Source organism: Pholcus phalangioides, unplaced genomic scaffold, assembly GCF_987345545.1.
Source record: "Pholcus phalangioides strain wild (caught in Gottingen) unplaced genomic scaffold, Ppha-v1.0 ptg000042l_1, whole genome shotgun sequence".
Classification (NCBI taxonomy): domain Eukaryota; kingdom Metazoa; phylum Arthropoda; class Arachnida; order Araneae; family Pholcidae; genus Pholcus; species Pholcus phalangioides.
In genome coordinates this window covers 33,669,033-33,741,121 of record NW_028301628.1, presented here as the reverse complement: position 1 = coordinate 33,741,121, position 72,089 = coordinate 33,669,033, and the positions used below count along the sequence as shown (strand labels likewise).

At 33.3% G+C, this 72,089-nt stretch overlaps 1 protein-coding gene across 3 annotated transcripts; it reads left to right on the top strand.

Moving 5' to 3' along the window:
• The first annotated feature begins 46,869 nt into the window (after positions 1-46,869).
• On the top strand, positions 46,870-71,192 carry LOC149064928 (uncharacterized). 3 transcript variants are annotated; one of them, XM_089255280.1, is made up of 4 exons: positions 46,870-47,222; positions 65,017-65,318; positions 68,617-68,688; positions 69,489-71,192. In XM_089255280.1, exons 1-4 carry the CDS (start codon positions 47,159-47,161, stop codon positions 69,894-69,896), a joined length of 846 nt encoding a protein of 281 aa, XP_089111406.1. In that variant the 5' UTR covers positions 46,870-47,158; the 3' UTR covers positions 69,897-71,192. The 3 variants fall into 3 exon arrangements, with proteins under 3 accessions (XP_089111406.1, XP_089111405.1, XP_089111407.1); XM_089255279.1 differs by lacking the exon at positions 46,870-47,222 and adding an exon at positions 63,843-63,975; XM_089255281.1 differs by lacking the exon at positions 46,870-47,222 and adding an exon at positions 63,853-63,979.
• Positions 71,193-72,089: the final 897 nt, after the last annotated feature.

The window sequence follows — 72,089 nt, the reverse complement described above, 5'->3', positions numbered from 1 at the left end:
GGGACTTTTTAGAAGTTGGGATACTAGGTGCGTGCCCTGTGCGCCCGCTATAAAATCCGCCTCTGGTTCTCAGGCTCTAAACGTCATTGTAAATTTATTGACCATGAAAAAATGGCGCCTTTCTTTGATACGTTCGGTCCATAGCCAATATAAACGGGGGGGGGGGGAATTAAATTTTACCAGCAAAATTATGCCTTCTAGAAAGTATTGAAAACATTTTATATTTTCAATATTTTAACGGTTATATTAACAATATTTTACCGTTATTATAATAATAACGGTATTATACATGTGAGAAACACCAACGAACTGGAACAACTTCCGCCACCTATCAAATGAAACTGTTATGATTGTCTGATTAAAATTAGTAACTTATTTTGGATCAATGCAGTAAATAAGAAAAATCGACATGCTGTAATGTTACATAATATTTTATAATTAATAATATTGATTAAATTGAGAAGGTATCCTCAAAATTTTAACAGATCCTAAATGAAACTCATTATTCTATAGTAAATGCCTTCTCAGTTAGCCGTCTATAGCAAATACTTTTCGAGTTTTGTTAATGTTATTTTACCAGAAATAAATTGTTATAATTTTATGGTAAACTCAAATATATAATTAATATTATTGTTTATAATTTATTATATGTAATATTATATCATTCTGTTTTTTCTCAGTTGATGCACTAATTAAAAACCTTCATCAAGTTCAATCAGATAATCGTGGCAGTTTTATTTGATAGATGGCAGCAAAAGTTACAGTTTGAAGATGTTTCTCATATGTAACGGAATATAGAATGGTAGTGTTTCTAAAACTTTTTTATCCCATGGGTCCCTTTGAACATATATTTTTTTCACGGACCCCGTCTTAACCAGAGCCCTACCCTCAAGCAGGATACAAATATTATTGTTTAAAAAATATTTATTAACATAATATCGTAGTTTTTTTTTTTTTCATGAGGAAAAATAATCAAAAGCAAGTTGCTAATTTCAATCGAAGAATCATAACAGTTTTATTTGATGGGTATCGTAAGAAGTTCGAGTTCAATGATGTTCAATGTTCATTTAATTAGTTCATGTAATAAACTTTAAGAGGTTATATAAGACACCTGAATTTTTTATCATAGAAAGTGCGGTCGAATCACAATAATAGCAAAGGTGGTAGAGGGTGTTTTTAGAGAGAGAGTGCACCCACTTCACCAAAAACATAATTTCCCACGGATTTCCTAAAATATGAGCTATCAACCGTTCGAGGGTGCATATGTACCTTCAGATTGGATTGGAGTTGGTTTTTCTATTGGTGCAAGGACCATCAAGGTTATGCGTGCTAAACAATGATCAATCAGTATAATGACTAGTGAAAGAATTAGCGTTACCGAAGTTTGCACCACGGGGGAAGGCCTACCACATTACAATACCCTGTGCCCCGGTCACGAGCATTAGCACACGCGAGATCGAGGTATTGGGTTTTTGAAGCACAAGGAATCCCACAGAAATTTTCAGCTCCTAACCTCAAAAAGCATTTTAAATTAACAGAAATGGATAAAGGTAATATACAGTGTAAAGGAATTTTCTTTCGATATTTCTGTTTTTTACTGAAAATATTTGGGAAAAAGAATGTAATTTTTAATCGTCTTGGGGAGGGCACGACCTTCCCCGCATGTTCTCTCCTGCGAGCCTCTCTGGTCCCAAACGTATGAACTCAGGGCTGTTACACCTGCAGAAAATTTCGCAGCAACGTATGCATAAAAAGTAGGAAAAACATATTTATGCTAAGCATGCGTAGGTCGCACCATAACGCGAAGAATCATGATTTAAAAACTGAGAAATGAGGAGAATGATTCTTCAATAAATAGATTTTGTCTTTGAATTCAGAATAGATAATAATTTATTAATTCAAATTATTTTTAGTTAATTTTATGTAGAATTTTAATACCTTATAATTATAACGATGTATATGCGCTAAATACAGTCGTATCTCGTTTTAACGAATACTGATTTATCGAAAACCTCGTTTTAACGAATACTGATTTATCGAAAACCTCGTTTTAACGAATACTGATTTATCGAAAACCTCGTTTTAACGAACACTTTTTTTCTAATCTCCCAGATAAGTTCACCTAGAATCAATGCAAAGACTTGCAATTCCTTTATAACGAAATTTTTCGTTTTAACGAAGGGATTTCTCCGGTCTCTTGGAGTTCGTTATAACGGGATTCGACTTTAGCCCAGTTAATCTTTTGAAGGGAAGTCATTTTTCCAAGACTGTTGGAAAAAATTTAAACAGAATTAATACTGAAAAGAGTTAAAATTAAAATTTTTAACTCTTTTCAGATAGTCGTATCTTAACTTTTTGAGCGGTTTTCAAAATGTTCCTGATCAGCATTATAACTGCCACATTCGAAATAAAAGCGTCTTAAGAACACGAGATATTTCGGGGTGACCGAAATAAAGCAGATCAAGTTTGACGAGATATCTCGGGATTGCCGATGTAAGAGTTAACGGCGACAGATTTTCTAGGACCGGCCCTGTTTCCATATGAGCACCCTTTCTAACTCGAGCTACATCTAAGTAGCTGAAAGGGACACTCATACTGAGATGTGATAATCTTATGTAACACAAATTGTACTAAACATGAGTTATGCACTGTCAGTGTCAAACTCTGTGTTTAGCTCGAGTTTTTCGTGATGCAGAACTGCCCCTACGGATATTCGACAGATGCGGTCACACCGAGCTCCGCGTTTTTGTGGGCCCCGCATTTACGGTAATAGAAATTTAAAAAAATATTAGATATACAATCGAATCCCGTTATAACGAACTCCACGAGACCGGAGAAATCACTTCGTAGTAACGAAATCTCGTTATAAAGGAATTCCAGATTTTTAAGTTGTTCCTATGTAAACTTATCTGGGGGGATTAAAAAGTTTTCGTTAAAACGAGATTTTTCCGCAATAACAGTAGTATTTGTTAAAACGGGAATCAACTGTATATCAAACACACGGTGCCTGAGCTCTAGAACTTTGGAATTCTGGATTTTTTTTCCATAAATTCTGAATTTTCGTCAATTTTCCGAATTACAGTGAAACCTCGATATAACGATGCTCTGTGTAGCAAAAAGAATTATCGTTGTAAAGGAATTGTTGTTATCACGGTATTATCAATGCTGGAATTCTGGATTTTCATCAATTTTCTGAATTTTCGTCCATTTTCTGAATTTTCATCCATTTTCTAAATTTTCGTCCATTTTCTGAATTTTCATCCATTTTCTAAATTTTCGTCCATTTTCTGAATTTTCGTCCATTTTCTGAATTTTCATCCGCTTTCTGAATTTTCATCCATTTTCTAAATTTTCGTCCATTTTCTGAATTTTCATCCGCTTTCTGAATTTTCATCCATTTTCTAAATTTTCGTCCATTTTCTGAATTTTCATCCGCTTTCTGAATTTTCATCCATTTTCTAAATTTTCGTCCATTTTCTGAATTTTCATCCGCTTTCTGAATTTTCATCCATTTTCTAAATTTTCGTCCATTTTCTGAATTTTCATCCGCTTTCTGAATTTTCATCAATTTTGGGATTCTGAATTTTTCATCAATTTTCTGAATGAATTAGAATGTGATTAGTTGTGATTTCATCTCAATTCTTCATCAATCTCTTAATTTTCATCATGTCTGGAAATTTTAATTTTCATAAATGCTGAAATTCTGAATTTTTCGTCGATTCTAAAATTCTTAATGTTCATCAATTCTGGAATTCTGAATTTTCATCAAATTTCTGAATTCGGGGATAATGAATCTTTAGATGCCGCGTACATCCTTCCACAATATGTATATACATTCGGATCTAGGAGCCCCGAAATTATGAAGACGCCTTTGGCCCCACTATTATTTTCCCACCGGGCCCCGCGTCTGGTGAGGGTGGTCGTGTCGTGATGCAGTGTCATTTGGGAGTGAAATTCTACACTTTAACAAAAACTCGACACCTTGGTGAGTACTTTAGTGCAAACCGAACATTTTTACGTCGATTAGTTGATTTTTACTAGTTTTTAAATTTTGTCCTGGGAACTTACAGCTTATTTAGTATTTTAATCTATTGCAATTCAAGTCCTTTTTTTCAAAATTATCGATTTTAGCGAAATTTGGCATAAGCCATGAAAGGTGAAATCCTGTAAAATACAGTATTCGAGCACAACCAACACACTGACATCAGAGTCACCATTATTCATAGAAATTATGTTTATTATTTATTTATTATTTCTGTATTTTCTTGTATTTAATTCTTAAAAATAAGATTGATTTTGCTCATTTCCTTCTTACTTCAAAGTCACCATAACAGCTTAGGTTGCGCAAGAAATTGTTTCTTTTGCGATGATGCAGATGGCGACACAAGCTTTTACTTCTGTATATTCCCATATTTATGGTTACCAACCGTCCTCTTTTATGAGGATGTCCTCCTTTTTGGTGTCATTTCAAGCGTCCTCCAACGTTTCGGAAAATTCGCCCTTTTGTCCCCCTTTTCCGGAAATATTTTTCTTGAAATATATATATTTCTTCACTGGTGTGAGTGTGATACAAAAACACTTTTTGTATTCCCCCCCCCCCACACGCATTCACCAATAGCCGTCGAAATTCCCAGAATTTTTCCTGTTTCTGCTTTTTTTTAGCAGTTCTGTTTTAGAATTGGGAAAACGATTACTGGTGTGACCGGTTTTATTGATCAAAATAGTGACGCCATCTTTTGAGGATATTGGGATAAGTGACGTCAGCAAGATTTCACGCACAGGGCCGCAGCTAGGGAGGAGCAGGTCGGGTCTCGTGCCCCGGACGCTAGACCAGAGGGGCGCAAATTTTATTCTCAAACCTCTCCTTCAACATTACAAGGGAGTGCCAAAATGCGCACTTGCCCCGGGTGACCAAGCATCTAGTTGCCGCCCTGTATAATTGCACCCATATTGAGTAACGTGGGTTTCAATATTTTTGTTGTTTTTCTTTTCCATATTTTCATAGATGCTGTTGATAACTGATTAATTTTGATCATGAAGAAATGTATGGCTTTAATTATGTTTTAATTTGTTGTATACACATCAGAGAGAGAGAGAGAGAGAGAGATAGAGGGAGTAACACATCTCATACTAATCTGGCCACTTGTACATAATATTGTATATATGTATGCGTGTAAGAATTTCTTTTACAATTATTTAATTTACATTTTTTTCATTAGAAAGCTTCAACTATAGTAATTAAATTTTTATTCCGATTATATAGGCTATTTAAACTTTTTTAATTTTAATTTTTTGTGGTGTTTTTTTTTTTTTTTTTGTTCATTTGTTAACAAAGAATGGAAATAAAATTTTTATGAATTCGCAAAAAAAATGATTCAAAGGGCTTAAATAATTTCATAGTAATCATACGCATAATATTTCAATAGTTTTGACGATTTTCCAACTTCAAGGCACGAATGCAAGAGGATCTCTCGGTTAAAAAGTCTCGCCGCAGAGAGCAACAGACCTACAACGGTAAAACTTCAATCATAACACTTCACTCATAGTTCGAAAAATAGGTAGCAGATGGCAGCACTATAACAAGCATTACACAGAAATAATATTCAAGTTAGGTTCACAACGCGGACACGCACATTTCTACATGTTCTAATTCATTAGAAGTTCCGCAGAGGAATATGGACGATGTTCATGTATGGTTGGTTTAGTAGTTTTATGATTTCAATTAATTTTTAAAATGTTCCCATTTCACAAAATTCATAAACAATATTCGAAAAATAAAATAGTTTCAATATAAAAATTCGCAGGAGTTATTAATATAAAATAAAAGAATAAAATTGATATATATAAAATTAAAAAAATAAAATTAGTATAAAAGAAAAGATTTAAATTTATATATAATGAAAGAATAAAATTAATGCAAAATTAAAGTGAAATACGAATAAAAGATATATGATGAATATTGAAGTAAAAATACATTGATGAATGTAAAATAAAAATGTAAAATTATCAAAGAATTAAAGCAGCTTAAAATCTGAACTTTAGTAAAGTTATTTACTAAGGAAGTAAAAGGAGATTTTAGAAAATCAGTTTTGTTTATTAAAACCATTTGGAATCTTTTCTTGGTGTTGACAGTTTACATTTCTAAAGATCGGTTCGATCACGTCTTGATACGTTCAGTTAAACTTTATAGCAAATTTTAACGAAATTTATTCAAAATGATATTATTTTAATATTTTTTGACAAGGCAACCGGCCGGTCACTTTCCGATGTAATTCATTTCGACGCTCTGGGAATATTATTTGTCTTGGTGTATTAATTAATGTTTGTCTGGACAAAAATTTTCTTGGCTTTAATATTTTTATTCATTTGTTTTTTCTATAATTATTGATTTCATTGGTACAATAGCAGAACGTCGGGGGACCGAGCATTCATTTAGGCTTTCAGGCTCAAATGCTCCAGAAACCTTCTGTTTTAAGCCAATGTCAGGGTTTTCCCCCCGATGAGAGCCCTAGACATTTGCTTCAATTAATTTCATTTTTGAAGTCTTCAATTTATCTCAATTTTGAATTCTTGAATTTTCATATACTGCTTTCAATTTTCATATAATTCTTTCAAATTCCATTTTCTGAAAATGAATGTAAAGTAGAATATATAATGCATGTAAAATTAAAATATATAATGCATGTAAAATTAAAATATATAATGCATGTAAAATTAAAATATATAATGCATGTAAAATTAAAATATATAATGCATGTAAAATTAAAATATATAATTGATGCAAAATATTAAAATATATAATGGATGCAAAATATTAAAATATATAATGGATGCAAAATATTAAAATATATAATGGATGCAAAATATTAAAATATATAATGGATGCAAAATATTAAAATATATAATGGATGCAAAATATTAAAATATATAATGGATGCAAAATATTAAAATACATAATGGATGCAAAATATTAAAATATATAATGGATGCAAAATATTAAAATATATAATTAATGTAAAATAAAAATATAAAATTTATATGAAATTGCTATACGGTAAAGTATAAGATGAAAATAAATTTCAAAAAAATAAAACTAATTATTCACATAACTAATAAAATTATTTTTAATTATCAAACCAAAATTTATGGAAGGTAACATGAAAAGATAAATTATTTATGGAATTAAAGTTTCAAGAAATGTAAAACTGAAATTAAAATCTAATACATTTATGGAAATATAAATAAATAAAAACTTTCATAAAGAAGCAGATAGATTTCTGAAATAAATAAGATATCGATAAAACAAATGAATAAATTTATAATCGATGATTAGATACAAAAAAAGCCTAATTAAAGTTGTCCCTGACAGACACAAAATCAGGAATGGGTACAAAAACAAAATGGTATACGAATATCTATTTTCGTCAATGAATTAATTCATTCCAATCTGAGCTTTTAGAACCGGAAGCATGTCTTGTGTAATTAACAAATGACATTTGTTGTTCATGCATTACGCATCAACTTATTCGACCATTAGGGTTGATCTTTCTCTGTCGGATACACGTTTTAATGAATAAATAGATTCACGGCAATAACACAAAATGATTTTAATGAGTTTTCATGGTGGATTGGATCTTTATATTAACCTAACCAGTCATTATGAGAATTCCCTCCAATATCTAATTCATATTTCCAATTTGCATGCTTCTGGATCCTCGGAAGCGGACAAATGCATCTCCAAGATCCTATAATAGAGATAGAAACAAAATATTTTATGGTAAATAATGTTGAGATTATTAAAAAAGTAAATTCAAGTGAAATAACAATATTTGAGCGCGTGATAACGGAACGTGAAATTCATATAAACAATATATATTTAAATTAAAAGTATGAAATTAAGTAGGCTATATAAAATAGAAATATAAAATGAAAGTAAAATGAAAAAACTGAAATATAAAAAAGTAACTACCGATATAAAATACGATATTATTGGCTTCTTTTATATAAACACTACTTTTATCCCACAAGGAAAACCTTAATTATATCTGTATAACCAAATTATAACCGCATTATTCAACATGATTCCGAACAATATTCTATATATTTTAACAATTGGGAACACCGGTTTTACTAATTAGGAAAAAAAATCGTTTATGCATTTGAAAAAGCACTTGATTGTTTTTCTTAATAGTGTGAGAAACCAAACTTAATTTACAAATTAAAAATTTCATTCATATTTTAACACTTTCGTCATAAACTTAAGTTTTTAATCACCTATTTTTGCTAAAGAATAGAATTTTTTATTTTTATTTTAATGTTGTTTCTATAGTCATTGATAAGTCCAAAAAACATTTTTTCCATGATTTTTTTAATTGATATCTTCATACGAAACGATCAGAAAGGGAAATTCATACATTACGCACATCAACTTATTCGACCATTAGGGATGATCTTTCTCTGTCGGATACATGTTGTAATGAATAAATAGATTCACGGCAATAGCACAAATTGATTTTAAGGAGTTTTCATGGAGGATTGGATCTTTACATTACCTAACCAGTTACTTCCGATATATAATTCATATTCCCAATTTCATTCTTCTGGATCCTCGCAGTGGCCAGATGAATTTTCAAGATCCTATAATAGAAATAGGAATTGAAAATATTTGACCATAAATAGTTTTGATTATTTAAAAAGAAAATTAATGTGGAATATAAAGTTATTGTTGGGGTTATTGAAGGAAAAGAACACAGAAATACATATAAAAATAAAAACATAAACTAATAAAAAATAAAAAGTACCAAAATATAAAAGTACATCAATATAAAAATATTATATATTTAGTGACTTTTTTTAAACATTGAGTATGTATATGTAGTATTTTTTACATGGGTCGAACATTATTCAACATGTTTAGCGTCTAAACATTATTCAATAATTTTAACGAATTTTTTTGTGTCAATGTTTGTGAATATCGGTTTTATCAACTAAAAAAATATTTTTTCCTTCATGAAAGCACTTTCATTTTTCCTCTGAAGGTGTGATTCCAAACGTAATTTACAAAATAAAATTTTTCATTTATTTCAGCACTCATGCCATAAATTTAATTTTTAAACTTAATTTTTTTTTGTTTTTAATTTTAATGTTGTCTGCATAGGCATGTGGCAAGCGCAGAGAGAGAAGATATGTGAATTTTTTTTTTTTTTTTTTTTTGGTTCATATCTTTAAACTTAAGGATAAGGAGACAAAAGGAAAAAATTAAGAATGGTGTTTGTGAAATTAGACGCAATGACGAATTATAAAATACATTAATCGGAATCCAAATATTTTGAAAGTATTTATCACAATTCACACACACACACTGCTACGGCTGTGTGTGTGTGTGTGTGTGTATTACATAACAGTTTTTTCAAAGAAAGCAAAGTGGTGCCCAAAGATTCGACCCCTCACGTCCGGGGCCGAACATGAGGAACGGAAAATGTTACTCAACAAATCGGTTCTCCTCCTATTCAAAGGTCAAATTTTCATCACTTTTAAATAGTTCTCGACAGACTAAATAATAGTTCCTTACCGTCAGTTCGTAAAGCACTTTTAAAAAACAACATTTTACTTATGTCATCCCAAAATTCTACAATGCATTAAAACCAGAAATCGCTCGCAATACTAATTTACCATCCTTTAAAAAACGTATCAAACAATACTTATTCTCAGATATAGAAAATTTATTTTAATGTTCTTCCTCTGTCACTCATTCAATCCCTTTATAACATGATAGTTGAATTTATTTACATGCTGCATCTTGTTGTTTCTTTGTAACCTACCAAATGCTTGAATTTGATTTAAGCAATATATACCGTATATACTCGTGTATAAGCCGACTCGTATATAAGCCGACCCCAAAAAATCCGTGCATTTCAGAAAAAAAAAGAAAATTCTTATATTTTCATGAAAAATGAATAGCTTGCGGAAATTTACAATAGAAAACGATTCAAACTTGTTAATCCATTTCTTCTGAGTCTCTAAGCTTATCGTAATCCATAAGATCATCATATAGAGGTGCGCCATCTTCGTTTTTATCCTCATCTGGGCTGTCAACGCCATTGTCACTTTCAAAGAGGATATCATCTTCAGTTCCGTCCATCGCATTGCTGATGCAACACTTTGTGAAGGATCGGAGGAAACAAAATTCCACGCTTCATGTACCCATTGGCACACTAAGCCAATGTTAGGTTTCTTCAAGGCACCACTTTTTTGTAGTTTCTTTATCATCGGAACTCATCCATTCGATCCACAAATTCCTTAAATAGTTTTTGAGAGGCTTGTTGATGCTCACATCTAAAGGCTGTACAATCGACGTTAGCCCCCCTGGTATGAAAGCCAATGATGTTTTCGAATGATTTCCGGTTCTGTGGGGTTTGAACATATCCCATACCAATATTGCCGGTTTCTAGAACACTGCTACAAAAATGACTACTGATTGTGGGAGTCGATATTTTCTCATCAAAAACTGACCCGAGTATAAGCCGACCTTCCCACTTGGGGAACAAATTTTTCCACAAAAAAACTCGGCTTATACACGAGTATATACGGTATGTGAATTTGTTACTAAATTACACTCCTCTGTTGCCATGTGTATTCATTCCCTATGTATTCAGTATTGTATATTTAAAATTTTTTCGTCCATTATTTTTTGTCCATACTAATTTTATCAGCCTTTTTATATCTATCTTGGCCCCCTTGGTGAATTTTTCTCCCTTTTCTTATATTATTGTATTTGTACAATAATTACAAACAATTTTGATTTTTAATAGGTATGTCTCTGATCCATGTTGATAGAGATCAGCGAATGGTGTCGCAATACGTTTGAAATTACAGTTTTGTCCTCAAAAGTATCGTGAACGTGAAATGTTGGGAATCCCTATAACAGACAGGAGTGATTGGGTCGAGGCGAAGTGCTTCCATACAGTTCAATACATAGACGCATGCATGTTGATATCATGCATGATACATATGTTTTTTTTTGCATAAATTAATTTCCGGAATATGCAGTTATCTAATGCGATGCAACGGCATATGAGACAGATTAATGAATTTGACAGATTGAGCACTTGCATAAGAAAGCGACCTCCTCCCTGGCTATTTCTGTGGGTGATTAACACATTTAGCAGTCGGATTGCGATCGTTGCCGTTTGATTAATCGCCATCTCAATCATCTTTTATGCCTGAGAGCTATGTTTACATTCGTGGTTATCTCGAGTGTCGGATACTTTGATTTCCTGTTTCGCTATTGAACTTTATTCAGCACCAAGCAGTCTGGCCGAAACTCTTTGATGAGACTCCTTATTGGAATGCTTGGTGACATTCGCGATGGACGCTACGTCACACAACCGGTCCAAAAATAAAAAACGAGTCGTAAAATCTCAATAGATATATAACATCCCTTATCTGTTCCATCGTCGTTATCGAATAAATAAAAATAATAGTAATAATAAATTATTCTAACTTTATTAGGTCATTATCAGATTACGGTCTCAATTTCTACTTACTCAGAGAATCTTACGTTTCTACAACTCGTAGAGAATTGATACAATAATCTAATAAATCTTGAACCTCATTAATAAATAGAATTTATCGGTTAAGGCATTTACTGTAGTCGTATTGTGAATTTTTAATGATTGATTTTGTTCAGGTGTTATAGGGAATCTATTATTATTCGATAATTTCCAAAATCAATGCCTGATTTTAATCTTCGGTGACCATATACACTGTATAATGGAAGAATTCTATTTAGAAAAAAGAAATGTATTGAATTTTTGCTGTTGTGTTATTGTGTTGTGTGGCAGAAATCAGTGCTGATGGAATTTATTTCATGTGGTTACAAATTATGCAGGATGCATAGGTAACAGGGCGTATGGTATTTTACTGGCGAAACGTTTATCCAAGAGCACGGGTTTCCCAACTGGTGTTCCGTGGAACTCTGGGGTTCCGTGACAGCTTTTTGGGGGTTCCGCATGATCGAACGCCACGGAACCGTTAAAAGTCCCTGAATCCGGAACCCCCCCCCCCCCAAAGAAGAAAATTTTCTTGTTACTCATGCTCGTAAAGCTGTTCTTTGTTTATAAATTGAATGAGATAGTGTCGTTTAAAAAAAATCCAGACGAGTAGAATGACTAACCTAGAGAGTGTGCAAGCATGTAAGTGGCCAAAACAATGTGCAAGTATATGCGCGCCCATGCGTTAAAACGGCCCTGGGGGAGATTATTAAAGAATCAGGCAATAACATCCTCCTTCAATTACGAAACAAACAAAATGAGTGAAACAGCACTCAATGCTCGATAATTAATAAATACCCTCCGTTGAAAAGCACCATAGGTGTGGTTCTGTTTTGATCAAGAAACAATCGTGGTTCATTGTTGATGGGGTCGCGCTATTTCTTGTTAACATATGTTAACGAACATAACAAAAGATGCTCGCGCATTAGTCCTCATGTCCAAGTTTAGGCATTTCTGGTAACTCTACATTCATGCTTTCTCTCGCATATTGAGTACGTAAATAATAAATAATATTGTTACTCAAGCACATATGAACCCTGTTGTCACCTATGAAATATAAACAAATACTAAGCATAGCGAGATTAAAAATCTTTCGGAGCTGAACAAAAATTTTTCTTTCGGTGGTACTAAGAATCCTTTTTTTTTCCAGATACCGGGCACATTCTCTTTAATTTCACCTGCACAGACCTGTTGTTTCGCTGCGCACAAAATTTCAATATGTTATACAATACGGAATTTTTTTTTTTTTGTGCGCAGCAAAAACTCAGTGTTTGCTAACACTCATTTATATACGTGATTCAGGAATTAAAATTCAATTTTACTCCTCCAAATTTTGTTGAGGAATGAAAATACTTCAAATTTTAAATAATTTTGGTGAATTGTACATAAGTGATTTAATTTTTGTGTCCATAATATATATATTTTTGTTACTACTATTGATTTTGCTGATCAACTCTATTGCATAGAGTAACCTTTTGATGAAGTTTGGCTGATCTTTGTGTATTTTACTATTCTGATAGTAGCATTTATCGGACTGTATGTTTGTGGTTTTTTTTTCTATTAACTTACAAGCACTTCACATCTATACAAACTTGTCCATAACCCCTTCATAGCTAGAGCAGTCTGTAAGTCGCCAGGCAGCACCTTTAGGCTGGGCAGCGGCGAGAAAGATTGAATTCTGTCTGTCCTGCCTTTGTTCTCCTGATTGAGAAGCATATAGGCTTCATTGATATGATTTTGATTACAATTGTAAAATAGTTGTGTTTTTTATCTGTTAGGTGGCAGAAGGAGTTCCACTTTGATGATTTCTCTCAATATAATACATGCTGTGCTGTACTGTACAGGCAGACATGACCGCTGACCACCCACAGAGACCATCTTGGGATGGTTTGCGCTCTTTGCAAAAGGAATAGACGGTCTCGGAGAGACTGTACAGTTATTTTCTAGAAGGCACATATTTCGGGGCTGATAAAATTTTGTTTTTACCCGTTTGTTGGTTATGGACAAAAATATCTGAGAAAGGCATCATTTTTTCACGGTGAATAAGTTCACAAAATATGGACGTTTAGAGTCTGAAAATGGCTGAGAATCAGTGTTACCCGAAAAAATAATTTTGATGAGTAATTTCAGTCGTCTCCAAACTTTTAGGCGGCAATTTTGTAAACAGAAGGGTAGTTTTTTAATGAAAAAGCAGGAAAATAACTCTATTTACAAAAAAATTACTTAAGTTTTTCAAGGAGTATTTTCATTCCTAAACAAAATTTGGAGGAGTCAAATTGAATTTTCATTCCGGAATCAGGCATATAGATGCGTTGAGAATGCTTTTAATGAATATTCAAATATTTGTTTGAGTTAGGAAGAACAACATCATCATCATCAAGGGTTCCGCGGAACGGCCTTTTACCATCAATTGTTCCGCGAGAGACTACATTAGAAACCCTTTTCCTAGAGGAATGATTCCAATTAGAAAAAAGTATCCAAATAACGCTTAGCACCCTGATAAGTCATTCATGTTGCAGGGGGTTGTAGAGTTATTAAAATAAAAATGTTAACTTTTTATACGGGCACCCTGTGCTCAAGAATCCAATTACAAAGTTGTTGCTCTGTCTCTCCTGGTGCCAACAAAAACAAATCCACGTTCCTAAGTGCAATATTCGCTGATATATTCGAATTCGTAAAACGGATGAAATTTGGGGAAAAAAACGTTAAATACGGGTAAACCGTTTCAACGCATTTAATGCTGTTTTTTTCCAAATTTCTTCTGTTTTACGAATATCAAAGCGAATATTGCACTTAAGAACTTCGAGGATGATGTCACTCTCCGCTATCCATACGAAAGTATTTAACAGCTGGCTGATGCGAAGATATATTTTGGAAAGAGAGAAAATTCAACTGCCTTTGCGAGGAATCGAACCCACGTCCTTTGAATTTCGGGGTGAGCGCACTACAAAGGCAGCGAATATCTTTCCTGTTAGCTCGTGTGCACTGAACGGGACCGTACATGATCGGTCGGACCTAACTCAGGACAAAGCTCACAATGCCACCAGATGCCGCCTTATGCAAGTTGCCGTCACTCTCCGCTACAATACGAAGATTTTTAACAACTAGCTGTTGCGAAGATGAATTTTTTTTTTTTTTTTGGAAAGAGAGAAAATTCAACTGTCTTTTTGCGGGGAATCAAACCCGCGTTCTTTCCCTCCAAGGAAAAAGAGATTCATTGCCTTCGTAGTCTAGTGGTCTAGAGCGTGGGTTCGATTTCCCGCAAAGGTAGTTGAATTTTCTCTCTTTCCAAAATCTATCTTCGCATCAGCCAGCTGTTAAAAACCTTCGTATGGATAGCGCAGAGTAACATCATCCTCGATACTCAATATAATGATAAATCCCTCTGCAACGATATTTTTCAAACCATTATTGGAATCGTCTATAGCTAAATGTTATGTTAACAGTGTGAGTATATCACGCAACAGTTTAACAGAGTAATGTTGAACTGTTCTTGATACAACGATATCCTTTACTACGATGAACCCTTCTGTAACGATACTTTTTAGTAGGTTTCTTAAACCGCTACAACGATATTTTTTTATATTTCGCTCTAAAAAACATCCTTCAATATATTTTTAAACTCATCACATACTTCAGTTTGTTTCGAGGGCGTTTGATGATCAGTCTTTAATGCCACTTAATGACGTTGATTCCGGTATCGCCACTTTCTGTGCGATACACCACAGGGGCAATGCAACCAACTGAATTTTTTCCCCCCAACTAATCAATTAAATGGGTCTCATACGTTTGATCTAGTGGAAAAACTATGATCTAGTGGAAATATCATTAAAAATACTATTCAGCCATTGATGTATTTCAAATTTTTTACACATGTTCTTGATTTTTTTTTTTTTTCAAACCGAGCACAACTCAGGTCTATTGCCATAGGCAATTTACTACCTAGTGAGTTCTGCCGGAAGTGTACGTGCGTGTACCTAACAGTCTGAGTGCGTATCTAGTGTTGTGTATGATTTTTCAGTGCTGCCATCTATATCTCAGAAGTGAAGTGAGTGATGTGTAGTGACTGAATATTTGTACTGTTTGTGGGACTGTTGCTCTTTGTGGCAATGTTCTTGATTTTATGTGCTATCCTATGTTGGTATTTTTCATATCTTGAGTACTTAATTTTTTGTAAATTTAAAAAAAAAATTATTAAAAACAGCTGGCGCTCATGATAAAATATCATGAGAATTTTTATATTTCAAAATTTTTAAATTCAAAATTCAATTGTAAATAAGATTAACTAAAATCTCAAACTTTCGCTTTGAACGTGAACTAACCACTTTATTTCATTTTGAATCAATTTTTATTAAATTACATCGATGTCATGGTGTTTTATCATGCGCGCAAGCTGTTTTTATTGTTTGTTTTTTTTTAATTTACAAAAAATTAAATATCCAAGATATGTAAAACTTTATGACATCATTGGATAGCACATACAATCAAGATACAAGTAAAAAATTTGAAATAAATCAATGATTAAATAGTATTTTTAATGATATCTATAATGGAGCATAGTCTTCACCATGTGTTAAAAGATATGAGACTCCTTAAAAATTCTCGCTGCGAATAAATACTCAAAAGCTCATTTTTTGGTTGTACTAACAACGCCAATTTCGAAAAGATTCCAACAGTGACATAAATTCCATGAACCATGATGCTAATGTTGTCTCTCTTTACAACGATATTTATTCTTGGTCCGTAGACTGTCGTTATATTGAGGTTTCACTGAATTCATGGGATAAATTATCTGTAGGCATTCAGTTGATAAAAAAACGAAAAAAAATCAACAAAATATTACGATTATGACATGATGTCACTATATCCACTTGTAAAGCAAGATATAGCCCTAGACCACTACACTATCATTACTAGCTGAAAATGTACTGTGATAATAACAAAATGTTTCATTTGTAGAATTTTTTTGCAATCGTGTTTCGCATAAAAACACTTAGAAATTGGCATAGATAGTGCTCCTCCTAACCAGATCATCGCCCGCCGCTCTGTCTCAACAAACAGATTTTAGCAGATGGTCAAGAAGACCTAGACCATGCTGGAAGCTGTGACTGTATATGTTGTGAACCTTACGTGAAGTCTGTTTGTGTGTAATGCTTGTTATATGTAGCGCTGCCATCTGCCGTCAGTTTTTTTTTAACTATTAGTGAGGTGTATGTAATGATTGAATAATTGCGTCGTTGTTGGGCTGCTCCTCTCTGCAGCGGGACTTTTCAACGAGGAGATCGGCTCGCATTCACGCCTCTTAGTTGACAACCACAGAAAACCAACTTCAGCCGACCACCACTGTGGCAAAGGTAGGCTCCGAACTCGGGATCATAGATGACTACTCGACTACTACAGCAGCACATAGATGGTCCAAGAATCATTACCGTTTTCACCATTTTGAGACACTTTGCGCCAAAAAATGTTTTAAAGTTTACTCCAGTACCACTTTATAGAGAAAGTGCTAAGAAAGGTGATCATATGCCCGAAATGGAGGGAGCAGCTCGGATTCTCACCTTCAAGTTACAAAAACCACAGAAACCCAACTTTTGTCGTTTCCTACTTTGCCACCTGTGGGGACTGAACCCAGGTCCTCGCGATGCCCACACGACCACACAACGGCGGATAAAAAACAAAAAACACATTAGAAATATATCATTCTTTCTCCTCTAATCAAAAAAAGCAATCAAAAGATTTTCACAGCAGCAGCGACTTTGTCCTTGCTGCCCACCTGTGAAACCACTCACATTTTTTGCTCTATCCACTTCCGATGATTGCAATGGATACAAGCAATCACTTGTTTATCAGAAAAAAAATATATAGTCATAGACCACGCATACTTTCTTATGATAGACGTCACGTCCACGACACATTTCTATTTCCCAAACCCCGGGCTTAATGAATTCGAATCACTTCATTCTTATAATTTTTCCCCCCTTGAAAAAGAGGGAAACGGGGTATTAAAGTACCTTTAAACAGGAATCCAGATAAAAATGTCATGACGATAGATTCTTATTCTTATTGCGCAGATCCGACGGGAAAAAGAATCGGTATCTTAGCCCCGAGGGGGTCACGACACCTGGGCCGTCGTCACTCACTCCTAATAATTATGTTGTAAATCCCATCTTATTAATGATCCAATATAATAATGACTAGTAATCGCCTTGGTGAGAGTCCATCCTCCATCCCTCCACCTGTAAGGGTTGTGCGTATTTCCAATGAAGGCCGATTCGCGTTCCCCCTCCCTTGTTTATGGGACGAAATTTTTTACTGAGGTTGTGATTCATCCAGAATTATAGCCACATGTTAGACTCGTACAAATACAGGGTGATCAGCGAATAAGCCCTTATTTCAAAATTAAATATCTTTACAACAAAGATCAATAGAATTATGCGGTAAACGGTACGTTTATTAACAAAACTGTAAGAATGTTGTACAGAAATTTCGAAAATTTAGTTTTTTTTTAATTTTTTAAAATTTAAAAAAAAAAACTGGAGATTTTGGGGTTCCGAAAATCCTCATTTGTGTGAAGAGAAACCACTGCATTCGCCTAAAGTTACTGCATGGGCTGTGGTATGCGCCAGAGGCATTATCGGCCCCTTCTTCGTGCGAGAAACGATTACTACTGAACGTTACGTTACAATTTTGGAACAATTTGTCAGCACACATGGCGCATACCGCAGCCCATGCAGTAACTTTAGACGAATGCAGTGGTTTCTCTTCACACAAATGAGGATTTTCGGAACCCCAAAATCTCCAGTTTTGTTTTCTTTTTTTTAAATTTTAAAACATTTTAAAAAAAAACTAAGTTTTCAAAATTTCTTTACAACATTCTTACAGTTTTGCTAATAAACGTACCGTTTACCGCATAATTCTATTGATCTTTGTTGTAGAGATATTTAATTTTGAAATAAGGGCTTATTCGCTGATCACCCTGTATATAATCAGTATCTCCATCACTGAAAGTTTTTAATTCAAATTAAAACTATGTTGCTGTGAATTAATACATGGTATTATTTGCAAATAGTTTAAGAATTCATTAAAAAAATTGTAAGAATCAATATACTGTATTTGAATGCAATTTACAAAAAATTATTCCCACGAAGAGAGGGGTGTTGTTGTTGTTGTGTGTGTGTGTGTGTGTGTGTGCGTTTTTTTTTTTTTTTTAATTATTATTAAAGCAAAATTGGTTCAAACCTCTGTCGATAGAGTGCGTTGCACGCAAGGGAATCACTGAAAATATGCAAATCGGAGTCCTATAAAGTGAAGGGTGTAGGATGGATAGATCGTTTCTGAATTTTTCCTGTTACTGTTGCTTTCATAAAGATTTCATTTTGATGTTGGCATTGGTGAATGAAATATTGTTGGTGAAGTTGGTTTACCTCAGCCACGAACAACCGGATGAAGCTTAATGGACGTTTCGGACACAAAAGAGATTGAAGAAAGGTTTACGTTCTGAACTCTGCGATTTTTTCCCTTCGTGCGTGGCATATTTCCAGGGATTTACTTCCATGTAGCGTCCTCTATCAACAAGAATTTGAACTTTTTTGTTCCAAAAAAAATTCCCTCCTCTCTCTCGTGAGGATAACTTTTCGCAAACGCATTCAAATTTCCCAGTTCTTTTCATATTTATAATTTTTAAACCATTCACCAATTTATGGAACAACGCAATAAATTCTGTTCTGTTCACTTTCAAAACTCATCTCTCAAAATTTCACTTTTGAGAAACCCTCAACGTGCTTCCATCATCCAAGGATGATCAGCGTAGCAACGTGTTCAATCATACCGAAATGATCTGAATTTTTTTTCAGACATTTTTTTCCCATTAAGTTTTTAAAATGGCGTATAAATGGTGTACGCATGTATATTCTAGTTTTTATTTTTTGCTATTTGTCAATTTTATAACAGGTTTGCTTATACTACATGGGACGGTAGTACGTTGTTGAGTAGTGGTAAAGAACCTGCCTTATATACCACCCATCGCTGTTTTGTTGGTGATTGTGGGTTCGTTTGACGTGTTTTTCGATCGTATTATGCAATGAAACCTGTACGGAACGGAACGTCAAGGGACTGGAATAATATTCTATTTTTAGACAGCTTTCCATTCTGTAAAAGTTAATACACATATGAAAGCATTAATCACAATGAAGGGACTATTTTTCAATTCCGTCGAAGACAGGTTTCCATCTCATACAGTGTCCGTCTTCGATAAGTTTCACTGTACAGTGATACCTCGACTAACGAATGCCTCGGCTAACGAACGTGACTTGGGAACGAATTATATTTCTTTGCCGAGGTATCACCGTATGAGTTTGAGTGTCATCTATCTTTCACAAAAGTCAACCGAAAAAAAAGTTATTTTTTTCTAGCGTTTTGAGAGCATCTTTCATCTGACTATTCCCCACTGCCCAAGGGTTAAGATAACTTATTTCTGAAATTTTTGTGAATACGGATGCTTTCGTGAATCGATCGTATGAGACGCAATTCACAGTGCAAAATGATTGAACAGGTCTGCTAAATTCAAATCACGAAAAATTGTCTCAAATCTAAAAAATTAACTGCTCTTAATGTATTTTTGACTCCGATATCGAATATGTCTCATTTTCATTTTCTTCCATATCTAAAGAGTTTTCCCAAAAAATTATTTTGATTGTAAAAGCACTGAAATGTATTAAAAACTGACGAAATTAAGCACCTGCCTGTCTTCAAATGGGCTTATTTCGTCCGATTTTTTTTTCGGAAGTGCAGTTACTCGAGAATCGAAAAATATCTCATTTTTGACTCCACAATAATTAGAAGCGAAGTTATTACCAACCGTATAGAATGAATTTTAATGATCTTAGTTTCATAATGGAATGTTTGAGTTCATTTTCTGGATATTATTGTATTAGTTTTCATTCACGAAAAACTTCATTTCACAAGCATGTTTTTGCAAAATATCTCTATAAAACTTATAAACTGTGTTTTAAACCATTCTGGCTGTGCAATTAACTAAAAACTAAGTGATATGTTTGAAACCTTTTGATTTACGATTTTGTATTGAGAATGGCAAGTATTTTTAACAAAAAAAATTGTTTTTTTTTCAGGTTTACAATCATATCAAAAAGTTTTCACAGTATTCTAAAACTTTTAGTTCATAGCAATGTCACAGCAATAATTTGCGTAAAGAACATTTTGATACGAGCAGTAGTTTTTAATGTACAATGTCTAGCAGGAGTAGTGAAAATATGCAGTGTTTGCGAGATAATTGGCAATATAATTTTTTTTTTGCTAAAATATCCATGAAACCACTTTTTCCTTCTGATTTTATACCACATCCCCACACTAAAACAGCAATGCGTTTTATCCAAAATGAAATCTTAAAAGAAAAATTGCCCAGAAGGCAGGGAGTCGCCTTCAAAAACTACAAATGCAATGGAAATTTTATAATGTTTTAATTACTTAAAGATTCAGGTTTAATTTCGGGCATGAAAAAAATTTGAAAATGATAACGAAAAAATTTAGATGACCAAAATGACTAGATCCAGTTCTTCCAAACGCGTGTCACGCATACTCAGCTGTACTAAAGCGTTCTTTGCATTTTTAGGAATATACGACCTCCTGTACATCTCGAAGGATACGCACGCCTTCTATGTATTTCTGTGGGTATGCAATCTTCATAAAGATATAAACATTTCTATAAAATTTAATCGAAACTGTTTAATTTTTCTATAGGTGCACGCAAGCTCCAACACATCTCAAAGACAAAAGAACTTCTAGGCATCTCTTACGAGTATGTGTCTTATGCCTATCAAGAGAGTACGCACACGTTCTATGCATTTCCGAAAGTTTGAAAGTCTCATCTTCCATACCTCTCTCGGCATAAACAAGCATTTCATGAATTCCGAAGGATACCTCCTGGGCATTTCAAGGGTGCAAAACGTTCCTAGGTGTTTGAAAGGGTACTTGAAGAGTGAAAGCTAAAGACCTACTGGCGTAAGCTATAATTGGAAACTTTCAAATGCTTATATATCGTATATGGCTTTCACCAATTCTAAAATTATTTCTTTTATAAATTTTCAATGGTTCTAGGATTCGATCCTTATGATATTACGATCATAAATTCTGAATTTTCATTGATTCTAGGAACATTTTTTTTCATGAATTCTGAATTTTCATTGATTCTAGGAACATTTTTTTTCATGAATTTTGAATTTTCATTGATTCTAGGAACATTTTTTTTCATGAATTCTGAATTTTCATTGATTCTAGGAACATTTTTTTTCATAAATTCTGAAAATTTTCATCAGTTATAAGAATTATTTCTTACATGAATTCTGAATATTCATCAGTTCTAGGATTGCCTTTTATAAGTTCTGAATTTTCATAAAATTCTGGAATTATTATTTTTTTATTTTAAGTGTTTTTAAAATTTTTAATTCTTCAATTCTGAATTCTGATCAGTCTTGGCGTATTTTTATCATTAACTAAAATTTTCTGCAATTCTGAATTTTCAGCAATTTTTGTATTAGCAAATTAAAATTTTTGTACATATATATATTTCAGCCTTTTTTTCTACATAGTATGTGATAGTTTATGCCTTTTTGGTGGGTTACCGACACCCTCCTCCAACAAAACATGAAATCGGGGCTCGAGGGACCCCAAAATTGTTTGAAGTTGTTTTACCTCAACCACATGAATCACAGGCAGAAGCTTCACGAAGCTGGACACAGAAGAGTTGAAGAGTCGGTCATGGAATTCTGAAATTTTTCCTTTCGTGTAGCTCCCTACATCGACAAAAATTCGATACAATTCCTTTTTCTCAAATTCTTCCCTTTTTATGAATTTCTAACTATTTGTGACATTATAGTACTTCTATTTCCAGGATAACTCATGGCACCTCAAAGTGCAGGGGAATCTATAACTGATTTTTGCGGACTAAGTTTTTCAAAAAATTTCACTTTTTCACAAATATAGAAAAAATTATTTCAATATATTTTTTGAATCTCTCGAATACCTGAAAGTTAATAATTCCATTAATATTTTCGCAATTTATTTTTCGTTATTGTTGACAATGGAAACATGAAACTCATATGATAAAATAATACAAGCGTAAAATATAGTACCAATAAAAATCCAGTCCCGAACTCAAGCTGACATTCTATTTATTAATATCAAAACTCTAGTAAAGTTTACCCCTTGGGCCAACTGCACATATTGCAATTATAGAGAATTTAAAACATGGAATCATATATGTTTTCGTTGTCCGTATTATTTAGATGCAAGACAATATTATTTTAAAGATCAAGTCGATAAAATTTGACATTTTTGTAAAACTGGGGTACAAAATTTGCTTTTCATGCATACAAATTTATTTCTAGTTATTTGCTATAGAGAACTTTGCGATTTTTGACGAAAAGATGACATATAACCAGAGGATTATGAATCTGAAATCGGATTTTCGAAATCGTCACACTGAATCGTACAGTAGCAATGCATATGTGCACGTGGATACATATGCATGTGTGCGTGCGTGTGTGTGTGTATTGTAATGTATTTGCATATGCTCTCTCTCTCCCTATTTGCATCTTGTCGGGAATGTGTTTATTTTATTTTTTTACCTTAGCACGTTGTGTTTTATTCTAACATTCCCGTATTTCATTCATTATCTTAGGATGTGACGGCGCATTTTCGGCACCTGGATTTTGGCCCATGAGCTAAATCAATAAATTTGAATTCGATATTTTCGCAATTAATTTTTAGTCATTGTTCACAATGGAAACATGAAACACTATGATAAAACAATACAGGCGTATTATTAATCAAAATCCATCGATTTTCTCTCGAACGTGTTTTCTCTCACGTCAAAAAAAAAAAATCACAAAAAATCTGAAAATAGACGTATCACATCCGTAAACAACACTAACGATAGTAAATGATACGTTCGTGAAACAATTTGAATAAAATCAAATACATACATATAGTAAAAAAAAGAAAGAGGGAGAGAGAGAAGAAAATGTTGGCCTGCAGGACAGGCAACGGCAGACTGCTTGGTGACATTATTCAAAGTGTGACGTCAAATCGACAGAATTAGGACAGTCATGAATATTGATGCCCATGACGTCGGCGTATCAATTTTTATCGCTTAAACGCCGATTTTTCTCAATGAATAAGATTCGTAAACGGGGGAAAAAAAAATAAATAAATAAATACATGACGTTTCGTTGTCATTGAATCAGCAATTAATGTGACTCTCCTACCAGCGTTAACCCCTTCCGTTCACACAATTTACACCTGGTGTAACGGTTGTCACGTGCTCATTTAAAAAAGAAACCTGAATAGCCACCGCACCTGACAAGATCAGACCGGCAAGGTTCAAGACAGACAGAAAAGTAGAGAAGCCGTATGATAAAAGGAATAAGAAAGCTGAAGAAAATAAAAAAAAATATATAATAACAAAAACTATTTCCTGTCGCTTACGGCATAAATTCTGGTCTATTTGAAGGTTACAACAGCCTTGTTATAATACATTTCATTGAGGTTTTTGCGTTTAAGACTCAATGGACTCCGGAGGAAAACAGCATCGTATTAACATAGCGTTACGTCGATTCCAGCAGCATTCATACATGCCTGAAATATTGATTATCGCTAAATAAAATAATGATAATCGTACGATGTTTCTTGCGGCCCCGAGGAAATATTGTTGTTTTTTTTTTAATATTAATTTTTGATTCGTCGTGTTTCCAGTTTCCTTGCCATTATACAGATTCGACTTTCCGGTGTAACCCTACACGATATGCAAATGGAAGCACTGACTACTGTAATTTTCTCATTTTAATTCATTAACGTCGGTTTCATGGGTGCGTACCTAGGTCATTAGATCATTCTGGAATTCATCGCCTTAATGAAATCTCGTCGATAGCAAGTTTTTTTTTTTCTTCGTGTTGCGGTGTTATTATATTTTTGTTTTTAAACGTATCGGTGCCTCTTACAACGCACGTGTAATTTTCTACGATTTCTATATAATTATATCGATTCTGGCTTGTGTGAAATAATATACTTGGTCTAAGTACCATCGATGTGTGAATTTTTATTGTGTGTTATAATACCAGCATGAATTCTAGCACCTGCTGCAGCACTTGAAAATTAATCTTGACTGTAACTATAGAATAGCATATTTAATGTATTTAATTCAAACAAAAAATTCTAAAAAAAGTTTTTCTACTGTACGGAACAATGCTTTTTATTTGCTGTCGTAAACCGATCTATGACTATACGTAACATGGCTGGATAAATCTATTGCCCTACATGCCCGAAGCATGTAGAAATTTTGATCGGGCACGTATTTTTTAGTCACGTGATCTGACCACCCTATCCTAGGCCGCGCCTACCATTCACTCTCACACCGTAAATTAGCTGTGATTCCTCAAGTGAGATGAATTGTAACTTGGTGACTTCTTTTAAATGATAATCAGTGATTTGAAGCTCCAAGTATAGGTTTTTTTCAAGAGATGTTCACACTTCTTTTGAATTTTCATAATTCTTTCAAAATTTGGATTTTGAAAAATACATATGTGTAATATTATACATGTGTAATATCACTTTTTGGATATTATTTTTTATGCAAATAAATAAATTTATGGTTTTAATTTTTTTGAAGTAAGTAAATTCAGCACATATTGTGTGCGTGTTTCCGAGTATTTAGTATTATAAGTTACATGCCGACCGGGTATTTAAAGTTTTGGAAATTTGTGTCTTTTGTGAACGTTTTCTCCAAAAATTATTACTTTGAAATTGGCCAACTGTGGTTAGGACTTCAAATCTTCGATGATTATTCGGAGCTTTTAAGGGGGTTTCATACCGTTTAAAATGGTGGAAAACTATGCTCACCAAGAAATGCCATTAAAAACACCATTTAACCATTGTCTATTTCAAATTGTTTAGACATGTTCTTGATTTTATGTGCTATTCTATGGAAGTATAAAGTTTTACATACCTTTTATACTTTAGTTTTTATAAATTTTCAAAAAAATGCAATAAAAACTGCATGCATGACAAGATACCCTGACATCAGTGTAATTGAATTAAAATTTATTCAAAATAAAATAAACTGTTAAATTCATTAAATAAAGCAAAAGGTTTAGATTTCATTGACTTCATCCTAAATTTTAAATTTAAAAAAATTAGAAAGTTATCCAATTACATTGATGTCATGGTATTTTATCATTCGCGCAAACTGTTAATTAATACATTAATTTTTTTTTATTTGCAAAAAATAAAGTATTAGAGATATGTAAAACATCATACTAGCGTAAGATAGCGCATACAATCAAAAACATGCATTAAAAATTTGAAATAAACCAATGGTTAAATAGTACTTTTAATGAAATTACTATAAGAGCATATTTTTTCATATTATGTAAAAAGGTATGAGGCTCCCTTAACAATTGAAGTGGCATTTAGAAATCACAAAATCCCATCTTCAAAATGTCATATCTTTTCTTATGAAGTTCGCTTTCTTCCGATTTTCAGCAGGTGCAAACTAAGGGGTATAGGGAAAAGTTTTCCATTTTAAGAAACCAACTTCACAAAATATCAGGACTTCCCTGTCATAAAATAAGAGGCTTTTATGGAAACTAGATATCTTCGTACATATTTCTTTCGCCCATTGTTCTGCCCAAGAATAATCAAATATCTTGGTAAGCCTATAGCGGTCATCAAACTATGATACAGACACTCTCGGGGAAGCTCTGAAATTTCCTGGATCCCAATTTAAAAAGCAAGAAAGTTAAAACCAATGTTACAGTACAGGAAGTTTTCCCCTTTTGTATACAGTGTGATTCAGAACTTATGTGTCTGAACACATTAAGGAGTGATTAAACACATCTGCATCAACACGCAATTTCCGTCCCATAAAGCCTGGTCGTAACGCAAAGGGCGTATCCTAGACAGCATTCTGATTAAACTTACAAAGACCTATGAAGAGATGGTATTTTTCCGGCCTGAAATATACTGAGAAATTGAATTTTCTGGATGTTATGCCGAAACTGATATTTGAAAAGTAAAGTGATTTGCCTCCTCTAAGAATCGAAACCGGGTCCCCTTGCATACCGGGCTAGTGCGCTCACCAATACACCAGAGACACACGTTTCAGTTCCTGATAACACGCATTAGTAGCGTGAAGCGCTGAGTGGAGTCATAGCAGTCTCCCTTAACTACAGCAATGTTCGCCCCAGTTGGCGTGGTATGCAAGGGGACGCGGGTTCGATTCCCGGAGGAGGCAAATCACTTTTCTTTCCAAATATCAGTCTCGGCATAAGATCCAGAAAATTCAATTTCTCATTACAAAGAGCTGTTTTGTCATTTGTAATGTGGATTGCAGAAAAAAAGGCTGGTTTCACCCATCAGGGAAAGGTGGACATGTATTTCATGTACGTCGTTGGTAACGTAAATGCTCTGATTTTTCCCGAACAGCGACTATCAAACTTTCAGGCAAGGCACCCGCAAATTCCAAATTTTCAAAACTACTAAAATATAAGCATTCTTAACTACTAATTTCCATAGAACCAAGAGTAGGTCCTCCTTAGGCGCATCCACATTCATGAAGCTCAAATGAGACACTTCGACATTTCTTAAGTGTCGTATTTCGGAAGCTAAAATGAGCTCGTACGTCGGAAGCTGAAGGGAGACACTTCGACATTTCAGAAGCTCAAAAGAAACACTTCAACATTTCAGAAGCTCAAAAGAGACACTTCGACATTTCAGAAGCTCAAAAGAAACACTTCGACATTTCGGAAGTTCAAGGAAGGCATTTCGACATTTCGGAAGCTCATGGGAGACACGTCGACGTTTTGGAAGCTCAAAGAAAACACGTGGACATTTTGGAAGCTCAAAAAAGACACGTCGACATTTTGGAAACTCTGGGGAGGGACTTCAGCATTTCTGGAAGCTGAAGGGAGACACTTCGACATTTCAGAAGCTCAAAAGAGACACTTCGACATTTCGCAAGCTCAAGGAAGGCATTTCGACATTTCGAAGCCCATGGGAGACACGTTGACATTTCGGAATCTCAGGGAAGTCACAACAATGAAAAATGTTAAAACCCTGTTTTTCAAATTCAACAAAATGAACAACTGAAGTAAAAGTAAATAAAATAATCATTAACAAATGATCTTTGTGAACTAATAGCGTATTATTCTCTCTCTCTTTCTCTCAACGCAGATATTATTACTCCTTTGAAGATCCCGTTATAAAATGTCCTTTCCTATAACGTTGAATAATCTCAACAAAAAAAGAGGAAAAGCCAACGCCTACGCAGATAACATCTAATTACGTCACGTTGAATAATAATTATGCTTAATTGAATTTTATTGTAGATATTTATACAAATTAGTTGACATTTTACGGACTTGAATATGTAATAAAAAAATGGAAAACAACCCGTTCCTCCAAAAGGAAGAGAGGAGAGAAAAAAAAAAAGCGAGTGCCATCTATTAAACGAAATAAATTATCATTCTTTCTTATCCTTATTTTGTTTTTGGCCTGAGGCTTTTCACCTGCGAAAGGAAATCATCTGCTAAATGGTCGTTTCATCAACGCAAGGCACACACAACAAGGCGGCAACATGACCATTTTTACTTTGGCATTTCCGATTCTTCGTGATTTAAACTCGGAACCTTCCTTTTCTTCTTCATCATCTTATTTCCACGGCTCTTACCCTTTCGTATTATATTTTTTACCTCTACTCTCTGACCTAAGGGCTAAGGTATTCACTGGGCAAGCACCGAGATCTCCGGTAATGATTAATACGTTCGTCACAAGGCGATTGGTTGGATTGGCTATGTCCGACTAGGGTCATGATCTGTCTCCCTGGCCCAAGGGTTCACCGTCTGAGCAGAAACTTTAATAGATACACCAAAAAATAAAAGAGAGAAAGAGGAGATGAAAAAAAAAATCGCGCCACACTGAAATGCCATCGTAAATACAGTAATTTATGTCTAAGTGCCGGCAACGTAACATCTAACGTAGAAGGAAAAATATTTGAAATGTTTCAAGGGAGCATCATCTCTCCTCGTGTGTTCCCTGTTAAAATCCGTTACGAGTTCAATAGGCTGCTGGAAGGGCACTCCTTTTTTTTGCATTTTGGTTAGGCAGACATTGGAAATTTACGACAAAATTTGTGATCCACGTTCGAGTCTTAAGTACCTTCCGAAATCATTAAGTTTTCTCATAATTGTTAATAATTGTCGGCCGCAGACGTAAAAGGCTGTTATCAAGACGGCATCCTATTCATACTGACTATGTGATTTCGATGCTACTGCGAGCATCTGCCTACTATCTGTAACCGCAAAGTCCGTCTGGCAAAATGTACATTGAGCATACATAGGTCGTTAACAGCTCTAACACTAACCCATTTATTTTCATACCCAAAATAACTAGACATCGAAAATACTTGGTGAAATTACGCATGATGAGAATGTACAGACCATAGAATTAAACGGAATTCATCGAATTTTTCCGAGTATTTCATTTCGAATTCTGTGTCAATATTATGCTTCCTAAATTATCTCACAGGAGTGGTTCCTTTTTTAAGAAATGTCTACTAATAACAATTCATGATGATTTTTAGACCAGTTGGGGTACTACAGAACATTATTCGTTTTAATGATCTTGAACATATGAACCATTTGGCCATGGATCTAAAAATTCCGATCCGGTGATGTGATTGTAGAAAATGATCCTCATGAGTCACAGACACTCATCACCAGCAATGAAGAACGACGAACTGCGAACAGGGGAAGACTATTGCCATCGCCAAACTGTAAGAAACCACGAGAGAGAAATTCAGCGTCTGGTATTCAATTTTCAATAAAGAATTTTTTTTATTTTTAAAGTCCAACATACCCAGTTGCATTTAAAATGGACTCGACCTCTCAACTTACGCTCGTGAGAGATTCTTCCTTCCTTTATTAGTGACTAATATCAAGGTCGTTATCTTCATAGTGTCATTTTGGTGATAAATTCGTTTTGTTTTCGATAAAAGATGCGCTGTCGGACAACCCAAAGCAAGTTACTTTTCTTAAAAGATTAGTTCAGAACCCATTCCTGGTCCGAATGAAGACGCAAATGAAGCGGTGAAAGCCATTCCGGCTGCCAAAAATGATGCAGACGAAGAAATTCACGAAAGCAATGGCAAAGTAAGTGACGAAATATTTTTCAGCGTCCATGACTTTGAATGGCAGTTTGCAGCGATAGAGAGAGCGAAGAATGCAATGTAGATGAAAAAAATTTTAAAGTAGGTACTTTTCGAATAAAAAAGAACAATGGCAAAAAAATGCTTGTTTCAGATCTATCACCAGTTAGCACCATGCGTACAGTTCAGAATCACCCTGATTTTCAAAACTTATCCTACCTATCCCAAATTTCCATTTTACATACAGGGTCATTCAGAACTCATGGGCATAACTTTTAAGAGAGATAGAACACATCTATACAAGCAATTTTTGTCACATAATACATGGTTGTAGCGCAAAACGGTCTAGACGGTGCAGTCACACTGAACGCATAAAGCGCTGGTTATAGCGATAAGTGTCAAGATCAGAGCTTTATGCGTTCGATGACACCGCCGTCTTACCTTACAAGCATGCATTGAACGACGGAAATTGCTTGTTTAGATGCGTTCTATCACTCAAAGTTTGGTCCATGAGTTCTGAATCACCCTGTATATAAGGTCACCTCAAAAATAGTCCCACGAAATCGTTCCGCTCACAGCGTGCAATCATTCCTACTCAATGAATAGTATTTGTAAAAGTTTAATGACCGATATGGGCGTGAATGTTTCTCACGATACAATATATACTTATCACTGATTTAAATCATTCTAAAAGATTTTTTTTTTTCAAAATGGAGTATCGATATTAATGTCGGTCTATTTAAATAAGCAAAATACATTTAATACACCTCGGGATACATTTGAGAATTCGAAAATGATTAACAAGTGAGGAAACTATTAATCAACGAAATAGAAGATGACACGATGATCGATCATTATTTTATTCTTCAAAAAAAATGAAGGAGTATGTATTTTTAATGACTTCGATTCGACGTTGAAACTAGTTATCAAATTCCAACCCGGACATTTTGGCGTCTGATAGAACCAAAAAAAAACACTTTTTTTCTATACACATGTAAGAATTTTTGTTTTTGGCTGCCTTTTTATGACGCCTATAATCATACTCTATAGGGATTTTATTTTATGTAAATTTTATAATGCAAGAAATATATGTAATCAATCAATCTTCTCTCTACAAACTCTTAATTTTTTGACTCATTATCAAGAGCTGTCGAAGATAACATGAGTGAAGAGTGTGTTATAATATATAATATGAATACATTATAGTACTATCTTTTCGTGTGATGAAATGGCCCGAACTCTTCAATTATAATACTTACGATTTGTTTATTTGAATATTTTTATTTTATCAGAAATCGCTATCAAATGGCTGAATAAAAGAGGGGAAAATGATCCCATCTAATATGTCATTGAAAAATAACAGCTATAAATGGACTGTTTCGAATTTAAAATTGATAGTGTATCAATATTTAGATTTATTACATTGATTCAACATGAAAGAATTTGTTTAGGAATTGTTAATAACCTATTATTTATGTATATAATTTTGTTCTGATATATTTTAGCCGAATTTGAATAATAGTAACTACTCGACTGGAATGTGGTACTTATTAGGTTGTCTCTCATGGAATGTTGGATTTTGTCGTGAGATTTTAAACAATAGTAACTGTGGGGAAACTGAGAGTTATTAATCAAAATAGGTGCCATTAATTGCATTAAATTTTTTCCATTAAAATGCGTGCTTTTTCTGCAGTTCCATAAGAGTCTGGCGGCTACGGCTGAAAAAGCATCGTCGAATGAGATGAACTGACGACTACTTCATTGTTGAATATCTTTGTTGCTAAAAAAATGGTTCAAAATAGTAAATACAATACTATACTGTAGAGAGAGTAAGTTGGAAAGAGTTTTGGAGATTGTAGAGTCTAATAGAGTGCAAGCTCGGTAGTTTTTGAGACTGTTGTTCTCTGATACGGTGCGATAAGACAGTTAATTAGGCAGCGTGATCTTCATAATTTGGACTCGAAGACGCGTGTGTAGCCTATCAAAGTGTTTCTCATAGTCACATAGCTAGCTCCCTTGTGGTTATAAGGTATTCTAAAAGAAAGGGGGGGATCAGGGGTATGAACTGGAAGATTATGACAGAACCCGTGAGGCAGCCTGGATACCGATATAGGAAATGTCCAAATCAAACGAAACCAAAACTTAAATTTCATATTGAAGACAATTTTTTCTAAATTTATAAATTTATTATTCACCATTTCTTTTTAGCATAGTGTTTGTTTTCTTTAAGTAATGACTTTGCACTTGGGATGATTAAAAAGGACATTTCTTCGAATCGGAATTCATTAATAGGGTTTATTATGTGTGAAACAGTGTAGTATAGTGTCACTATAGGTTCCTAGGACGATTATTCCATCAGAGAAACATATTTTAAACATTTTAACCCAAACAGATGGGAAAATAAACTCGTAAAATAACACAACAGGCAACCTTCAAAGCTTTCGTCAATCTTCTACCCAGAAAAAAATAGTTTCATATGAAGTAGTAATTGTTTCACATGAGTAGTAATAATCCTAATAAAAAAATTAGGATTCTTTCGTAAAAAAATTACATACTAACATGACAAAATCACATTTTTCACTATTAATTGGGAACGTCAAGAGTGTTATCAATAATGACAGTTCGCAACACACGTGTTAGCTTGGTCATGATCCTTTTACTTTGTCCCGTTGCGAAGTGAACAGCAAAAGAAATTCATTCGTACTTTTACCCGACCGCGTTCTGCTATCTATCTTTTTCCAACATCAGGTGTAACCACCAGCTGGCCAGTGCCACTGCTAAAATTACTGTGTATTAAATTGATTTTCGTATCATTATTTAAGCCATCATTTTCCACAGCAGACCTGATTAGCAGACTAGTTATATTCATTATTTCTAGTGACGATAGTAATTAGCTATGTTCTCATCACGCTGCCTTTTCCTATACACGTATTGCTCTTGAAGTTTGTTATGGAAATTTTTTTACTTAATTTTTTCCGCCAAGTCATTCGGTATATTGTCTCTGTATTTATATCTGAATGAATATTTGGTGTTTTCCTCAAATTGTCGAAACGTTAACGAAGTAGATGCCAACTCACAATGACATCTTGAAATTACATCCGACTAGGCTACGCAGACCCCAATGATTTCAAACAGCAAAATTGGGCCATATCGGATGGAAGTGTTCACATTGTGCCATTGAAAATGAAAAATCCACACACCCAGACACGATTATTTTTCCTTGTCGGAAACAGAGACGACACAAATTTCGACAGAGCAGGTTGATGGCAGTCCACGTTGAAGCAGACTAGCACTTTCTCAAAAACCGAAATACCGATATTCTATTCCAAAAAGGTAATTTAAGCAATAAGAATACATGTATATCGTAAATCTGGTTCTGTATGATCTGGGACATAGTAGAGCACCAGGTAATGGTGCGTGTGCGCATTCTGTCACATCTACCGGTAGTCTCCCTGGTCCATGCGGAACTAGTCTATTTTATATTGGTACCATCACGGGTTTAACCATGATAGTCAACACCTATCCACACGACTTTCTTTCGGCAATCTTTCGAGACCAATAACAAAACTTCTTTCGAAATATACTGATACAGGAATCAATTCCTTGAGCGTCTATTTGACATGTGCGGCCCCACCGGTTGTCAAAATCTGAAGTGGGGGATAAAAATAACTGCAGAAAAATATACAAAAAAAATGTTTTGTCTGTAAAATTTCACCCTATGGATGTAATTGAATGGACTAATATTCAAAAAATACAGTAATTTTTGATACATTGCATCTTCTAGCTGAGAACCAGAAAAACAATGGATATGTATCAGTTTATGAAGAAGTACAACCCAGGTTTAAAATTTTAATGACTGAATATTTCCGTTTTTCCCCATATTACTTATGGCAGACACAAATCTGAGCTTTCTGGGTAATTCGACTAGTGCGACTTATACGCCGGAGTGTTGTCGCTGGTGTGGCCCGCGACGCGGCAGCTGATCATTATGTTGGCCCTTGAATAGTGAGAAGTTAGCCAACAATGCCCTATACACTAACCGATGAATTTATTATCACAATTCGAAATGAAAAATTACTAAAACTTGGATGAAAAAAAAAATCCATAAACCGATAAAACTGAGTAAAAACAACTAGCAATCTAACAAACTCAATTACTGTGATATTAAAACAAATATATCGGATGAAAAATCGAATATGTTCCAATACGACATTGAGCGTAAATCGATTGTGACCAAGGTAAACCCTCCCATTACACCATGAGTTACTAGTTTTATTGTGATTACATCTTCCTCTGAGACACGTGGTAAATTCCCTGCAATCGGAAAAACAATAAACAATGTTTAAAAATAAACATTCATTAAAACATGTGCTACACCTGTATTAAAAACCACTATATTGTATCGTGGGAAAAAGAGGGGGAAAAAAACGTAACATCCGTGAAGTTATTTTTAAATCATTTTCTAATGACGTCAAAACAAATCAGAAAACTAAAAAGTTGTAAAACAGAAGAAAGTTTTCTTTTGTTCTTTTTTTGATTTCTTACCTGGAAACTTCTGGTAAAACTATACACTCCTTCTTCGTATCTCACTTATAACACGTCAGTTTCAGTATCGTAGGAGAATACGCTACTGGTGGTCAGGCCTTATTACGCCTCTGTCAAAGCCAACATTATAACAAAAGAAACAGAGATTGTTATTTCTTTTATTTTTGCGTTTGAAAACGTTGACCGAAAGCCTCACTTCCGTCAACGAGGAAATTGCGTCGAAATCATGCAACAACAATCCCAACAACTTTCGATAGGAAAAACCAGATTATTCACAAAATAAAATAAAATAAATAATATGTATGGATGGAGCGTATATACGTACGCTTCCCCGAGCACGTACAATGGCGACGCTTATTTACTTAATTTTTTTTCTCTTTTCTCCTATGGTATTATTTTAGGAGCGCCGCCGTTGCAATGAACTTGAACCTACTTTTTTTCACTTTTTTTCTTTTACCTCGGTTGTTTTGAGGTCGATGAAGAAACGGTTTCATAAAGTAGAGCGTAGGTTTCCAGTTGGTGTTCCGCGGAACCTCAGGGTCTCGCAAGAGGGTTTTTCAGAGGTTCCGTAGTGTTGAAATGTTTGGAATTTTCCATTCGTTTTCTGATAAAATTATCTATATCGTCAGGGTTATAACTTTATGCATTCGAGCGAATGTAACCAATAGGCTTGTCGGTTTTTTCCCCTTTTATAAAACATATTTTATCGAACTTTTATAATGTAATCCCGGAAGATGGCAGCACTACACACGACAAGTATTACAAAGAAACAAACTTCGCGCTAGGTTCACAACACGTGCATGCACATTACTGCAAGTACCGATTCATTAGAAATTTCGTAGAGAAATGTGTACTAGGTGCAAGTGGTAGTAATAGTGTAATCCCGGCCTTATACACAACAAGCGAAATGCATTTTCATATATGAATTCGCTGCCGTCTTCATTAATCGAATTGATTAAGATTGATTTGATCGGGGGTTAATTGATTAAATAGCGTTTTTTGGGCTTAAAAATTATGTTCATTTATTTTCTTTTTTAATCGTAGTGGATGGAAAGTTCTTATCGAAATGTATGCTAATTTCTTTGCAGGTAAAACCATATAATTTATAGCTTATTTCTTTCTTCATTTATTCTTTTATTAAGAATAATGTTCTAATTTATTCTTTATTATTTTTATTGATAGCTTTTTATACCAGTGACGCATATTTCACAGTGCCGAGCAAGAATGTGCCCAGATATGATTGCATCAACAAACCGAGAGACTTGCCATTCACAATTTTTTTAAATTTTAAACTTGAAAAAAATTCCTGATTGAATCGGGTATAAAAGCATCAGAGATTCCATCGCGATCATCTTCATTACGCTGTAAATGATGAAGATTGCTGAAGAATTTTTGTACTTCTGCAGTTTGAATGTTGTACAATGAAACTTCAGTGACATACTGCTATTTCCCCAAATATTTAACACTTGAATGCCGGAGATGAGCAAAGTGTTTTTCAAGGGTTCATTGCTGCAGCTCACATAAGCTGGAGTCATGTTCTTTCCATTTTATATCTTGAATTTGCTGGTAGATGTCCCAATAACGACAGCTCTGGGGGGGGAGGGGGCTTATTTTGCAGGAAAAAACGTACCCCCCTCCTTAAGAAAATTCTGCGTATGCCTATACGTGCAAGATTTATTAAACCCCCCCCCCCCAAAAAGTTATAAGAACAGCCAACAGATGGCAGATGTTTCATCTATTTTAATTAATATATTAATATTTGCTAACAGATAAAATATTGTAATGCTAATTCTCGCTTTTGTTCTCTGATGAAGCACTATCTGTTGGCCATTTTTGTAAACAATTTTGGTGTTAATCAAACGCCATGCCGTTTCCAACATGCGTGTCAATTTTTATCCCTCTACATCAGGGGTTCTGAAATTCTGCGCTGCGGTGCCCTGGACAAATGTTTTTCTAAGCGATCCTTTGTTAAACTGCTTTGGGGTGCACATTGATCATTTTTGTCGCACCACGGCCATTTTCAGCACTCGAGGGCTAATTTTAGACCGGGACCTACAATTTATTGCCGATTCCGAACGGCAGGCTCGTTTTTTATGCTCATCGAGAGGTTGGTGCACTAACCCCTCGATGGGGGACTCCTGCGGTAGCAATTTTTTGCTGCGATCAAGTCGCCGTTTTTTGTTGTACCCCTGTGCCAGGAAAGTTTTCTGACAAGGACGAACCGTGTATCGAACACGCGACACCTCTAAACATCCTTTGGTACTTTAGGCGAGCATCTTACCGACCGGGCTACCACGCCCGCTTTGGGGTGCTTCGGGAAAAGCGGCGCAGCGGTTGGAAAAAGTTTCAGAACCCCGGCTCTACGTACATTATCCGGTGGATAATTGAACTTTCAAATGATCATCACCACCACACTTTTGGATCACCCTGCATTCGGATGAGTCTTTTGAATCGGTTTTGCTACGTACGAAATTCTCATCAAAAATGAAAATGAATTCAATCAATTAAATTTAATTTAATAAATTCATAAAATTTGAATTTTTCCCAACATAATTGCTAGACAGTGAGAGAGAGAGAGAAAGAAAGAGATGTAATAGCCTCAAATATTTTTTAAGCACTCATAAATTATATTTCCTAGCAAGCGTCACTCTTTGACTCTATAGCTTATTAAAATTCCTATACGCATAAAAAAACTTTTGGAGTGTGAATTTTCGGTCACACGATTCGGGATTGAATGCATTAAACATTACAGCCGGTTATAAGAAGTCTCTAAAAAGAGAAAAATTCCTCTCTTTTGAAATATTGAAATGTCTCGTTGCTTTATGACAACAACGGCGGATCTGTTACGAAAACTTCAAAAAAAATAACTAAAATACAGGAAAAAATTAAAAGAAGCAAATGTATTTTGCGAATAAAATACATAATATCAGCATGCTTGTATAGAAAAAACATTGCATACTTTTTATATTGGTCCGCTATCAGACAATGGGTGGTTGGGTAGCTGTGGATTAACTGCAGATTGTTAAGAGTTAAAAATTATTTTGAAAATTCAATGATGAGAAAATGTTCACTTATTGCAAAATTTATACGAATATATAATGGTTACATAAAAATAATATATAATAGATTGCACTAGTGTATTCATTTACATTGAAAGTAGTTAGTTTGTTTTGTTGTTGTTTTCATTATTATTATTACTATTTTCATCAATGGATAAATTATACATAGCTTGATCATTAGCGTTTATTTGTTTTTTTCAAAACTATTCAAAGATTTAATTTTTTACAGTTTTGTTTCCAATATATCTTTGAATTTGTATTTCATTACAAAACAAAATTTATTTATTGAATAATAAAAAAAATTCATTGTAGGAGCATTTTGTATGCATTGTGGGAGCATGAAAATATTTTGATAAAAACTTTGTAGAAAAGGAATTGTTACGCCAAAACATATTTGATTGTTTCTGTTTGGAAAAAAATGTTTTAAATTTTGTTTCAAAATATTATAAATTTTGTTTAAAATGTTTATAAATTTTGTTTAAAATTTTCATAAATTGTTTGCTTTTTTATTTTCCAAATTTTTTAAAATTTGTTCTTTAATTTTTTTTTTCTTAAAATGTTATTTTGTTTTCTTAAATGTTATAGTTTTTTTTTAAATTCCATAAATTTTGTTTTAAAAGAATTCCTATAAAAATTTTGTTTTAAAAAAATAGGAAAACATCGGTATTAATACTAAAACTATGGTAGTGAATACCAAAATTATTGCAAAATGCAAAAATTGAATTAAAAACTTATGAGTTATGGAAATTCAAATTTGTTTTATAAGATTAGCAATTCGTAAATTATGAAAATTAAAAATTTATGAAGTATGAAAATAAAAATTTATGAAGTATGAAAATAAAAATTTAATGAATCATGAAAATTAAAAATAATAAACTATGAAAAACTCTGCTTAAATTCAAATTCAGATGTTGAAGTGGAAAACTGATTGAATTTCCATTTTCAAATCATTAATGGATTGGAAATAATGATAAATTCAATAAAAACCGAGAGATCAAGACTTTCAACATTTTTATTCAAAAGCTTAATCGGTTTTGAGAAAAAGGAATTATGGTTTTGATCATTAGAGTCATATGATAAGATTCTGTTCCTCTCACAGCTCAGGAGTTGAGATTGTGTGATACATGCCTCACCGGGCTAGGCGAGATAGTTTCCAAATTTTTAACACTATTCAATAACAGAGCCGTCTTAAGAGTATCATGGGCCCCCGGGCCAAGTGGTTTTTCGGAGGCCTTACTCAGTAAATCCTAGAAAATTTCAATCGGATCTCATTTTTGTGAGGCCCCTCTTCCAGGCCCCTTTGTGGACCCATGCGTTAAGACGGCACTGTTCAATAATAGGCATTTTTAATAACTGTTCTGACAGAAATGGATCTTCCACGTTTATTGAACTTAGAGAGCTCTACAGCAAAGACGCTCAACCTTTAAGAGAGTGTGGGTCATTTCACTAGTTTAAAAATGTTTCTCAAGCCGCTCACTCAAGTAAGTGATCTACAAATGTATCGCAAGTGATCGGAAAATGTGTAGCACGACGCTTAATTAAGTGCTCTTGAACTGTGCCCCGAAGCTGTGTCCACTCTGCTCAAGTACTTCCGAACTGTTCCGCGGGTCACTTGAGTGATCTGCTACTGTTTCGTGTGTATAACCTGAGTTATCTGGCACTGTGCCGCGAGTAATTTGAGTGATTTTGAACTGGTGCTCCTGAAGTGTGCCACACGTCACTTAAGTGATCTCTAAATATGTCGCTGTTCAGTTCATTCATCAATCACTTTATTGATTACCAGGGTGGTGTTGCAACCTTGATGATCCGCGAGTCACTTAAGTCATGTGTAAATGTACCGCGGGCCACTTGAGTGATATGGGACCGTACCGTGTGTAATTTGAATGATGTGGAATTTCACCTCGGGCAGCTTAAGAGTTCCCGAACTGTGCCGCGATTCTCTCAAGAATCTGTAAATATGACACAGTTAACTTAAATGAAGGGGAACTGCACTGCAGACCACTCGTATGATCTGTAAATGTGCCATAGGTTACTTAATTGATCCGCAATTGTACCAAGGACCGCTAAAGTGCACTGGAACTGTGTTGCACATCACTCAAATGATCTGTAAATACGCTAAGACTCCCTTATGTGATTATTTTAATAAATTTAAGTTTGAAGTCGTGGGCCACATCAGATAACTCAGACATTTGTCCCGCGGGCCATGGGTTGAGCATATATGGTCTACAGAAAAAAGTTTGAAACCTTATAATTTTTATAGGCATTAGTGAACATGTAACATGCCATCCCTATATCTAGTGAATCAGTTTATATACAGAAACTCTTCATGTATACCAAAAGTCCGATTATGGTTGGTTCTCTGCCTCGATGTTGCTAAGGGCTATTTGCCTTAAATCGGAAAAATGTTGCTCACTCTAATTGAGTGACGTTGCGGTTTACGCGCGTGTGATCTTATCCCAGATTGTATTATAAAGGAATATTTTGCATATGTAGGTCTATCGCAAGTCTTCATTTTTCTGGCGCCGCAATCAAGTGACCCGTCATTTTGCCTGTATTTTATCTAATCTCAGTTTTTGAGACATTATGGAGCGGTTTCTTTACTTCTTCGAATAATGTATCCTGGAATAGGGGGGGCCCCATGGAGGTCGATTGGTCGCATTTCAGGTTAATTGCTGACTTCCAGGGTGGTGTTGTAGCCTATACTGGCTTTAAAGGCTTTCATTCTTTGAATCAAAGCAGACGAAAAAAAATTCGAAATACTTTACCGGACATCTTGCGGTTTTTTTTGTGCTAAAGCAAAGAAAATTTAATTGCTTGCCCTCTGGTAGTACTCGAATTCATTAATTTTTACACATAAACATCAGATATCCATGTTCGCATTTTTCCTATTATTAATCAAAAGTTCGTGTCACTGACTTGTCTACAGGGTAAGATTATATAACTGAAGTTTCTGTCACAACGGAAATATTTTTGATAATCATACCGGAAATATTTCGATATATTTCCTAGTCCTGATAATTGCTGGTTATGATTAAGTAATGACGAAACTGTCAAAGGATATCCCCACCACCTAGCTCTCTCTCTCTCTCTCTCTCTCTCTCTCTCTTTCTTTCTCTCTAAAGCATGGACAATCAAGTTTAATATTGTTTTATTCATGAACAATAGTTTGAATGCTTCATATTCATATTGCTTTGTATTTAACAATGATAATATCCCGAGCATTAAAAAATTTTCAATCGCTTCCTCCTACAACCTGCCTCTGAAAATGTACCCGCGAATTTCATGGACTCCAAAAACCTATTTGTAGCCTCTTTTTCCGTGAGCTTAAAAAGCTGCACGAACATTACCCTGAGCTTCATTCAAGACGTGCACACCCACGCCTTCATTCAGTTTGTAAAGCCTACACATGAGCCTTCATTGAGTTTACAAAATCCAAATATGCGCCTTCTCTATGCTTCAAAAATTCCCACGCACCTCACAATTTCTGCACTCTTCTTTCCCGAGCTCCAAATCGTTCCACGCACCTTCCCCCTGAGCTTACAAAATCTACTCCCTGAGTTGAAAATTACATTTTCTTCTTCCCCGAGCTTACAAAATCTCCATCTGCACCTTTCCCTGAGCTTACAAAATCTCTATTTGCACCTTCTCCCCTGAGATATACAGAAAAACTGACTAGTTTGTAGAGATTACGGCTAAACTGGCAAATTTTGATTACTGATTTTCGGAAAAATTCCGTTTCTGCCCCTACCGGGACTCGAACACCAGTCGAGTGTTATCTATCACTATAGCTACCAACTAAGTTATAGTGATTGATAGAATATTTAACTAATGGAGCACGTATATATGCCGAATGGAGTTTTTTCTTCCTGAAATTACAAAATCTATATCTGCTCCTTCCCGGAGAATACAAAAATCACATATGCGCCTTTCCTCAGCTCCAAGCACCTTTCCCTGAGCTTAAAAATTATACACATCTGAGTCGCCCCTGAGTATACGAAATCTAAATCTGCGCCTTCCTCGAACTCACAGTCTATACCTGCAAATTCCTCATGCTCACAAAATCTACGTCTGATTTTGTAAGATACTTCCTGAGCTCTAAATATTTGCGTGAACCTTCCGGAAAAGTTTTTCATATAAAAATCATAAATATATTACTACAGTATAGTAGATTTTCGACCAACGTAAATTCTAGACGTCATTCCGTATATATATTTTGTTCTCTAGTGATTTTTCCTAAACACAGCATATCCTGAAGCATTTCGTAGTAAATTGTCGTGCGTAGCAAGCACATTGACGTATTCTGTTAGGTGTACCATAAGCACGTGCCATGTTGGATGAATGAATATGACTGTGTTAAAATAAAATAAAACTGGTTAAAAATGAAGATTACACGTCACGGATCCAGTCAACCACGGAAATGATATCACAAATCCATAATAATATGGCAACCATAATTTAATATGATACGACGTAACGGTACGAAGCCGGAAACAGTCATTATAGACGTAAACGGAAGGAAATGTATTCCGACATCGAAGAACATGCCAAAGAACATACGAAAATTCCGAAACCCAAACTAATGAAACAAAGACGGTAATTATTACGATTTTTTTTTTTCTTTCACGATATAACACAATATCAAGCGTGATAACCAATAATTTATGCTTTAGAAAACGTTAAAACACATCAGAGGAAAAACCCTGGATTTCATCGGGGTTTCTTTTCTTTTTTTATGTATTTTTCGAGAGTTTTCGTATTGTTTTCTTTCAAAAGCTTCTGAAAGAAATCAAAATTGCAGGGCGCAATTGAACAAACGAAATCTTGTGGTGGGAATCACTTTCATTTTCACGCATACTGCGGTTTTTTTTATGTGTGTTCTTTCTTCGGTGAGGGATCATGACAGACAGTGGGTCATTGTCTAGTCATTCAGACACGCACAATAAAGGATGTCTTACCATGAAATTAAGGATTGTCCGAGCCATTTTCGTTCCGAATGATCCATTTCCCTTCTCCGACAGTTCGGTTGAAAATGGTTACAGCTTTTGGGCGAAATCGGAACAAGGCACTATTTCCATCCCCAACATGCGGGTCATTGAGTTTTACTCAATATACGGCAATGCTAAATATACTTTTCGTAATAACTGTGTGGGGCGAGGAAATAAGATATGTGATACTATGGGGTTGCGGTCACGTAGGAGATCTGGTCAATTTTTGAGGTGGTGATGATATTGCCGAAATTTCCGGTGGTTCAAACGTATATGTTCCCAGGAAAAAAGTTCATGTAAATCAGTTTTTGCAGAGGATGTGGTGGCTTCCCCCACAATTTTTCACCTCGAAATAGATTCCTTTCCGAAAATTTTATGGTTTTTAATATTGCAAATGGTTATGATAGTATTTTTTTTTTTAATTACCATTCAACACGTACTCTCACAATATGCACATTTCATGTTTACGGGTAATCGACACCGAAATGTTGCACTTCCTTTCGATGGTATCAGTCATATTCGCCTAGTTTTGATGATGAACAATGAAAAATGTTCAGCAACGCGTGAAGCTTACCAAATTCAGTTAGGCTATAACGTAGCCATATGAACATTAAATTCACCTCAAAAAAAGTGCCTAACGTGATTTCTATCGTATTACTAAAGTTCTGTCAAAGGGCGGGGGGGGGGGGTATTGTTCAAAAATCCCGTTATTCATATCGTTGTTTCAAAAAAAAATGTTATTCATATCGTTGTTAAAAAAGAATAATAATAGTTGTTTATAGTTTTATAAAATATTGGAAACTCATTTCATAACTAAATTTCACTAAATTAAATTTCATTAATTTAAAATTCACTAAATTGAATTTCATTAAATTAAATTAACTTGATGGAATTTTCATGGTTTCTTTTCCGGGAACCTAGGGTTGCGCACCTAAAATGCCAGCGGGAATTTCGAATTAATTTCCCACTATCCCAGAAGGAAAATAAGGTTGAACCAGATAACATTTATGCACTTAATCAGACATGCCGAAGAAGTGTTTATCACAAGAAGCATGCATTTTTGAATCTGCAATCGAAAAAGTTTCACCAAAATAAATCTTATTAATAAATTTATGAATTACACACAGTACATGGAAAAGTAATGGTTGTAAAATATATCATTGATTTTTATTTTGAGATCCACTTAAAATATACACTTAAGATATACACTTAAAATATTGATAACTTTTTAACATTAGTAATTTTTCTGTTGTCGAATGCCTTTCAATTCACTTGAATTGCCCATGTTTTAACGATAACTGAATCTCTGGATTGGAACACTCTAATTCCCGCTTTACCAGGATTATTGAGAAAACCCTTAATTCCTAATCTTAAGGTATTTAAAAAAAAAAATTTCAATTTTTTTTTCAACAGCGGAGAGTTTACAATAGTTGAAAAATTTTGCGGACCGGGGGAAATGGGAGAAAACATTTGAGGTCCGACAAGTAAAAAAGAAACAGAAGAAATAATTTGAGACCCTGAAAAAAAAAAGATAAATAAATGTGAGAAATGATTTGTGCGGTCCGGTCATAAATAAATTAACAGGATCAAGTTATTGATCCTGTTAATCTTGATCCTGATGATCAATAACTTGATCCTGTTAATCTTGATCCTGGTGATCAATAACTTGATCCCGTTGATCTTGATCCTGATGATCAATAACTTGATCCTGGCGAAAAAATGCATAAATGGAGTAATAATTTGAAATTCGGCAAAAGCTAAACAGGCGAGATGATTTGCAAATTAGCAAAAACATACGTGAATAGCAAGTAGACTGTATTTTATTTGTTGAATATTAAATTATGTAGTGCCTGGATAAATTGGAATTTCTGGTCCATGGACCCCAGTGGTTAAAGAACACTGTTCGAAAATCACTACCTTAATGCACCGTAAAAGCCATTGAGATATTCCACTCATTGGAGACGCATCTTAAGAAAGAATCTCAAACCCCATTAATACAAAATAGTTCTTAAATTGATCAATGATTCGGATAGAAATTCCCTTTGATCTGACAACGGCGATGACTTTCCGACTGCTAAATATTTAAAATCCTACCACCAACATAGCAAAAAAGAAGAAGAACCCCCTTTTTTTTTTCTTCATTTATAATTATTAAGTAAAAGAAAAAGATCTTCTTTTTATGCATGTATGTAAGTAACACCGTTACTAGATCTCGATGACATCATTCGCGTACTGCCTACAGGCAACGTTGCAACAAAGAAAAGAAACCAAACTAACAAAAACAACAAAAAATGAATGAACTTTCGGATGGAGCGCCAACTTTACGCGCCAAGCTGTCTGACGAAACCAAGGACAAACTTATAACATACATACTGCAAACGAAAATAATAACTGTAAACACTTTTTCTTTAAGATTTTAATAAAATAATTATTTAAATTCATATTAGAGTGGTTTTAACATTACGTACAGAACATGTAGTTCACGTATGTATTCGAAATGTGAAGACTTAGACTTATTTGGTCTCGTGTATATTTGAATATATATGGCAAATTTACATGGCGATAAACCCAGTATATACTATTTTTTTTTTTTTTTTTGGTATTTCAGAATGTACATCTTTTAGTGTAATTTTAGTACAACATTTTAGTACATTTAATGCAAAATACATTCACATAAGTATAATACTTTTTGTTCTAGAAAGAATTGATTCACTCTTTTTGAAAGCTGCAGAAATTTTACATGTTTAGAAATTTATAGATTCGCATCAAATTGAAGGAATTGGAAATAGAGTTCAAGGTAAAAAACTATTCAGCATTGCTAAGCAAAATTTTCTCTAGTAAATATATAACATTAAAATAAAAGAAAACTGTGTAGTTTCGCTCTTATATGATTTATACTCTTATATGATTAATCATTTTAGCTAGCGAAAACAATTCAATCTATTTAATTAAATTGCTATGTTGGTATATTTTTTCAATTAAAAAATATGCTAACAGCACCGATTTACATCCGTTATTGTAAAAATAAAATAATTTCATAAACTCAATACGTTTTACTGAGGGGTGAACCATAGATAGTTAAATTTGTCTAACACAATTTAAATTTCATTAATTTCTCATTAACTGTGTCTATGGTTCACCCCCTATATAAACGTATGAAAAAACTACAAAAAACAGATAAAATCTTGTTGAGCAAAGTTGAACTGCTTTACCTTGAGTTTTATTTCCAATTCCCTCAATTTGATGCGATTCTACAAATCTCTGAACACATAAAGCAGCTCTCAGAAAATGAATCACCTCTTTCTAGATTTAAAAAAAAAGCCTACTGTACTTCTATAGCCGTATTTGTTTTTGTACTGAAATGATACCAAAAGTCATTATTTCTAAAATACTAAAAAAAATTGAGAATTTTTTTTTTTTTTTTTTTGAAATGGCTTTTTTCACCGTGTGATTTTCCATTTTGTCATGTATCATGAATTTGTCATATTTTGAATTGAAACAATACATCAGCATAGAAATTTAATTAATTAGAATGAATTTCTAAATTAGCTAAAATGGTTAATCCTTAATGTAAAATATACAGATTAATATCATTTTATTGTTGTAAACAAACAGAAAATTTCTCGATTGGTAACGTTGAATAGTTTTTACCTTGAATTTTATTTCCAATTTCCTTAATTTGGTACAATTTTTAAAATCTCTGCACACGTAAATTTCAACATCTCTCATAAAATGACACCAACAAGAAATCTTTCTAAATAAAAAAAAATCTTGCACTTATATAGCTGAATTTTGTAGTGAAATGATATTGAAGGATATAATTTCTAAAATACTAAAAAAATTGAGAAAATAAATTGGTGCAATGTGTTTTTTGTTCACCATGGGATTTTTCCATTTTGTCATGTATATTCAATACGTTAATATGCAGTAAATTATATTATGCATGTGATTATATTTCAATAGAACGATGTATATTCGATATACATGACATGGTTCTCAACCGCGGGATACCCACGGCCCTAGTGATTCTTTTTTGTGAGTGAAAGGCCCATTCATACACATGCCTAATGAGAAATAACTGGAGAAAAATGGAACAGTGAGTCTTTCACTACCCGGTACCCCTAATGTCAGGGTCCGGTATCGGGCCGCGACCCAGCGGTTGAGAAACACCGCCGTAGAGGGTTAATAATGACAAAAAGAAATTAATTGATAATTAAGATTTTTTCCTCTTGTCGAAGTGATGACTAGATGAAATTAATTTTGTGTCATTTCCTTCCTGCAAAAAAAGAAACATTTTGTCAAATGTCCGAATTTATATTTGGCGGGGAAAAAACGCAAAAAATGAGGGAAAAAAGCAAAGAAATTGGTGATAGTTAAAGTAAAGTAAGGCTAAGTCGCCACGTGAGTGAAACCCTAACCTCGATACGTCCCTTTCTGTCATCCATTGAGAAAGGTGAACCGGTGTGGCCCAATATAAAGAACTGCATCGAATCTGGATCTTTTATCATCATCATCATGAGCGGCACGTCTCATGACCAAAGTAATGTCCGCTGTTGTCACTCTGGGATAACATGTTTTATTGCCGCCGCCGTTGTATTATAGTAGTAGTAATCTCATCATAGTAAAAAAAAAAAATTGTTAAATATTGCTACTACCTCGGAGACGTGGATAAATTTTCTTTTTAAGTTTTTTTCGTTGAAATTTTATTTTTGGATATTTTTTTGAATTTTGGACAAAACTGAAGATTTGATTTAATAGTGGAGAAATTTTTCATCGGAGGTACCGGCCAATATTATACGAGGAATGTTTATTTTCTGCTTTGCCACCGAAACTTCAAAAAACCTGCGTCTAAACACCTTCGTATCAGGTAAGAAAAAAAATTATTTTCAGTACTTTTGTATTTTTTCATGAGTTATATCAAAATGTGATGATAATTATCTTCTAATTACGAATGAAATTTTAAAGTTAGATTGATATCGAATTTTTTTCTTCAGTAATACAGAAGAAATTTATTAATAATTTCTATGTGGGATTTTCTTTTGATTTAATTTAAATTTTAAATTGATAATTGAATAAAAATCATAAATTGAGATAATTTTCATTTACATTACAAATTTTTCAATCAATGATTAACGGTGTATTAATGCTCTTGATTTTTCGGGATCCTGCTGTATCCCAGTCTTCTTATGTTGCTCTCGAGCACCGTGGTGGTCAGTGAAATAACTAAGAGTGCTCGATTCTTATTTTTGAGTTCGTTCTTCGATTTAGGTGTAGGCTATATTTGAAGATTTTACATTAATCGCCCCATATTTGTTATAAACAGCTGATTTTTAAGTATGATAATATATGACAGATTTTCATGTCAGTGCTTTTTTCTCTATAATGAAAATTGGCGGCACACATGACTCGATAAAGATTGAAGACTTTGATGACCTTAACTGTACTACTTGATATATGTGTGCATAAATTGAGATAAAATAAGATAATTTGTTTGAATAGGTGGTGGAGATAGTCTTCGAACAAAATATCGAAATAAAATTTGAGATCTGATAGAATATTTCGTCGCCGTTCACGCAAAATGTCATGTGTAAAAATTCTCAATTTTTTCTACGCAATTAAAAGTTTCTTCCCATGTCTGTTCATGTTCTATAAAAATGGCATAATACATTTTTAAATCTCATCTATTGGTAAGAAACATATGACATTTCTACCGAACACGGAAACGCATGCGAAGAAGCTTTTAGTGGCATAAAAAATGAGAAATTTTACACATGGCATTTTGCACGAACAGCAACGATTTGTTTCCAACTTGTGCTCCACGGAACTCGGCTTTCACAGTATAAAATTACAATTTTTTTTTCAATGGCAGTATGAAGTATCTATATTGAGAAATAATAATTTTTTTCGCTTCCGTTGAATGATATTGTAACCATCGTGAGATAGAACATTCAAAATTAACCAGAATTTAAATGGTGGACATAACTTATTTAATTCATAGTAATTTTTATCATGTATTCGATATGAATGATTTAAATGAATCAAATTTTACGATTCTTCTCTCAAAAACCTAGAATGCCTATGAATATTATGAAAATACGTTCACGTGGGGTCAATTCACCCGCTTACCGTAAACTTCTCGAGCACGTGTAGTCTACAGAAGGAATTTACCCAAAAACGTTACTCGTAGACACCTGATGTATTTACAATAGCCCTACCTACTTGAATAAACCTGATAGTCTGTTTCGAGTAAGACACCATTTTCTTCTATTTCAATGTAGAGTAAAGGGTGGTCAGCTCTTTTTTTAGAGCTCCACGGAACTCGGCTTCAGTATAAAATTGTAATTTTTATAGTAGTGTTTCAATACCCCATATTGTGGAAATGTTGATTTTTTTTCAGTTCCATGGAAAAAACTCGTAATTGTCATGGGATAAAACACTGAAAATGAATTTTAGTTTAGATGGTACATAGCTATTTAAGCTCATAATATTTGATTCATAGAAATCTCATCATACAATATGGTCACGTATTGGAAAGCTTTAATGATACAAATTTCAAGATTTTTGTTTCAAAATTTAGATCTATAATGAAATACGCACACATTGGGTCAATTCTCACGTTTATCTTAAACTTCTTCTCGAGCATTTAGTCTACTTACCTCATGACGTTTCTCGTAAACACCTGAAGGATTTACACAACACCCCTACCTACTTAACAAAACGTGAAGTTACCTTCGAGTAAGACACCATTTTGTTCCATTTCAGGGTAGAGTAAGGGGTGATTACTTGTTTTTGTTTTTATTTAGTGCCCCACAGAACTTTGGATTCTTTCGGTTCCATGGAAAAATGTAACCATTATTGGATAAAACACTGAAAATTAATGCTATTTTGTATGGCACATGGCTAATTTCAAATTTGATTCATATAAATTTTATCATGGACTAGTTTTGTATTAGAAAGCTTTATATGCTAAAGCAAATTTCAAGATTTTTTTTTCTCAAAAAATCAGATCTATAATGAAAATATGATCGCATTGTGTCGATTCCCCCACTTACCGTAAACTTCTCGAACACGTGTAGTCTACAGAAGGAATTTAGCCAAAAACGTTACTGGTAGACACCTGATAGATTTATAATAGCCCTACCTGCTTAAAAAACATAGAAGAAAACTTGATAGGCTGTTTTGGGTAAGACACCATTTTCTTCTATTTCAGTGGTTGTCAAAGTTTTGTCACCTCGTGACTCCCTTGGCAAATTCATGGTTCATCTGTGGCTCCCCAGAATAGTTTAATAGATATTTTCCCTTATAAAAAGAAGCACTTCAAAGCATGAATAGTTACACAAATCAATATCTCCAACTCGCCGTGACGCACACCTTGAGAAACAGTTCTATTTCAAGGTAGAGTGCGGGATCAGCTCTTTTTTCTCTTGTGCTTCCACAGTATGTGAAACTGCAATAATTTTCAGTAGCATTTCTATATACACCTATATTGGAGAAATATCTATTTATTTATTTAAGTTCATGAAATAATCTCGTAACCGTCATGATATAAAATACTAAAAATGAATACTAATTTACATGGCACATAGCTTATTAAATATTTAATTCACAAAAATTTTATCACGCATTACGGTCATGTATTGGGAAGCTTTAGTGATTCAAATTTCTGGATTTTCTCTCAGAAACCTAATAATGAAAATACGCTCGTATTGGATCAATTCACACGCTTACCGTAAACTTCTTCTCGAGCACGTGCAGTCTACAGACTTACCCAGTGACGTTACTAGTAGACACCTGATGGATTTACAATAGCCCTACCTACAAAAAAAACACGATAGTCTGTTTCGAGTAAGACACCATTTTCTTCTATTTCAACGTAGTGTAAGGGGTGGTTATAGCTTTTTCTTTAGTGTCTCTCAAGTCGATACATGAACATTTTACTATTTAAAAAAAAAGATATGAGAGAAGAAGCGGAGGGCCCACCACACAGAGAGTGAGGCTCTATCTACCACGCCTCTTACGGATCCTCTGCGGTAGGTTCGAAAATAAACAAGTAAAAATGTTCCATTTCAGTGTCTGATGCACTTCCTGAGAAAGTTTTTTTTTTCTTTTTGAAAAATAAAATAAAAGCCCATGGGTATTGTGAGAAGGCGGTGAAAACTCTAACAAGCGGCGTGACATTAGTGTCATGATTTGCCACTTTGAGATCATGAACTCAGGCCCATGTTCACTATCCGGCTATTTTTATTTTATTTCTTTAGTACTATTCTTAACTCACTGTGAACTCGTCAAGTTTTCGTTTCCTTTGAGGTTACTTAAGATATAATATTACCTACCATTGCAATTTTCTATAAAATGCTACTGGAGTGAACTTTAATTAAATTTTTTGATGAAAAGTGTCCCAAAATGGTGAATAATAAATTTTGATTGATCAAATGTCATTTTTAAGCTACTTTTAAGCAAAATTCATGCAATATTCGAAACACGACTTAAAAAATTTATATGAATGAAATGTGTTTTTTTTTTCTCACGTAGATTTAGCAATTAATGATGCAAATTATATGAACCAAAATTTAAAGGATTGTATTGTATGCTCAAAAGTTACACCAAAATCTGTTAATGTACGTGTCAATTTTTGAAATTTCCTTCTAAATATCGTGTATATAAAACACTGTAATTATGCAAATACGTGATAAGGTATGCTTCAGATTTTGACTAATAATCTTATCAATATGGAAAAATATCATTCGACGAAACCTCGCTACAACGATACTCGATGTAATGATAAATCCCTCTATATAACGATATTTTATATATTTCACTTCAAAATCCCTTTCATTATGTTTTTAATTTACTCACTAGTTGTTTTTATTTCGATTGTGTTCAGTAATATCGATGTTTTGTACTATCTATACTCACTGAAAGTGTTAATGGACTTGTCGTGAAGTTACTTTCTGTGTAATACTCAAAAGTGCTGTATAGAAAACCACTTCAAAGTGTGTAACGACCAACTGAATTCTGTTCATCATTTAATCAAATCATATGATTTTTTGAGGCGAATAAAATCTTATAAATGCCTTCTTTTATGGTGGTACTGATAGCACTAATCCAGAAGAGATGCAGCAACAGCACAAATTTGGTATTGCGACTGATGGTGATGCTACTTCTCGATATAACGATATATTTTCTTGGTCCTCCGAGTATCGTAATATCGAAGTTTCACTTTATAAAAATTTTGTAATGATACAATCAATAGATTTGTAGAAATAATGTTTCAAACGCAAGTAAAATATCAAAAATAACATTCTTCATAAAACACGTTGAAAATTTTTATTTTTATTCATAACTTGCATGTAAAAATGCAGCACTAAAGTGGGCGTGACTTCAGTTCTAAAGTGTTACTTAAGTTAATTTGAGCAAGACTGAATGTTTCCTTGTCTTATGTCCAATAGTAAGTATCCGACAAAAAAGAGCAATCAAATGTAATAAGGAAAATGAAATCAAACGTTTCTTACCTATTCGGTAAATCAGCCTTTAGGCTTACCTAAATGATACTAAGGGTTATAATCACCTAATGATTGAAGGATACTATTTACTACGTTATAGTCTCTTTTCTTAGGGGAAGATCCATTTAATTATTGATGCCAGGTACACATCAAATCATAATTACATCATTTCATAAGAGATCGAATTTTCATCAAAGAGGTGGGAAAACTTTTGCTCTCTAAGTATAACTGTAACGAGTTTGAACGTAGGTGCGACCGTGTGTCTCGTCTCGTACTTAGCCGTTTTTAATCGTTCGCTAATCACCTGTGGTCGATAGAGTTTTCCTTAATTGATAAGAAGGCTCCTTATATACCAGGTCAGTGGGCAGTTTTTGGTGGTTTTATTTTTTTTTTTAAGGTTAATGTTGCCCCTCGGTAGTACGAGTTGTGCCCCGAAAACCACTTTTTCTTTCTCTATGGTATATAATAATAAAAAAACCACAACGTGTAAATGATGCAATTCAAACTGTATTGAGGCTCGAATACATGCTTATTTCTTTTTGTTGATAATTGCGGTAATTCACCTCAACACTTCGGGAAACCTACCTTACGTTACCATTTTCATCATTTCTGATTAAGATGTTTTAATAAATGAACAGTATATTCGTAAAAAAAATAACTAGTATTTTAAAACTTTGCGTCCTTAACCTTTAATGTTTTATGGATCACTTGTACTAGAAGATGAACACCACGGACCCAATTTTTATAATTATATTCAATAAAGAGTTAATGAATTATCAGTTGTCAATTATTAATCAATTTTAAGTTGTAATACAAAATAAAGTTAATTGATTTCTTGCATATAATATCACGGACCCATATAATATCACGGAACATTTCAAGAAGCAATAGATTAAAAAAAATCATAATTATCAGATCAAATTTTAAGAATCTAAATGAGAATATTTTCTTTCGAAAAATATCAGAAAACAAATTAAATCAAAATGTATCACAAAATAAATTAAATCAAAATGTATCACAAAATAAATTAAATCAAAATGTATCACAAAATAAATTAAATCAAAATGTATCACAAAATAAATTAAATCAAAATGTATCACAAAATAAATTAAATCAAAATGTATCACAAAATAAATTAAATCAAAATGTATCACAAAATAAATTAAATCAAAATGTATCACAAAATAAATTAAATCAAAATGTATCACAAAATAAATTAAATTAAAATGTATCACAAAATAAATTAAATTAAAATGTATCACAAAATAAATTAAATCAAAATGTATCACAAAATAAATTAAATCAAAATGTATCACAAAATAAATTAAATCAAAATGTATCACAAAATGTTTGATTTAATTAAATCGAAATAAAATCAATCCAACATAAATTAAATTGAAATGTATATATATTTCGAAATGAATAAATCAAACTAATTCATAATCACATAAAATCACAAAATAAAATTTATCCACATAAAATCAATCAAGAAAATGTATCTAGATAAAAATTAATCATGATAAAAATTAATCATGATAAAATAAACCAAAATAAAATTTATTATGATAAAAATTAATTAAAGTGAAATTAATCAAAAGAAAATTAATCAAAGTAAAATTAATCAAAAGAAAATTAATCAAAGTAAAATTAATCAAAGTAAAATTAATCAAAGTAAAATTAATCAAAAGAAAATTAATCAAAGTAAAATTAATCAAAGTAAAATTAATCAAAAGAAAATTAATCAAAGTAAAATTAATCAAAAGAAATTTCAAAACCATAGTTTTACGTATACTCTTGGGGGGGAATAGTGCAGTTAAAATTTCAGATACATTGAAACCTCGCTAAAACGATACTCGATATACCGATAAATCCCTCCACAATAACATTTTTTCAAGTCTTGTTTGGCAAAATGTCTGTACTCTAATGTCAAACTGATTAACAACAATTCCTCTGCAATGAAATTTTTCCTACTATATACAGAATATGGTGGTATCGCAGTTTCATTGTATTAGCCTGATAAGAAATAAGGACGAAATTCTTCGTTGAGAATTATCTCAAACTTGTATAGAAAGAAACTTTGTGACTGTGCGGAAACTAATTTGTGGGTCCTATACATTACCTGTATGCAAGGATAAATCTGGCAGGGCTTATGCCCGGGGAGGTTGGTAAACTATAAATTTATTAATCCAGAGTCCGCTGAAAGACTTATCTGAACTTTCCATGTGATAATTTTAATATTTTTGTTAATGAGGTATATACTCATAATTTTTGTATGGCACAGCTAAAAATTTATAAAATTCATTTTTTTCTAGGGATTCTAAAAATTTTTCCAGCTCAAAAGTTAGTACTTAGTATTTTTATCCAATTTTCGGCCTTTAATGATCAGCCACCTCTCGAAGTATAATGTATACATAATAAATTTTTTTTAATGTTTCAAAAACCCGTGATATAATGAAGATAAAAATTTAAAAAATAGACTATCCGATAACTCTGAAATCTCTATGTAACAGACATGATCCGCCTTAAGGTTATGATTTACTATACGTCAAAAAAATCCCAAAAAAAAGGACATTTTTTTATGGCGCTTGCAAAAATTTTAATAACAAATGACATCCCAAGAGCTGTGACCAGACTTTTACCCAAAAGACGATGATAAAGAATGAAAATAAATATATAAATATATATTTTTTTTTTTCATATAATATTTTACTGCTTTCAGACGGATCCGAACAACGAGGTCACTTTCCCGTGCCTATCTATGGGTTTCTCTTTCGCTTTAAGGGACAAAAGCTGTTCACCTGAGCGTGCAGCAAGAACACTCCTTTCGTTTTCATCCTTCCATTTTATTTATTTATTTTTTATATGTATAAATATATCTATTATGTCTAGCCTAGGCTGTAACAAGAGGAGGATGTCAGCATTAAATTCCGGGCGGCCTATTCCTCTTAGTTATAAGGATAGCGTGCTGTGGCTGTTCGAATGAACCTCAGATATTTCAGTAACGCAGCGCTCGGGTCTTTTGAATGACAAATTCGAGAAGGAAGCTCCTTATGAGAGTTTGAGGTGAATGACACCTTTTTTGGAAGGAGAATATACCCGAGTTTGTCTCTTTTTTTTTCTTATTTTTGGGGAACATAATAATATTTTAAATGACAAACGACGAACCCATTCAAGATTATCTGTCTCATTGTGATCTGAATCATGCGAAAGATTCGTAGCGTCTTTTCTGGAATTGAGAACGATCAACCATTGGTAGGATTCCTTATTTGCAGTATACCTCGAAATTTCTTGAATTCTAACTTTCAAGGGGGTACTGAATTTTTTTAGCAGAGTTTTTGAGCTTACAAAATATTTGCATGGCTATTATAAGCTTCCTAAATATAACATAATTATCGATAAAATTTAAAAATATAATAATGACGATATGTCATTAAAATGTCATGACATATATAGTGCGCTGTATTTATTCGTTCTGCATTAAAATTTCATGACATATCGATAATATGTCATGAAAATAAATGGCATTAGGCATTTTGTTAAGCAGTACGTATTTCTTCTGAATTTTAATGCAATTTTCTTTCAAATTTGATTGGTAGTTGAGTAATGTTTTCGAACTAAGTTCAGTATTTTTCTAATCTATAATACAGATGTTGTGGATGTTCTTAATTGGCAATTATTGGCTTCTTTTGATCTCAAAAAATTCAAATAAATTTTTACTGAGTTTCTTTAAGTAAAATAGTGCTTCATCAATCCCTATCTATGTTGAAATAGTACTCAAAAAATCTTCATTACAGATTAGTTTAAAAATTTTTAGTGTTCTTGAGAGAAAAGCCGAACAGTTTGACAACCCCCAGAAAACGAAATACAAATACAAGGCCCCAACAAGCAAAATCAGATGAATAATAAATAATTAAGATTATACTATATTTTCGATCTTTTCTGTCTCATATGCAGATTTAAAATCCGTTTTTCCGAAAAAAATCAAGCAAAAGTGGATTTGCGAATTTTTAAGAAAAAAAATTACTGCAATGATCATGCGAATTTTTCTAGAGAAATTGACGGGTCGAAGACGCAAATATTTTCGAAAATTTGGTAATGTGAGAAAGCGTATTTTTCTTTAAAAAAAATAGTAAAACAAGAACGCAAATTTTTTCTGAAAAAATTAGCGATGACGAGAATTTTCTTATGGCCTTATCCAGACTAAACAATATTGCTCAATATTTCTGAACTGTTTTTGCAACAGTTTATAAACAGTTGGAAACAATGCTCCACAACACATTTTTCTGTAAAAAAATGTTACGCCTCTACACTACAGACAGTGTTCGAGCAAACCTAGCTATGCAAGCTAGTGCCTGCCTGATTACCAGGCCAACATACAACAATAAATTATAATACAAGATATACGGAAGACTGGATGTTGTGAAGATATTTATTATTTCAGATGTTTATTTTTTAAGGAAGGAAAAAACTCATCTCTGCCTCCACCGGGAGTCGAACCCGGGTCCCTCGATTGCCGGACGAGTGCTCTGACCACTAAGCTACAGAGGAGATAGAGATTTTCCTTCGCTAGAGCGTATATATGCCGAACGGAACCGTGCAATGGACGGTGAAACCGATCAGCTAATAGCTCATTGACGACGAGCCACCAGAGGGCTATATATATGACATGAATGTCGCTCTCCACTTGTTAATACAAGATATACGGAAGACTGGATGTTGTGAAGATATTTATTATTTCAGATGTTTATTTTTTAAGGAAGGAAAAAACTCATCTCTGCCTCCACCGGGAGTCGAATAATAAATATCTTCACAACATCCAGTCTTCCGTATATCTTGTATTAACAAGTGGAGAGCGACATTCATGTCATATATATAGCCCTCTGGTGGCTCGTCGTCAATGAGCTATTAGCTGATCGGTTTCACCGTCCATTGCACGGTTCCGTTCGGCATATATACGCTCTAGCGAAGGAAAATCTCTATCTCCTCTGTAGCTTAGTGGTCAGAGCACTCGTCCGGCAATCGAGGGACCCGGGTTCGACTCCCGGTGGAGGCAGAGATGAGTTTTTTCCTTCCTTAAAAAATAAACATCTGAAATAATAAATATCTTCACAACATCCAGTCTTCCGTATATCTTGTATTAACAAGTGGAGAGCGACATTCATGTCATATATATAGCCCTCTGGTGGCTCGTCGTCAATGAGCTATTAGCTGATCGGTTTCACCGTCCATTGCACGGTTCCGTTCGGCATATATACGCTCTAGCGAAGGAAAATCTCTATCTCCTCTGTAGCTTAGTGGTCAGAGCACTCGTCCGGCAATCGAGGGACCCGGGTTCGACTCCCGGTGGAGGCAGAGATGAGTTTTTTCCTTCCTTAAAAAATAAACATCTGAAATAATAAATATCTTCACAACATCCAGTCTTCCGTATATCTTGTATTAACAAGTGGAGAGCGACATTCATGTCATATATATAGCCCTCTGGTGGCTCGTCGTCAATGAGCTATTAGCTGATCGGTTTCACCGTCCATTGCACGGTTCCGTTCGGCATATATACGCTCTAGCGAAGGAAAATCTCTATCTCCTCTGTAGCTTAGTGGTCAGAGCACTCGTCCGGCAATCGAGGGACCCGGGTTCGACTCCCGGTGGAGGCAGAGATGAGTTTTTTCCTTCCTTAAAAAATAAACATCTGAAATAATAAATATCTTCACAACATCCAGTCTTCCGTATATCTTGTATTAACAAGTGGAGAGCGACATTCATGTCATATATATAGCCCTCTGGTGGCTCGTCGTCAATGAGCTATTAGCTGATCGGTTTCACCGTCCATTGCACGGTTCCGTTCGGCATATATACGCTCTAGCGAAGGAAAATCTCTATCTCCTCTGTAGCTTAGTGGTCAGAGCACTCGTCCGGCAATCGAGGGACCCGGGTTCGACTCCCGGTGGAGGCAGAGATGAGTTTTTTCCTTCCTTAAAAAATAAACATCTGAAATAATAAATATCTTCACAACATCCAGTCTTCCGTATATCTTGTATTAACAAGTGGAGAGCGACATTCATGTCAAATAAATTATAAATTCTACCATCGCTTAGATTAATTTCAAAAGCAAAGAATCGCTGCTTTTTTGATTTTTTACAAATTTTTATAAAAAATTAAATAAATGCAAGAAGGTTAATTTTAAGAAGCAATTAATATAGTTTCAAGTATTCTCATCTATGTGGGTACTATGTTAAATTTTTCAATAATCAATGGAATTTCTCTTCTTTTTTTTCTTTTTTGAAATTGAATTAACGTGAAATCTCTGATCACACAGTAATCCACATTAAAATACATGTAAGTACGAACATTTCAAGTTCCATTTTTTTGTCATTTCACCCAGTTTATTTTTGAAGCGTTGTACAATTAAAAAGCAAAATTTGCCTTTTTTTGGAAACAAACTGTGATATTTTCTTCAAAAAACTTGTATCATAATTTATTTCAATTTTATTCGTTCTGCATATGAGAGATACATTTTTATTTCAAGTGCAGCCCATCGAAGAAATAACCAATGCTAATATTAGCCTTAAAGCTTAATTGGGAAAAAGTAATCATGGGGTCAAAATGTAAAGAATTGCAAGAAAAAAAAATGCGTCAATCGTGTTAAAATTACTAAACATACAATTACTATGTATTTATACTTCTCCGCGTGCGTGGATCTCTGTTTATAATGTGCATCAAAAAGAATTTATTAAAAATACGCTTTCGTTTCTGGAAAGTGTTTTTCTTCCCTACTGAATTTGCTGTGAGGTTGATGGAACCGATCCGTGTTTCTGAGCACGTCAAGACTTGTTGAAACTTGTTCATTGGTATAAATGTTTTCCATTTCGACTGGGAAACAAGAAACATCGCTATTTGTAGCTCGCAACATCCCTGAAACATTTCCTATATAACAACAAATATCAGCAACAAATTTGAGCTGTTGCGAAACATTCAAGGACACTACTCAACAACATTGTCCACGGTCTGGACATGACTTGAAGGAAATAAGAAACGTGACGACGTAAATGTTTCAGAATTTCTTTCAACAAAGTGAGGATGAGAATTTTACTGGGAAATTTAGCAAAATTACAACGCGGATTTTTCTAAAAGAAATTTGCAAAGATTGAATTTTTCTGAAAATTAAGTGAGGTGTGTGACAACGCAAATTTTTCCAAAAACATTTGGCAAAGCGAAAAAGTGAATTTTCTGAAAAAATATTAGTGAAATTGGAACGAATTTTTCAACAACAAAAAAAGTTTTTAAAGGAGAGAAACATTTTGAGTCTCGCCTCACAGTTTGAAATTTTTGATAAAAAGCTTGAAACGTTGATTTAATGTCGTTTATCAATTGATAAATATCGCTGGATTAAAAGTTATTCAGGGTTTTAAAATTATTGTTCGATTAACAAAAATGCAAGTAATATAGTAAATAATATCAAGCCAAATTTACTGAATACTCAAACCATTCTGGAAACTTTTCGATTGATTCGCTCTAAAACAAACACTTCAAAATTGGATAATAATGTCTTTTTTCCCCTGTTATAGCTTCATTAACGAGTTGATGACGTAAATAGCTCTCGTGTCTTCATGATTTTCTTTTCCTTTCACGACTTGTAATAACCCATGATGTTATAAGTGTATTGTCATTTTTGTAACATTATTACTTTTTTTATTATTATTATTATTTGAGTGATGAAAATATTTTTGGAAAAAAACTCTTTTTCCCCTTCATTTGCTTTCCTGTGATTTCTATACACATTTCATAATGACGTTTCAGTTCTCAATTTGTGGGAAAATCCATGCATTCTTTTTTTGGATACGATATACACTGTGATGATATTACTAATATACTTTTTTTTTTTCTTCTCGAATAACGTTTAAATGACGATGTCAAGGGAGAGTCTAAACGTTGAAAACAAAATGATAATAACTAAAGGACAATAATAACAATGTTGTCGTTTTTTTCCCTTCTAATATAATAACACATGTAAAACGTGAGCATAATTAAAGAAGAAAACGGTAATACTTTCGGGGACGAAGTAAAAATTGCAACAGTGAATTGCCAAACGTATAAATAATTCGACTAAATGTTTATAAATTAGATATTAATAGTTAAAATCCGATTTAAATTTGTGTTGAGGTCATGGGAATTTTTTTCCGTGTATTTTATTTATGATAATCTGATAATTTGTATTTATAAATAACTTTGAAAAATAACATTTTTGATACTAAAAGTTATAAAAATTAAACTATAATATCATTAATGAAATTGATTATCTCCCCCTCAAAACTCCGCATAAGCCATTCACAGCGTAAAACACTAGAGGGCTTCTAAAATATTTCTTTGTACGCTGTTATGGTCTTTTAACTTGTATTTTTGATTAAACATGGATAAAAATTTTGATTGAAAACTGATATTAAACGTGAAATGACTTGGATACTCGAAAGCGTTTTCAAAAAAATTTCAAACACCCCCCCCCCTCCCCCATCGTATTTATTGTATTATACATTGCTTGATGCCATATCCGTGCAACAGTGGGTCTCAAACATTTCTCAATCACGGCTCCTCTGCCCAATTCATGTTTTATCAGCGGCTCAACAGTTTTCACACTAAAAATTAACCACTTTCAAAATCATAAATAGGTATACAAATCAATGTCTCCAGCTCACCGCGACACCCATGACAAAATTTGGCGAAGCCCCTTTGAGCCGCGACTCACACTTTGAGAAACACTGTCATACAAGATCAAGATGGAGATAGGTAATTTTAGCATAAAAATGCTTATTTCACAAAAACTTACACAGTTCACAGGTAATTAGAAGATCATCACCGACTTCACCTTGCTCAATTAGCTTCTACAATCACCGGATCTCAATTCAATTATTCACTCGATGCGACAAATTCAAAAGTGGTATCCGGCTTGTAAGTATGAGATATGGTGTCACATCTGTCAAGACCCTTGCCAACATCTTTTTGAGTCGAAACAATTTGGAGGGCAGTAAATTTTACCAAAAAATAAATAAAAACCAAATAGTCATGATAAATTAGTTACAGAGAAAATTTGCGTGAATATTACATCTTATCGTGCAAAACCATTCTTTTTGCACTGAGTTCGATTAAAAGTCTTAAATTTGATTCACTTTTTGGTAATACATTCAAGTTTCACCAAAAAAATGACAATATCCCTTCTATTTTACCATTTAGATCGAATTTTTTCTCGATGCTACCTAATTTTTCAGTATTCACAATACTATAGCGTAGCCCAACCTCTAGGGTTGTTATATACCACATAGGACAGAGCCTTGGTCATGTCTGGCACAACAGTATTTACAATACTGCTATATTCGATTCGTTTTTCGAAATCTCTCAGTTTCTTAGTCTTTTTCCCATAACCTTTTATCGGGACAAAATATCTGTTCATACAGATTTTCAGGGGATTTTTTTTTCTTGAAATTTAATTATACAAAATTCTTGAAGTAAAATTGAAGTGGTATTTTTTTTTTAATTCTGATCCATGACATTAAAAACCATTGCTCTATGTTAGTGCTGACTTTAAAAAAAAATTGCGTTTTTTGATTGAATCAAACATACCGAACATTTTATGATTTTTTTAACGCGTCAATAACGAATACAGTACATACGCAATAAAGGACTGGACGTTTACGATGCAAATTGAGGCCAAACCGCAATTAGAGTATTGATTTAATAGATATGCAAAGGAAGAAACAATACCATACGAATCGTTTCCTAACCACTCGGAAAGTAAATACACAGAGGTGTTTTGAAGCTTGAGTGTAGCAGTTCATTGTGGGCTACCGCAACCACAAGTGTAACCATCAGCTGAAATATACGCTCGAGGCTGTCGTTGGTCAGTTAGTTGAGTTCATTCATCAGCACTAGGCTGGCTGTTCAGCTGGGATCAGTTCAGCTGTTTTTCTTTGCTATAGAAATCCACGTGAGTTCGGCCAACGCCAATTTTTAAGCTTTTCACTGAAAATGTACAAAAATTCAATTCGGAAATCTTTACGCTTTCTCATGGAAACTGACCTCACAGTTGAACAATCATGATTTAATCTCCTCATGGTTTGACATCTTTCGGGTCCGCCCACTGATATTTTAATTAAATTTGGAATCATACACACACATGCATACAAAAAAATTGCTTGGAAATACAAAATAATAATTTCCGGTAATGTTAACATCAATTACCGATTAAGAAGTGTCAGTATAAGGTCGTCTCATATAGAGATTAATATGAGCAATGAATGTCCTACAGCAGCGTTTCTCAGCCTTACTGAAGCAATAAACTGTCAACCCATAAAATGTACGAAACAATTCCCCGGATCACTTGCATCCCGTATTACGGGACATTCTTAAGTTTTTAGTTGTGTGTTCCGACCTTTTCTTTACATATTTCTCTTGTGTTTTCATCAACGCTCGTTTGAATTTATAATATTTACTAAAATAATGAAAAAGTGTGTTTTCATAACTTATAAACTATAAATGTAAATATTATGGCTATAAATATTCATCTCTATTATTTGTAATGCGACTGGGCATGTGAATTCCTTAAGATTTGTCCAGCCCTGTCTACCTAGTCATTTGAATGTTTTTGTTTGGTTTTATTTTTTTTTCATGAAGTACATTTTTTACTGCAGCTTGTAGCAATGCAGAATTCATTCATTTCCCCCCTTCAACAATTTTAGCAAATTTGTCTTCAATTAGATTCTTTGGCTGCAACTAGTGATATCACGCAATTAAGATAGCAATTTCGTGTATTTTTCTCTGTCCCCCACGTGCAGTAAAACCCTCTTAACGGACACCACTAAGATGCAGTCACCCTTTTTTTACGGCCAGATAATAAATCTCCCTTGTATAATGAAAGTACGCATTTCAAACCCCCTGATTAACGGCCACCCCCCTCTTTCATGGACGGATTTTTTTGTCCATCTGGTGTCCGTGAAAGAGAGGTTTTACTCTATTAAGGTATAATATTTACTTCAACTTATATGTATATTATTGAATACCTCCTCCGCATTTGCCGGCATAACTCCGTAAGACTTGAGGAACACTAGCATATTGATCATATCGATTTGTAAAACCTGGTATAACCCAGGCCCCGTCCCATGGGGGATGTGAGCACTGTACCCCGAAGGGTTGGGCCATGCTGGAGTGACTGGGATGAATATTACAGTCTGGTCCGTTCCCGGCATGCCGGGAAATGCGAGGTTCAGTAAAGACCACTATATGCGTTTAACCAATTCAATAAATAAAGATATTTTAGAAGTTTCCAGATTCTGTGTCAAATTTCTCAGCATGCAGGAAAATACGAGTATTCCCCGCATTCTAGTCTACCTCGCTGTTCCCCCAGCATGCCGGATAAAACGGCGGAATACGTTGCTGATATCAATCGCAACAACTTAACCATCTTTTCATTCTTTTAGAATTAAGTTATCAGATCTGCCTGCGGACCACCATCGCAAAGGACCTCCTCTGGTCCACAGACCATAGGTTGAGAAACGCTGTCCTTGCAGTATATCATTGTATTATGCACAGGATATCCTCTTCCTCATCGATACAGGGGGGGAAATCACTCGATCAAATAAGTTCGTGCACATTGCTTTCGGCTTAATTCTCTGGGAATTTCCAAGGGTCTTGCGAAACAGCATAAAAGTCAATGAGGGCTATTTTTAAGTTAAGAACTAAGCTAAACCGCAGAGTATAGGGAATCCCCACATGACTTCCATTCAGAAAAAAAAAAACATTTTTTTTTTTCTTTCTTCTCCTTCATCTTTCCTTAGTTTAGTTCGCAACTTGCACTGTGTGACGTCAATATTTACGTGTTGGGATAAGAAATGCTTCACTTTCGTTTCTCTCTGATCGTATATAGTCTCTCTCAATATTTTATTATTTATTTTTTTACCCGGTGAAATACGGTGTCTTTTTTTGGTGACGGCTGAATTTTCGTGGGTGGCACATTCTGCCATGACATTAAGGATATGTTCTCGGCAATATTTTTCGGTGTATCTCAACTGACGTGTAACATCTTGTGGAAATTTTCCATACGTACTGCCTCGAACTCTTCTCTACCTGTTACCGGTAGGTAAGTGGCAAGTGTTTCCAAAACGCGGATAATCGAGAATAGTTTATTGATATTTCGAGAAAAGCTTAATGAACTCAATAATATTACCGTAATTTCCTACGTATGGTCAGCATATTCAAATTTAATTCACCAATAATGAAATTTAAAAGAAAGGAAACAACTGTTGATCAAGTTTTTGCGGAAAAAAAATGTTTCTAAGTCCTTTATAAATCTCTAAAAAATTATTCTTTTACAAATTTAATTTTTTAAATACTATTCAAACCCTCTCGGAAGAAACGCTGCAGATCATTATTCTGCATAAAAAATTCAACTGATTTTTTCAACGTATAATCCACGGGAAAATACTTTAGTAATATTTATGGCTCTTCCCGAGATCCATACAAATAGCTTCGATGCATTGATTATTGAAGAAATATCGACTATAATCAATTTATAAAAACTATACAGATCAACCTTTATTTATCTTTCAATTTACTTCATGTCCAAGAAGAATTTAACTTTCGCGTAATTAAAACAAGCTCATTTTAACGAAATACGACTTGAGTGGAACAATCTTTCTTTAGTTCCCTATGTTACTTCAAAACCAAAGTAAATGAAAACCCCTAGAAAAATTACCCTAAATAATTTTCATGATTTTGGAAAAATCGGATTTTTTTTATCTTGATGTAACTTATCATAGAAAAATAATTACGATTTATTTTTCAACAGCATAAATTTTGATATAAGCATCACTGTCAAAAATGTTGTGTCTAAATTAATGGATGATTTGTGGTGAAATCACTCATTTTTATGTGTAGACATTTTTAATGCAATTCATTTACGTCCATGAAAAAGATTTACAGAGTATTAGAAAAATTATTATATAGATACAAGTAAAATCATTAAAAAATATAATACAAATTTATACATGTACAGAAACATTATGCGTATATTTTCCTGATTGTCTCGATTATGTTGCATGATCGCCAAATTTCTTCCATTATTTGTAATGTGCAGTCTCAAGTCAACGATTTTAATTTATAATTTTTGTTTCACAGATAATAACTCTTCAAGGATATTTTTCGTCGCATTGCTCTCGGCGCTAAATCTCTTGATAACAGCGAATCCGATACCTCAGCAACCATCTGCATCTATCTCGTCATATACGATAGAAACCACAGTCAGGGTATCAGACATGTCATTCTCTCAGAAATTGGAGAATCCTTGTGATTTCAACAATCCTAACGCTACGCTAGATCAGAGAACTTTCACGTCCATGGAAGATAAACTAGAACTCCTAAACGAGCTCCAAGCAAACACGCAGCTACTTCTAGAGACTGCAAATACGACACTCAAAATCGTAAGTCGAAAAATATTTTCATTTATTTGTGTCAATCATCTCCTTTCTGTACTAATTTAAATATGATTTTTTAAAAAATGTAAAAATCATTGGTACTAAATTTGTATTATACCGGAAATTTAAAATAGTTGCAAGTAAATAAGCTTTCAGTATTATTAAAAATCGCAGATTAATCAATGCTGAATATTTCGTGATAAAAAAAATTTTATCATTCCATATTGAAAATATGCAACGAGGTAAATTTATATATTTAACTGAATAATGAAAAGTATTAATAATTACAATTATTCACCGTTAAAATAATTGGAAAAAGGATTTTCAAATTGTTTGACGAGAACGCTTGATAACTTCGAAATTTTTACAACTATTTTAAGGAAAATTAGAGCCGTCCTCCCCAGACACGGGACGGACCCAGTGCGGAAAAAATCATTGGGAGCCTCCCTTCGAAGCATATATACTGGAAAATACTCACTAATTTTTTATATGATTTACATTTTCGTGGACTATCAATCTAGGTGCAGCCAATTTGTTTTATAATAGTAAATGAAATTATTTTTTTTTTTTATTCATATGTCCACGAGTAGGCTCGATGGGGCCCCTCAAGGCGGCTCTGATAAAAATAAGTATGGGAAGGAACGTCAGTGTTCAGGCAGCTCAAACCCCTCATATAGCTTAGATACAAATTAACATTTTAAAATATAGTATTTAGATAATAAAAAATTTATATACATACAATGTTATATGTATGAAATAAATACATTTCGTATCAAATTCTTATATAAATGTATATATAGGCTATATATGTATTAGGTTATTCAATTTATTTTTTTATAATTTAAATTCAAAATTAATCTTTTTTATATATTTTAAATATTTTTGAGATTGTTTGAATAAATACTTTTGGAACATTTTAAAAATATATATATATATATATATATATATATATATGTTTACCCATTTCAATTTTTATAATAAATGCTTTTAAAAAGTTTTAAATAAATGTTTAGAAATTTCAGTTTTTTTAATAAATGCTTTAATTTTTTTTAAATAAATACTTTTAATAATTTTCATGTGGATGTTTACGGGTTTCAATTATTTTAAATGAATGTTTTTAAATTTTTTTGAATAAATAATTTCTTTTTTTTTAAGATATGTTACAAATTTCAATTAATTGGTTAAGTTTAGTCATTTTCTTTAATTGGTGATTTCCATTCTTTCTCTTGTATCATTTATTTGAATTTTCTATTTTATACGTGTTTTCAATAACTATTTCATATTTTATAAATGAAAAGAATATCGAATTCCTATCTTCCGTTGTCATAGAAACACGAATAGAAATATTCCCAATTTCTGCGTTCATTCGACCGCAAACAGACCTTCATTTCTATGTTTACACTGCGCTTAATCACTTCAATGGAATGTCCTTGACCATGTAAGTCTCGGCTCAACAATTCCAATACAATGACAAGCTTCTACTTAGTTATGTAACGTAACTGAGCTTGGCAATGAATCTTAAGGCTAAACTTATTTCTATTTTTTTTTTTCTTCAACAAAATTAGTGTTTTCCCTTTTTCTCTCTCCCTTTTAGAACTTTTTTTGTTGAAAATATCGTTTTTCCGAAAAACCAATTTTTTACCAATGATTCAAAATTACAAAAATAACATTGACAGATTTTTATATCCTTGTTTTCCTTTCACTGTGTATTTATTTACCTTGCTCTTTTGATTGTTTTGTATACCATATTTTCGCTTGTCAATGTTTATTGTCAGCGGCGGTAATAAATTTTCTCATAATTTTTGAACGTTTAGTTTCCACGATAAAATCCGAGAAATAAAGTGTAATTTTAATTGTAAATTTTTTTGTATTTTATTTAAAAAAGTGCACATTCAATTTAAAAAAATAGTTTATTTCGATTGAATAGACTTCGTTTTATTCTGATTTAACAGAAATCATTTTGCTTTCATTTGACACACACAAGACTTAATTTCTTTTTTGTTTATATATATTTAACAGAAGATTTGCTTATGCATTGAAAATAGTTTTTTTTTATTTAAAAAAATTTTGTTTTAATTTCATTTTAATTTTACAAAAAGGAATTATTTTCTTTAAAGAAAATATTATTTGCATTCAAAATGAATCACGATAAACAAAATTTAAATTAGCAACAATATTAAAATTAATTAAATTAAAAAATATTATCAATATGATCTGAATATGAGCCTCAGCTGGAAAATTGCTAAATAAAGTCGATAAACATAAAATCGGGTATAAATCATATTATATTCCAATCAAATGATATTATATTTATTATATTTCAATCGAATTTCAATATTATGATTGGTTTATTAATTAAAATGATTGTTAAGTTATTATCGTTATAAAAATTAAATTTTATTCAGTCATTTATTTTTAATTTATTCGTTCTTTCTCATTTATGATTTATTCTGAATTAAATTAATTCTAAATTTATTTATTAATAAATTATTTTGATAAAAAGTGATTGATTTTATTTTATTAGAAAACATTTTATTTGAATTTATATTCATAATTTTTTAGTATTTTTTCATTTAACAGAAATTGCTTTAATTCCATTTAAAAAAATATTCATTTTTATTAAATAAAAAATTATTTTTTCATTAAAAATAACTCAATATAAATCAATTTTAATTTAAGTAAATTAATTTACTGTTAATAAATCTTGTTATTTGAGAACAAACTTTAAAAAAAAATTCTGTTAAATTAATATAAATTATGTTTTTTATTTATATTATATTACTGCGAGTTTTTATCATTACTATATTTAATCAAGAATTGAAGAGTATTTATAAATTTTTAATTTAGTAATCTGATAAAAAAAAGTAGATTTGGAATATATTGGGTCTAAGTACTAGTATGTAATGGTTATTTTCGAAATTAATAAATTAATTAATATTTTTTGTCCCTAAAAATTCAAAGAATGGAGTTGGAGATAATTTAGAATACATATTAGATAGTTACCGTATTTATTTTAGATTTATGTCACAAGTTCCCAATCAGTGAGGCACACTTTCTTGGAGAGGCATCAAAGTTTCCGGGAAAGCAAGAATTTTCAAACTGATTAGTACAAGCTCTATTAAATAAAATTTTTGGTATACATGACGATGGGGAGACGCTTTAATACGGGTTAAAATTTTTCATTAATCATAAAATAATTATCTACTGCACCAAAAAGTATCCTAAAAAACTGTGACAATTTCCAAACATTGAATTTGTGGCTGATTTGTAAGTTTTCTGATTTTTTCCACTTTTCCAATTCCAGGGAGTGAGTGAAGATTGCACAACGCTCAAGCTGTCTACAGTTGCCATGATTCCAGCTTTAGAAGAACTATCGGTAAGTTTGATAGATTCTTTTTTGAAGTGCGAATAAACAATCATCAAATTGCTGATTTAAGAAATAATTCCTAATAATTTCTACTTCTATTACTAAAAAAATCCAAGATATTTCAGGAAATGCATTATATAGGGTGGGGGAATGTCCTGGAAACATTTTAAAAATTAATAAAAAATTTGCTAATTGCAATAAAAAAGTGTGGGTCGCACCAAAGTACTTAGGACAACTAGTATGGGCGCTGAAAATAAACTTAAATTCTAAACTTGAAATTTATTAATGTGCAGTAAGTTTTAAAGAAAGTCTTATTTTATATAATCAGATAAAAATTGATTTTTAATTAATCGTATTTTTATAGAATATTCAAACTTTTTAGCATTTTTGTGGGTTTTTTTTTATATGGCACCCCTTCGTTCCGAGAAAAGAGTATTAAAATAATTAAATATAATTATTTAAATACTTAATATTCTCGATTCCCATATTTTGCGAGGTTAAAATGTTGGATTATATCGGTTTCTTCCCCAAGAGAAAATTCAAATTAGCACCCAAACCGCATCCGGTACTGCTGCCATCTGTCGGTGTCATTGAGAAATATATCAGTATCACTATAATGTTTCCGGTAAATGGTCCTTCGAGCGTACATTTGAGTGTAACATTTAATGACTAGTCGGTTGCAATCGTTTTCCGGCCATTTCAATGCTATTATTGTGGTCAAGCTTTTCTTTTTCCTCGTTCATTTATATAAATAAAAATATGCAATTTTTGTATGAATATTTTTCTGATGATGATTTCTTTTAATTCAGGATCAGGTCAGTTTCGAGGTTCTCCAGCTTTTCTACACCTCTCTATTGAATCACACAGCCTACGTGTATTTCATATCAGACCAGCTGGAGCGACACAACGTCGACGGCACTTGCGGATCGAGTGCGCTTCACACGGGTGCCCGTGCCCTGGCTTTCAACATGCGTCGACTAATGTGCGTCCTCAGGCTGAGTGCCCGAACATTTCAGCCGGGTAATCCGAACGTGGAGGATTCGTTCTTCGCGGATTCCACGTATCAGATCCTCAGTGAACAACTGGTTGACCAGCCGATCTGCTCGAGGAGATCCGTCAGGGACTGCCAAACCATAAAAAGCACCATCACGCTGTTGCAAGCTCTGTCTTCTTATTTGCAAAGGACAATGCCAAAATACGCAGCGACTATGTCCTGACATAATTTATTGCCAAGTGCCTCTCCGTAATATAAATACGAGTATATGTAAATATTTTTTGAGCTCAAAAATCGAATTCTTCTTCCGTAACTTAAGAACTGAAAATGAAAGGACTTACATGTGACAATATACGGTGAAACCTTTGGTCTGTTTTAGCTCAAATAACTCGTGGACCAATGATTTCCGAGACACTCAATTAGAAAAGGTATTCAAATAACGTGTTCATTTTAGATATGTCATTTATTTTTTCTTAAGGAAGTATATGTACTGTATGGCCGTATATTGAAATACAAAATTTATATATAACAAAAAAATTATAAATTAAAAAGCAAAATAAACTCTAAATGTAAGTACTTCATACGATCTCACTGTCATCTGATTGCGAAATAATGTTTGGATTTTTTTTTTCTCGAGTTTGTCCCTTAATGCAGGGTCTTCAATCTTTCAGACATTGTGGTACTAATTCGAACTTCCCATGAAGCCCGTGGGCACCACATCAAGTCATACTAAGCATTTGTAATTTCAAAATAGAATCCATATTCACAAGGGATAAATACCGTAATGTGCAGCGGCATCTTAACGGATTGGGCAAACACGGCCCTGAATAGGAACAGGGGACCCAAATAATTGACGGTTTTTATTTGTTCTGAAATAATTTTTTTTCTGAAATTCTGAAATAATTTTTGATCAATTACTTATTTCATTGATTCTGAAATTACTCCAAATATTTCTGAGAAAAATTGTTTCTATCATACATTCCCAAATTATTTCTTCCATTAATTCTGACTTGTTTCTGCCGCTAATTCCGAAAACATCTCTTTCTAAATATTTCTGAAAATTCTTTCTCTCGAAAATCCTGAAATTATTTCTTTTGAAAATTCTAAAATTACTTCTTTCGAAAATTCAAAAATTATTTCTTTCAAAAATATTCTGAAATTATTTCTTGCAAAAAAAATTCTGAAATTATTATTTTCATTAATCGGTTTTCGAGCATTTTTGTAAATTATTTAATTACGTATGGTCCCGTAAAAAGTTTTTGGGTCCCCTTACAATACGTGTTGGCATGTCTCTGCTAATGAAATCAGCGTTAATGGTAGTGGAATGTAGGCTTCATAGAATTATTTGTTTTAATTTAATCGTCTTTCGATTTGTTTTCGATATTTCGTGGAAATAATCGACGGGCAATGGTAAAAAGCTCCGATGGCCGCATTTGTCCCATGGAACATGGACCATTGAAGACCCCTGCCTTAATATATATGTAACTGTTTTTTTCCCCTCATTTTCAGAGTTTTTTGAATTCAAATATCTCAACTAATAATATTCACTTTGATTTTTTTTTTTCGAGGGGGGGGGGGCTCATTAGAGACGGGCACCACCTTTGAAATTGGTTTATGTCTTGCTACATATATGGTCAATACTAAAATAAATGGCATTCCATCACAATGAGTACATTATATGAATACTTTTTCTAACTAAAAATATGTTTCTATAACTAACTCACGAGTTATTCGAGCTTAAACAGACAAGTTTTCACCCAGTATATTATATTATAATAATGTATAAGAGAACGGAACCTCGCATTATTACGTTTGAATTAATTTATGGAATGTCTCTCTTGCGTATATAGGTTCTTTAATTAAAAACTCACTATAAACTGCATGCCAAATTAATTATTTTTCTTAATTAAAAATTCACATAAATCGAATCTTAGTTACACGAAATATAGATGCCATTCAACTCATGAGATTTTAGCTCATCACTCACATAAGTAAATTAATATTTTATAATTCGACTGAAACAAGTCAGATAATAATTCAATTCCAAAATCTGTTAATCCCTAATTGATTCGTGTGATTTTCAACAAATAATATTAATTTATTGTTTTAGATACATGCATTTATGATGACTAATGTTATATATTATCTCTGCATTATAAAATCTCTATACATTCCATAAAATTTCATTTTGGAAAAAAATTTTAGTGGCATTACAGAATTTGTTTATAATTAATTTCTTTAATTTATTGTTTGAGAAATTGACATAAAGTTCTAGAAAAATCGCAGGTTCGAATTCTAGATAACTTTCTCAGTCATCTGTAAGGTTCAGGAATCATTTCATTCGTAATTCGACGATATCTTTCCAGGGCCTATGTAAAATATTTAGGAATGGAATATATATATTACGTAAAATTTT

Bases quoted from the DNA above. Each gene is read 5' to 3' on its own strand.
- LOC149064928 (XM_089255279.1), top strand. From the start codon at position 63,876: ATGTTCTCGGCAATATTTTTCGGTGTATCTCAACTGACGTGTAACATC. The intron at 63,976-65,016 runs GTAGGTAAGTGG...TTTGTTTCACAG, and splicing joins CTCTTCTCTACCTGTTACCG to ATAATAACTCTTCAAGGATA. The intron at 65,319-68,616 runs GTAAGTCGAAAA...TTCCAATTCCAG, and splicing joins CAAATACGACACTCAAAATC to GGAGTGAGTGAAGATTGCAC.